A 70,994-nucleotide genomic window follows, 5' to 3' on the forward strand; every position below is an offset into this window, starting at 1 on the left:
CCCCAAATGACAGCTATAACTAAAACTAGAGCAATAATTTTTTTTACCATTGATGTACTAACGAAAATCTTCTCACATATGAGATGCGCCTTAAATAATTTGAGAAGGAAGATAACAAGTAAAAGAAAACAAGTAATGCATTGTTAGTGAATGATGATGACTTTGATTATGAACCTCAAATGGATGATGAAGATATAACACTTTTTATTATAAAGTTCAAAATACATGAAAGGAAAAAGGTAACAAATGAAAGGAGGAAAAACAAGTCAAAAGGACAACAAGAAATGCTTAATATGTGGAAGCAAAGATCATTTCAATGTCAATTGCTAAAATTAACCATGAAGAAGTCCTCAAGAGATGAAACATGGGATGGAACCCTATCTTGCTCAAAAAATTAAAAAAGAAACTTTAGAAGAAGATTTTGCGAATATAGCCCTCATGGCTTTTGAAGATGAGGTATGCTCTTTGAGAATGATGAATTTGATGTAGAAACATTGATTGAAAAATATGAAATCTTCTCACAAAAATTAAGAAGTTGACCAAGCTTATCAATCATGAAAAATTAGAAAAAGAAAATTTATATACAAACATTAGGGCTATATAGAAATTGGATGCCTTAAGAGCATGAATTATTGGTCAAATTACATAATGCCTCTACAAGCTTAGATGGGCATGAAGCCTTGAAAGCCAAGTATGTCTCTCTAGAAAATGAAAAATAATGTTTAAGAAAAAATTTCAAGAAAAAAAATCCTTCAGTCATGATAGCTTAAATACCTTGATCCCATCCCAAAAGGTTGCCCATAACAAAAAGTTATAGGGTATGATGAAAGTGCTAGCCTTGGAAACTTATATGATGATTTCGTAAAACTTAGTACCATGAAATCTTTCACATAACCAAGTACCTAAAAAATTCAACAAAAGAATTCAAATACTGCTAAAGGTAAAGAGGAGTTTGATGGGCCTAACATTCTTAACGGAGTGGGCAACTCCTCTAAGAACTCTAGAACAATCCTAGAAAGCTCTAAAGTTCAATCCAATGGTGCAAAACTCTATTATAGTTTTTTTATTTTGGAAAAGAGGGCATTCCAATATAGGTTGTTGGTACAAAAAGAAGAAGGGGCAATACCAACACACACGAAAAGAAATAGGTGCTAACTTTTATGGACCCACTCAAAGACTACCACACCAACCTATGGGAATGGAGGATATACATTCCTCTAATCACCATTACTTTTATAATAAACTCAGTTATTTAACTACATTATATTACTCTTCAAAGACTAGTCATCATTATTCTTCACTATTGCAACATTTGATGGAGTTGTGTATCTCAAACTTTCGGTTGATTGACAAAGATTGACCCAAATTTTTGCTATACATCTCTTGTTGTGCAAAGGACTATGACATGACATAGAGTGACTTCACCCAATGTTGCATTTTAACCAATTCACAAGGAGTTGATCTTTTAACTTGCATTCTTCAAATGCTTGGTTGATAATAGAGAGATTTTGGTTATAATTGACAAATTGTACTGGAGGTGTAAGGGATCCATCAACATTACCTATTAGGCATTGGGATCTCAATACTGGGATCCATTGGCTTCTCCATAAACCATAGTTTCTAGAAGATAACTTGATGGAAATGAGGGAGGTAATGGAAGTTAAAAAAATGTCGGTGTAGATGATAGTGTGGAGAATGCTTTGGAATTCATGGTGGACGAAAAAGAGCAATTCCAAGAGGAAGATGATTCTAAATGGCTGAAGACATGTGGAAGGGGATGGATGAAGGTTTCAACGTTGTTTTTAGTTGAATAAGGTTGATTTCCTTGGATTAGACCATACACTCCGATACCATGAGAAAATCCCTAAGAAAATTTTTCTAAATAAAACTCTTGATTTCCCTTGATTGATAAGTGATTGAATGTTACACGATTTATACAAGCCTTTTTTTCGAATGAATAAAAAATGATAGTACAAATTTTCAAAAATGTCTAGAGAGGAGATGAGTTGTCTTTCCTCTTGTGTTCATATGGGTTAGAAAAAATTTTGAATTTTGAACTTATCTTTGACCCTTGATTATAGGATCTATGGCTTTGGGTGAGGATTTCTACGAGTGTTTTTTTTTGGAGAGTATCTTCTTTCCTGGATATTAGGAGTTGTTTGTGGAAGGATTGGTTACTCATGTGTGCTCTTGTGAAGGCTTGATGTGGTCCTTCGAGTGAGATATTCTAGGTGGCTTGCTTTGTAAAATTGTTTGCATGGAAGGGAGAACTTGTTAGATGCTTCTTTGCATGAACTTCAACAGCTTGTTTGCACTAGAATGGTGGAGTTGTCTATGTGAGTAGTGGTCTTCACACTTCCTCCCATGCTACAAGCTTTATCAATTTCAGGGTAAAAATTCCAAGCCAAAACTGGATTGGAAAGTCCGGTTTGCAGGCAGTGAGAAAAAGTGGAATCATCAATTTTGCATGCAATGAGCAAAAGGTGGAATCATCTAGTGAAGAAAGAACAAAGGTGTTAGTTGCATTTCCCAAGTGTTGCAACTTCTTAGAGACGAGGTAATTGTTATTCATCCTCTTGTTATTTCAGCCACTTAGAAAGGGTTTTTTGTCCATTAGTTTTAGTTGTTTGTCTGGTTTGAGAGAAACATATCAAATTTGTAGTGCATGTATTTCATTTTCTCTCTCTTTGGTACTGAACAAAATAATAAGCACATTTAACGTTGAAACGACAATATTGCCTTTTTATTTTTTATATTTAGTTTCATTTTTATTATGAAAAGAAGAATTATATCTATAGGATTTGTAATTCGTTAATTGTGAGAGCATATGCCAAGTCTCAACTATGTTAAGGTCAGCTACATATCTCCTTCATTTGCAATAATGTCATCTTACTTTGTCATGTTGAACTGTCACCCTTTATGTATGACATTGGATGCAACTAAATTCAAAATTCAAAATATTTATCAGTATTTCCTTTTTTTATTGGATAGAAAATATTTAATATACAATGTCAATGTATCCAAACATCACCTGAACAATTGATTCTAATGAGTGACACATAAAACACTATTGTCGTTACTTATCGATTAAAAAAGGGTGGACAATTACAAAAAAGAAGAAGATAAATATGCCCTCGAATTGAGAAGGTGCATGATAATACTTTCTTATCCTTAAAAGAATAAAATGGTACAAGTGCTATAAAGACTTCATTATAGTTCATCTAGTAGAAACAACTAATGATAATGAAGCATGGCATTGATATATCAAAGTTTTAGTGTCTTCAGTTTCTACTCTGATTTTAGTATTATCTAGGTGACTATAGAGTTATCCAAGGAATTAATTTTCCAACAAAAATGTCCAAAAACAGCATTAAGAAAAAAAGTCACATGGGAGAAGACTCTTGTCATCAATTGACATGGCACTGGCCAACATTAAAGCAAAGGCAACATTGACATTGACACATGGCACAGACCGGTATTAGAACAGAAGCACCAACCTACATTATAATGTCATTAAATCTCAAAAATAGTATCAATTATAATTTTAAGTTGAAAAATTAGGGTCAATTTGTGTAGTCGTAGGAAAATAAAATGTGGAAAAAATCCTTTTTGATTTGACTATTTTTCTCATTGAAACATTTTCCTATTGGAAAAACTCCATTTTACTGGTTTCTTGTGTTTGTGCTGCCATAGGAATCAACAAAAAATTAGTTATGGTGTTTATTCCAAACACAACCATTAAATGACATGATTAAAGTAATCCTTTGAATCAAATCAAACTTTTTCCAAAGCAAGCAAGTCAAAGACAATATCTCTACCACCAAATCAACAACTCTAAAGAAGATATTACCTAAAATCAAGGTAGAGTAGAATTTGTCAAGACAATTTCATATAAACATGTATTAAGCTAAGAGACATTGTGAGTTTTAGCATAAATAAGTATCTTATCTATGAGCCAATTCATCAATGAGAAATTAAAGCAAGTCAAAGACAATATCTCTATCACCAAATTAGCAATCCTGAAGAAGATATTACCTAAAATCAAGATAGAGCAGAATTTGTCAAGATAATTTCATACAAACATGTATTTAGCTAAGAGATATCGAGAGTTTTAGTAGAAATATGTATCTTATCTATGAGCCAATTAATCAATGAGAAATTAAAGCAAGTCAAAGACAATATCTCTACCACCAAATTAGCAACTCTAAAGAAGATATTACCTAAAATCAAGGTAGAGTAGAATTTGTCATGACAATTTCATACAAACATGTATTAAGCTAAGAGACATCGAGACTTTTAATATAAATATGTATCTTATCTTTGAGCCAATTAATCAATGAGAAATTAAGTTCAATTCAAATTTCTCCATTGATGTTATCTTTTACTAACAAATAAAAGATTGATCTTCCTTTTTTTTATATTTCTAATCCAAAACCAGAAGTTGGTCTTCTTCTTCCTTGTCAATGTTACAAGCTTCATCAGTTCCTAATTCTAAGGCATAACTTGATTAGGAAAAGTTCAACATTGTATTCAACGAGTAAAAGTTAGAATCATATGGTGAGGAAGGAACAAAGGCATCAACTGGTTCCTCCCAAGTGTTACAACTTCTTAGAGATGAGGCAATACATTACTCATCATCTCTGATTTCAGCCACTTAGAAAGTGTTTTCTATCTATTAGTTTCAATTGTTTGTCTGCTATGAGAGAAACATGTCAATTTTTTACTACATGCATCTTTATCTTTTTTTTCTTTTCTACATAAAAAATAAGAAGTATAGTGTCAAATGACAATATTCCCATTTGATACTTTATATTTTAATTTCATTTTTATCAATGTAAACATAAGAATATATCTTTAGGATTTGCAATTGATTCATTACAAAAGAGCGTATACCAAGTTCCAAACAATGTTAAGTTCAACTACATGTTCCTTTCATTTGCAATGGTAACAAATCACTCTTGAATTGTTACCCTTTATTGTATGATATTTATTCAAACTACTTAATTCAAGATAAAATATTGTTCTAGTATATCCCTTTTCGTCAAATAGGAGACATTCAAAAAATAATGCAAATATATCCAAACATCCTTATGTGATAATTGATTCTAATATGTCATTGCTAATTGATGCATTCAGGTCTCCATGCTTAGAAACTCGAGCAAAATCAGAGAGGGAGGAGAGAAGGAAGAGAGAAAAGAAGAAAATGAGAGAGCAAAGAGGGAACTCGGGTAGAGAAGAGATAAAGGAAAAGAGAAAGCGACAACCTTTAGGCTAAGAGAGAGAGCTTGATGCTCTACCCCAGGCCAAAGGCCTCAATTTATAGTTGTTTAGAGGAATTTACAATACCTACGATGCCCTTAGGGCTACAAGCTTTACATGAGAAAAGACATAAGTAAACATGTTCACCTTGACTAATTAAACCCTTGTGTCATCTTTGTGAGATGACACTTTATTTACAATCATGTCACCCTTCTTGGACATGTGGGTCTGCTACTTACTCTTGTGGGCTTGAACCCATCTTCTATAACTAATTAATGGTTTGCAAAGGTGAACTATAGAAAAAAATAATAAACATGTTTCTCAAATTGTGAAGGTACATGATAATACAATTCTTGTCATCGCCCCAAATAAAAAATGGTACACCTACTATAACTACATCATTATGATTTGCATAATGGAAACAACTAATGCCCATGAAGCATTACAATGATCTATCAAAGTTCCTAACTGAACAAGTCAATGCCTAGTCATGATAACTTTGATCAACTTCATGTAATGGCTTCTTTATCTTAAACTTAAGGAAACTAACAAGAGTAAATTGGGAAAGTAAAAAGACATTAACTAGGTGATTAAAAGAAAATTCAAAGAATTAATTTTCCAGAAAAAAGCATTCAAAGAAAATCATCAAATTTAAGAAATCTTGTCATCGTCTACTCACATGTACCGTTGGCTAACGTCAGAGCAAAGGTCACTCTGACAAGCCATAATACTGATGACAAGATGAGGGTCTCCTCCTCTCTACATTTACAAGATTCCAATGCAAGCGTCCTTTCATTCTTGGGTTCCTTTTCTCAATCAATCTCCAAGAGGTGGATTTATTTGAGTTTCTCTTCCTTCTGTGAAACAAAAGCTTTCATTTTTACTCTCTTTGTCTCTCTTCTTGTGGTTTTGTTAATTCTAGAAATGGATCAAAAGCAGATCAGTTTGGATTCATCTAAACTGACTTTGATCCATTCAGACGACATTGCTATATTTGACGTTGAAAATACTTCTAGTGAGAACCAAAATGGATTGCAGGAGGTCAATGATGGATCTGGGTCGGGAGCACCCTCTAAGAAGATGAACCTCAGTGAACTCAAGGCAAAACAGGTAAGATGTAGGATACAAATTTTGGTATTTCTTAGTTTTTAGCTAGTTTTCGTCTTTAAAATTCTGATTTTTTTGTTTGTATTTTTCTTACGTTTCTCAGTTGTTGCATGAAGCGGGGAGTGCATGGATGCTATTTTCTTCTCTTTGTCTGATTAATCTTCTGGTTTTCTGTTTCTTTGCCAGTCTTTTCAATCGTATTTGCATAAATCATCTAGTTCGGACTTCAAAGAAAAAAGATGTTCTTGTCATCAGTAGTTTATGCTTTACTTTAATTTTAATGCACATTTATTTTCTTATCTTTCTTTCATTATTCATCAAATTTTTTTGACACTTCATGTGTTCTTCTTGTTATGTCATTGAAGTTGCTTGAATTGTTGCTTCTTGGAGCAAATTTTTCGTAGTCATGCAATAGATCTTTGGCAATAAAATGTATTGGGAGCCATTTTTATTTTTTTTGCATACTTACTCTTTTCATTAGTAGGTCTATAACTCTTCCATCTCATGCGGTTTTCTTGTGATGCCTCTTAGAATAAAACCTAAATGAATGGCTTTGAATACTTTTTTATGCATAATCAATGTTTTAAGGATACTCTCCTCTCTTCCCCTCCCTCTTCTCTTTTTTTCCCTTAACATGTTTTGGCTTTACAACTTATCAATGTCTCAATGCTTCCAAATATGAACTTTGAGCTTGCCGCTTGCTGCATTCTTGAATTTGGTATCCCATTATATGAGTACAGGGTGTAGTCATTTACCACACCACACTTACATTACCATCCAACGTTTATTTTATTCCAACATGGTATTGTTTAGGTTCTATGCTAGATGAAAATTAATAAGGCATTAGCAAGATACCATGCATCAATGGAAAAACACGGTGTTTATAGAAAAGGCAGTGTAGAAAATGTGCTCATTTACTTCACATGGTTATAATTTAATGGCAACAGATTGTAAATTTCTCTGCAAAAGGTGTAACGGTGGGGCAAACTACTCCAAAGGCACACCCTCAAACACAAGGTCTAGCTAGCGAAGCTTCTTCTCCACCTAAACAGAAATCAAAAGCAGCCTCAATTTTTCATTTTTCGCTAATCAAAATTGGCAACTGGGAGGTACCGTATACTTGATCTTATGTGTATTTCTATAAGAGAAATTTACGTCCTCTGTATTAAATTTTTGCTTCTCTTTTCCACATTTTTAGAGAAAAGTCAATTATTACAAAGATTTGCGAGCAAAAATTGACTACTCAAGGCGTAAATTTGCTTGGGAAATTTTGGATGATAAAAAGAAGATGAAGATGAAGATTGAAATAAAATGGTCAGATATCCTATCAATGAGGGTTGTTCTCAATGATTGGAGACATGATACTCTTGAAGTTGAGGTGGTTTATCTCTTCCTTCATCCTTATAGTAGTACTTACTTGATAACACTCCCGTTGAAGTAATTTTATTTTTCAGCTTGAGGTTCCACCTATATACTTCGTGGAAGGTGAGCCTAAACCTCAAAAATATATATCTTGGGTTCTTGGCACCGACTTCACTGGAGAACAAGCAAATTTATACAGGTATGAAAGATATTTCAGCAATTTCAACAGAGTAGTCTTAATAATTTTAGGAGAGAAATAATTTAATTTTTTTTTCAATTTATTCTTGGAAAACATAAATAGATAGAAAATGAGTTTCTTTATTAAAAATCAACTGAGAAAATATCGATTTTTGTTCTAATGGTTTCTTACATGTGGCAAATTGTTCTTTCAGGATACATCGTCTTCAGCTGCGTGCTGGAAAACTGAAAAAACATTACATAAAATTTGTGCAGTGGGATGATTCAACATTGTCTTTGAGTAAGAAAAAATTTCCTTCTGCGCCCACTCCATATTTTGATGTTGTCAATCAAACATGTGGATTTAGACCCCCACATCCAATCCAATTTCAGTATCCTCCTCTAACTTTCAGACAACCTTCTCCAATTACCTCCAAACAGCCTCAATAATTGCCATATTTCATCCAACCAATTTCACGTTCTCCAATGTGCACAATATCATCTACTCCTCCAGTTTTCATTCGTAACCATTATTGTGAGTATCCAATTTTGAGTCCTCTTCCCCAAAATGGCCCCTCAAGTTTGTTTCAGGTGATGGGAAGGAATGAGTTGAGCCAAACTAGGTCACATAATGAAGATGTGGAGATATCTAGCAATAAGATGTCCCTTGAAGAGATTGAAATTTGTCTATTGACTGATGAACAGTCTAATGTGCACCCTAATGAGGAGAAGATCCTCGATGCAATGAACTCAATGATGCATCTTATTAAATGAGGTTCTATTCTAGTAGCCGACGGTAGTGTTGTCGAAGACAAAGGAGAAGTTGGTAAGCAAAAGGGGCAAATGAATTTGGAAATAGCAGGAAACATAGATGTTGATACTCAACAATCTCTCCATCCAGAAGACCAAGACGATGAGTGGCTTCCTGGTTTTGAGTTCATGGTCATCTCTTGCTGCAGATCAAGCTAGCGTTTGAGGACCACTGAGCATTTCTTAGAATTTATGGATGGGATTTGGGGTGGAAATTATGATGAATGGATCGGAAGAGATGAAGGTGTCGGTTCGGTTGTGAGAATATCACGTTGAGTTACGGGATGGAAGTTTTTTTTGCATAGGGAAGTACACTTGTGGGAATGTTAATTTACCTTACACAGGTATAGGATTGTCATTTTCTCTTTTCTTTTGTTGTATTGTACATGAAAGAAATAAATTAAGGAAAAATGAGTTTCATTCTGTTCTTGCCCTAAATAATTATTCATCTGAATAGTTGTTCTTAAGCATGCTAAATTATCTAAGTTATGCTTGACAATAGATCGAAAAGAGAAAAATAAAAAAATAAAATGAATAAATTTTCTATTTCTTTGAAATATAAGAGAACTGTAATAGAGTATGGCTTCTTTTATTTGGAAAAAAGTTTAAAAAAGTGAAAATAATTTAAAAAATTTTAAAGCTAAAATTAAGACCAACCAATAGATAGATTCTCGTGTAAAAAAAATAAAAATGCATACTTTTTCCTAGAGAATGATATCAAAATTATAATTGTTGGCAATGTGATATTTACTACTATTGGCGGATTGTAATTTAGTATTGTTGGATAGGCAACGTCTATAAAACAGTCCTTAAGAAAGGGAGTATGTTAAAATTTGAAATAATTTTTTTGGGAAAAAACCTTAGTTAGAAAATCGGGAGCACAAACGCAATTGGCCAAGGATTGACCAAACGGCCTAAGTAAAATGACTGATCAACTGCTCAAGAATTTATGAAGTCTATTAGACAAATTATCAGTCATCCAACCCCCATGGACTTGGTTAGGGTCAATCCCCCTAGACAATCGATCAATCAGGCTTATGATGGCAATGCCAAAGACAAATTTGATTGAACAACCTCCATCCAATCAAAGAGGGGAGAAAATATTTAGTCCAATGGAGAGCAAACCTTGAACGAGAGGGGGAAAGGGTGAAAAAGTTTGTTAACTTTTACTCTTAATTTGTCTCCTTTTTGTTTACTCCATATGCTTTGAAATAACTCAATGTGCAAACCTAATTTTATAATTTGCGTTTATATATAAATATCAAGGTACTTGTGGTAATAATTATATACAAAGTAAATATAAGATTTTTAAGTGGTTCAAAATCCTTCTATGCATTGGTAGTCTGCCTCCTAAGATGTTTTAGTACTTTGAGGCTCTACTTTGGTTGGGTTGCCCTATGTAATCTGTTGCAATTTGCCTCTAAGGTCAATTAAAATGTTGACTTAGAGGACTTATAGCACCCTATGGACTATAATAGCCAATTTTTAATAACATATCTTCACTTAGATTTACAATAGGAAATTAGGCACATAGCCTAGACTTACACATGATTTTTCAGGAGCTAACTATGCTAAATAAGCTTAGACCCACACAGGGATTTTTAAGCAACTCAGTAGGCACACTTGCCTAAACCCATGAAAGGATTTTTCAATACTTTACTAGACGCACACGCCTAGACCCTCTAAGGGATTTTCAAAACCGCCTACCTACATAAGTTCTTACGGCTTACAACAGCTAATGCCACTCAACTTCTACTCTTTACCTATAACCACTTCACAACTTCTATTGCTCTGCCACAATAACTTCTCGGCATTTGCACCTTAGCTCAAACAACTTCTCAATCCCACCTCAATTTCTCAACTTCTATACATCAACCACAACAATTTTGCTACTTATATAACTTAGCCCTAACAACTTCTCTCAATTAATTTAATGTTAATGATGGTCTTGCCTACCCAAAGCTTGACCCAGTTTACAAGGTTTACTTGCTTTTAATATGGCTCGATATAAATTCTCTTAAAGCCAAATTTAGCAATATATTTTTAAGCAAATAGGTATTATTGGTTTTAAGATCCCCATTGAGATAATTTTGATGATAATAAACACTCGAGTACTAATGATGTGAGTTAAGTACATTGTGCAAATCAATAATCCACAAAGGAGATTTCTAGTAGCAAATCGGCTCGACCCATCATGGTTCATCCTAATTGTCCACACAATAAGGGATGAAGAAACTAATGTCAAGAGGCACAACATCCAAACAACCTAGCAATATTGTTTCCCAAACAAGATGAAGGATAATTAGTTTTACAATAGAGAATGAAGAAAACTACATGAAAAAGGCAAGAAAAGTAAAACGGGTAAAAGAAGAGGATCAAATGAGGTGTAAATTGCTAAAGGAGTCAAGCTTTTACATAGAATTTAAGCCCTGAAGTTAAAAAAAATAAAAAGACTAAAGGGGAGTAGCATATAGTAGAAAGTGAGTAAAAGGAGTCAACCCCTAGGGATGGGGTGAACCCCTTGCGATGTCATAAAGAGAAAAGGATTCGAACAATGTAATGAAGATACTATAGAAGTTAACCACATAGTGAAGGAATCAACCCCATTAGATAAAGATAAAGAAATCAAATCCTACCAACAAAATAAGGAGTCAGATACATAGGAAACAGTCGATTCTGTACTAATGCTACAAAAGGAGTTGAAGTCATTAAACAAACAAAAAAGAAAAAGGAGTTGAATCCTACTAATAGTAAGTTTTGGATTAAATGATAAGTCGAGCTTTATAATGAGGAGCAGACATTAGAAGTTGACTACTAGAACTTTGAAACTAACCCCATTTCAGGAATCCACCTCTTTGAGGAGAAAACAACAAAAAGGAGTTGATCCTAGTTAACATTGACTTTGAAATTAACACTTAAGTCCACGTCTTCCAGGAATAGAAGCCAGTGGAGTTGAGTCCAAGGAAAGATTCAACTACTGAAAGAGTTGCTGGAAGCAAAATGGATTTGACCCCAGGCATAGGAGTTTACCCTAAGTAATAATAATCCAACTTTTCAAAAATTTCAAAGGTAGATCCAGAAGTTATAGGTCTATAAATTTTAAATTGACCTTCTAACATGATCAACAACAAAAGCATGATTTATTGATTATTTTTTATTAATTTTTAGACTCGGTTTTCAGTCAATTTTGTTTAATGCCATTAATAGACTTATCTATTCTTAAGGAGTAGTTTTTTTTAACATTGGCAATCGTACCATTTCACTCAAATTCACCTCAAACTAAAACTTCTCCATTCAGAATGAAAAACAAGACTCTCATGTTCTCACACATATTTTGAGAAGTTTTAGCCTCCAATAGCCTTGAGAGACTACCAAATTTGAAAATTTTCTTCATTGAGAGTATTTTGATGTTTACCTTTTCAAATCTTGATTGAATACATAGATATCAGTCTGTTGAACGTTTGTCAAATAGTTTAAGATCAAAATTGATCCAACCATTGTATTGTGAGTTGTTGTATGATTGACTACCACTCAAAATTAGTATTAATAGCCTTCAATATTTTCAAATCATACCTTAAATGTAAATATGTTGATTTATAGGACATTTGAAAGGGGTTTTAAAACACATTGAAATTTGGGGATAATAATTCAAATTCAAGTATTTATATACTAAATTTTTTAGATAAATTGATTATATTTGGTCTAGTGCACTTAACTAGAGGCATAACATGCTGAAATTATCCATTAAAATTTAGATTACTAGTCATGGGTTATACTTTGAAATCAAATATTACATTTAACTATTTTTTATTGTATTCCCCAACTTAAAAAAATAATTCCAGGTATGCAATTATCCAAAAATTTGAAATCAAGTTATCTTGAGCTGCGTATATTTTTAAACCAATTCTTTATGAAGTATATGACGTCTCTTTAGTTTAAAATCAAGTCATTCAGGACTACTTGTTACTATTCAATATATGGAGTATATGCTTAGGATTGGCGTGTCTACTTTTTTTATCTTATACTATTAAATTAGCCTATTGAGAGGTAAATTAAATTGGGCTACATTTTAAACAAGTAATCCATGCAATTTGGGTCAAACCTTTAGCAGGCAAGACCATTTACACCCCCAAAGAATTTGAGAGAAGTTTTTGTGGTTGAGTAGGGGTTGGCAAATTGAATATGTTGCTATGCGAGTTATACAACTTTGTGAAGGCAGACGATGCTAAAATTCTCCTTGAGGGTCTAAGCTAATGTACCTAGTAAGTAGCTAAAAATCCCTATGTGGGTCTAGGCTTATGTAGCCTATGAATTACTAAAATTCCCTTTGTGGGTAGAAGTTAGTGTGCCTAATTAGCTGCTATAAACCTAAGTGAGTGTGTGCTATTATAAATTTTGTATTGTAATTTAAGTCTTTGTGTGGTAGCATCATAGTTGGCCTTAGAGGCGATTTGTTGTAGATGTCGTTTGACAACCCAAACTTGGTGGATCCTCAAAGTGCTAAAACATCTTGGGAGGTGGACTAGAAATCCATGGAAGAGAATGTAAATGACCCAAAAATTCTATATATATTTTTTTTGTTATCACTTCCTTTTGTACTTATATCATTGTACACAAACATAAATTTTAAAACAAGCTTTACACTTTGAATCAATTGAAAGAACAAATACACTTACCCCTCTAAGTTTGCTCCTCATTGACCTTTCAGGTACCTAAATTCATAAGGAGCTACTGAAGTAATCAAGAATTCAAAAAAGTCCTTAATGACTATATTTGAAATATATGCACAATGTAAAGATGGCATTATTTTTTCAAATTAGGGAAAGCATATAAAGTAGCTCAATGTAATGGTTGATTTTAAAATACAACACGAGAGTAGTAATATGATCTTTGGAGAATAATTTCAATGAGTAATAATTTCAAGTATAACCTCTTTAAAATGCCCCATCAAATTACAATACTTGCATATATAAAATGATTTGGAAGTAAAAGGTCAAACAAGTTTTATTTCAAACGGAAGTCGATCTCACAAACACATAACACACAATTTTTGAATCAAATATAATCTTAAAATCACTAGGAAAATGTTTAACAAATAGATATTTAAGTATTCAATCAAGATTTTAAAAAACAAAAGCATTGGAATATTCAGCTCAATGAAAAGAACTATCAATTTTTACTTCCATTATAACTTGAGAGGGCAAAATCTTCTCAAATCGAGTGTGAAGTTTATGAGGTTTGGAAAATGCTTGTCCAAGAGAAAATCATTTGAGGTGAGCTTGGCTTAAATAGAAGACTCTCGAATATTTAAAAAACTAGCATTTTAGAGTGTGAAAGTGATGTTTTTATCTTTTACAAAACACTAAGTAAAATTGGACCAAAAATTCTGAAAATATTTATTAAATCCTTTTTTTCTAATGAAAAAAAAAGCAAAACACTCACAAATTCTGGTCACAAAACATTCTCAAAACGAAGTCCATAAGTCAACCTACGGGTGTTCTCACACCATCGAGTTGACTCCAATGCTAGGGGTCTGCTCCTATCTTCATTTCTGTATTTGTTGGAGTTGAATATTCTAATAAGGATTCCACTCCAAAAGAGAGGCTTGACTCCTTTTTCAATTTTAAAACTTTTTAATTCTGTATTTGACACCTGTTATTCTCTCTACCATGACAATTAGTCGACTCCTTTCACCAAGGTTGGCTCATTTGCCCTTTTTCTACCAAATGCTTATCTCCTTTGTGCCTTTTTGCTTCACAACCACATCTCTCCTTCTGAGGCACTCAACTGATATGCATAGGCTTCACTTATTTGACCCTCTATACTAATATTCTTTAATTTTCTAGTTGAAGTGCTTGACTTCTTACTGTGTAGTCAATTCCTTCGGCTAGTTTTACACTTCTTAATTCTTTCTGGTTGGTTGCTTGTTTCTTTTCTTGTTTGATCAATGTTGCTAGGTCGTTTGGATAGTATACTTTTTAGTATGATTTGTACATGGACAATTTAGACAATTTTTGCCACACGAAAATATATGCATAACATACTTAAGTGAATAAACTTTTAAGGAACTTTTGAATTGCATAAGGTACTTAATACTCATTATTAGTAACTTGAATGTTTATTATTATAAAAAATGCCCCAATCGGGATCATGATCCAACAGAGAAAACCTACTATTGAGGTTTGTTTGCCCAGACAACCGAGCAGCTTGTACAATAAAGGGGAGAAAAAGAAAAGAAGCAAAGAAGAATTAGGAAAGCAGAACATTCGATTGAACATGCAAGGTCCAAATGGACATTAGAAAGAAAAAGGTAGTATAATCAATATTCGTCCAGCCTACCAACTGGACTAAGGAAAATAGAATGACCAATCTATGAAGGTCATCCAACTGGACCATTACCATCCAACAACTATCTTAGAAAACACGAATGAAATCTCACATATTGGTTTTGGCCACCATATGTCACCCAAATTTGTATTTGGCCTACCATTATATGTAACAGTTCAAATTGATAATTGTGAGTAAATAATAAATGAAGCAAGATGTAATAGTAGACCCATAAAAGAGGAGCGTATGTGTGTGCAATTTCTTTTTGGCAATTTTTACAAGAGAGATATCGGACAGCTTGTTTTTGCCATCCTTTTTGGCAATGTTTACAAGAGAGATATCGGACAGCTCGTTTTTGCCATCCTTTTTGGCAATGTTTACAAGAGAGATATCGGACAGCTCGTTTTTGCCATCCTTTTTGGCAATGTTTACAAGAGAGATATCGGACAGATAAGGATACATGCAGGCCATAATAACCATTAGTTAAGTCCTTCCACATTCGTCTGGGAGGGAGGAGAAAGCTTCTGCAAATAATGAAAAACGCATTAAAAGTAAACCACTGTGCACCGCTTTATAAGACAAGCATGACCCCCAGAAGTATTCCAAGAGATGTTTGTTTGCAAGGCAAGAATACAATTTTTCAATGTCTGCAACAAGAGTGGCGGTCTTTTGCATTTCCAGTTACGGTCGTTCCAATCTTTTGCTTGAGACGATGCGTCGAGGCTTATTTTTTAACGGAGGGAAAAGGTACCAGATAGTTTTTTTAATCTTTCTGTTTTTAATCTTTCTGTTTTAACTTTTCTGTTTTAACCTTTCAGGATGCTGTGCTGGGAAACTAAAGAAACATTACGAAAATCTGTGCAGTGGGACGATTCAACGTTGTCTTTGAGCAAGAAAAAATTTCCTTCTGCGCCCACTCCATATTTCGATGTGATCAATCAGATTCCACAAGGCCTCCTTTGATTGCGCCCACAAGCTCCAGGATCCCTGAGTTAAGGACCCGGTATCAGTATCTCCACTGAGCTTCAGACAGCCTGCTCCAATTACCTCTGAACAGCCTAATATTTGATCCAACCAATTCCTCCTCCAATGTGCACTATATCATCTCCTCCTCCAGCTTTCATTCGTAACCGTTATTGTGAGTATCCAGTTTTGAGTCCTCCTGCTAGAGGAAACGCAGTCAGTACAGGAAATTTGAGACTTCCAGTGCTCTGTACTTCACCAACTCAGTCCTCAACTCCTTTCAGTACTGTGCAACAAACAGATGAGACTCATATGAATCAAAACGATATCCAGATTCCTGATAACTTTACTGAAACTAAGCAGACAGCCCCTGCCCTCGGCAACAATGGAGAAACCCCTTGTCCTTCTTCACTAGTCCCGAATGAAGATATGGAGATCTCTACCAATAAGATATCCCTTGAAGAGGTTGAAATCTGTCTGCTGACTGATGAACCATCCGATGTGCACCCTAACGAGGAGAAGATCCTCGATGAAGTGAACTCAATGACGCATCTTCTTAAATCAGGTTCTGTTCTAGTAGTCGACGGTAGTGTTGTGGAAGACAAAGGAGAAGTTGGTCACCAAAAGGGGCAAATGGATTTGGAAATAGCAGGAAACACAGCTGCTGATTATAAATCTGATCGTATCGGGTAAGTAAATGGGGAAGTTAGGCATGTAATAGTGCAGCATGATTTGGCAGAGGTGGAAATAACAACTGTTGCGGATACTCAACAGTCTCACCATCCAGAAGACCAAGACGATGAATTCTTGAGTAGCTTCCTGGCTTTGAGTTCATGGCCATCTCCGGCTGCTGATCAACATTTGGTCGGGTCTTCAACTTGTCTGCCGATCGCAATAAACGGCCTTTGCTATTTTGCGTAGAAGTGATTGGTTTCTGTACACTTCTATGCGTTTTCTGTGTATACTTTACGCACCGAGGTGAACTTCAGAAGTTCTAAATTTTTTATACTAAACCCTTATTTATAGTACCTTGTTGTATGAGGAAAGGCCCTTTGATGATGATTTGCCAGTCATATTGTCCTGGTTTATAAATTTTCTTAATCTCATCCTAACATCTCTCCCTTCCAACTTTAAGAAAAAAGAGATGTTGGCAAAGAAATGTATTTGTACCTGTTGTCTCTAAAGCTTTCTATTACAAATCAATTTTAAGCAACCTTATCTCTGTGTCTTCATATTGTATTAGATGAGTTAAGTTCCTTTCTTGGAAAACTCCAACATACGCTTCTCATCTCTTTCTTCTTCTCCTTCATTCCGATCACATGCCTTGCATTCTTATTCTAGTTTTGTCTCTTGTCTGCTCTGCCTCTCTATCTTATCTCTATCTAATCTTATCAGTATCCTTCACTGAGCTTCAGCCTTCAGCCTTCACACAGCCTCCTCCAATTACCTCTCATCAGGCTCACCAACTTCAATATTTGATCCAACCAATTGCGTCTCCTCCATTGGGCATAATATCATCTCCTCCAGTTTTCGTTGTAACCAGTTCTGTGCCTATCGAGTTCTCAATCCTCCCGCTAAAGGTAAGATAGAGGAAAGTTGATCCTTCCAAGATAACCAGTTTATTCCAAATATCCATTTAGAACCTACAATATGCATGTTTGAGGTTTTTGGAACATATTCCTGTAAAAGAAGAGGTCAGAGATAGCCTCTAAACACCTTAATTTGATGATAACAAACATATACTTGCTACAATAATCATTGAATGAGAATTTTTCAGAAAATAAGTTGTTTCCAGAATTTTTTGAAAAATGGATTCGAAATCAAAAATTCGATTTGAACTCATCTAAATGAAGAAAAATAAAAAGGGATGTACATCCCACTTATAGATAGTTTTATGATTAAATAAAGAGTTAGACCACCATTGGATCATTCAAACCCAAGGACTGAAAGAAACTTGTAAAGGAAGGATTCGAACTAAGTTGATAGGATGCAAACACACAAGCAATCAGATAAAAGAATGAATGATGTGAACCTGATTAGAAACTTTTGGAATTTAAAGTGGATTTGAACCCTGTAAGAACCATAGGAATTGAATCCATGGGTGGATTCGAACTTAACTGAAGAAAATTCAACAACAAGGATGCAAACCTGGAAACAGTAAGCTTTAGAATTAAAAGTGGATTCGGACCTTGTAGGGAACTAAAGGCTATGGTGTCAAAACCCAAGGGTGGAGCCGACTATAGAACTAGACCATTGGAAAGGCTGGATTCAAATCATTGGCTCTAGATTCGAACACTTGTTGTATGAATACACCTTTTTGAAATGCCAGAGGCAGTTTTAGATGGCTATAGGTCTCCAAAATTTTTAAGTGGCCTACCAACATGTTTAGTAGCAAAATTAGGATTCATTTATTTTTTTATAAAAATTTACCTATTTTTGTAAAATATCAAAATCAACCTCATTTACTCATAAGACCCAAACTTGTATATGTTTAACTTGACCGAAAATCCAAAAGTACTCCCAAGTGATTTTTTGAAGTGTTAGTACCATTATGAGCCAAGAAGAAGTACTTTTTTGTTGAGATTTCTATTGAAAACTAAGTATCTATAAGCATTGATTTTAAGATTTGATTTGGATACTTGCTTTCTGAATTGAGAAAGGTGGTTTCTTAATGTTTAAAGCATGTTGTACTCGGTTTTCATATCACTTGATTGCTTTTGAAGATCCTTCCATATTTCCAGCATTTCCAAAGTTTTTAAGTGCCTTGAAATTTATATTACTAATGCCACTGAAATTGCTGGTAGAATCACTTTAGATTAAGATTGGTGTAATCAATTTGCGATTCTTGATTGTCATATTTGCCTTGAGCTAAATTACATGGCTTCAAGCTCTCTTGAAAACCGTTTTGAATCAACTGAGTCGTTAACCAGCAGGATAACAGAAGGTCTACAAGTGTGTCGTTAACCAATTACTTGATTCATTCTTTTTCCTAATTCATTTTCGAGATCGAAACAGAAGTTCATCTTCTTCTGTTTCTGTTTCTGATCCAAAAACAGCAGCGGAACTTCTTCTTCCTCCCACTGTTCCGAGGTTTGTTCCATTCGCAAAAAACTCCAAGCTAGAAGTGGATTAGGAACAGTCCGTCATTGCATGCAGAGTAAGTGGAATCGTTTGGTGAGGAGCCAACAAAAGTGTCAACTGCCTCCTCTCCCGTGTTGCAACTTCTTAGAGATGAAGCAATGTGTTCTTCATCCTCTGTGATTACAGCCACATTGAAGGATCTCCTGCCCATTAGCTTTTAACTGTTTGTCTTGTGTGGGCAAAACGTGGCCATTCTGCACTGCATGCATTTGAACTTGTTTTTTTCTTTTATACCTAACAAATGAAGAAACATATATATGTGAAATGACGATATTACCTTTTTGTTCTTTATATATGTTTCAAAAAATAAGAATTACATATGAAGGGTTTGTAGTTCATTATCTTACAAGAGCCTACACCAAGTTCCCTACTATGTTAAGGCCACCTTCATTGCAATTTTTCTTGTTAAATTTTTACCCTTTATCATATATTATTGACTCAAGGTATTAAACTCGAAATCCAAAATCTTTTTTAGTATCTCCGTTTTGTCGAATAGGGAACCGTTAAGTAACAATATAAGTGTATCCAAACATTACTATACGACAATCGACTTTAACGTGTGACACAAGAGACATTATTACCGTTAACTAACAGCTCATAATAAGGTAGGCAATCGACAAAAAACGTACATTTGTTCCTCAAATTGAGAAGGTATATGGTTATACCATTTCGGTCTTCGCCAAGATCAAAAATGGTAAAAGTACTATAAAAAAAAATATGATTTGTCTAATAGAAATGCTTTGATACATCAAAGTTCCTAATTGAATTGAAATACATTCAAAGCATTAAAGAACTTTAAAGAGGAAAGTAGAAAGGGTAAAATGGAAAAAAGAAGAAATATTATCCTAATTTCTAGAAAATATAAAGATTTAATTTTCCTGAAAAAAAAAACTTTAAAAATGCCTCCGGAGAAAAACGTCGAAGGGGAGAGACCCGTCGTCGTCCCCTTGACACGTGGACCATAACGACGTTAGGGTGGAGGCGATGCTGACAGGCGAGGGACGACCAGAGGAGAGATGTCTTCCTCCTTATATTTTCAGGATTCCATGCCTGCATTCTTCATTCTCTCGCTTTCCTTCTCAGAGGCTTCTTTTCCGAAGTGTTTTTTGCCTCCAACAGGAAAAAGCTTCATTTTCAATCTCTTCTTGCGACTGCCTTCTGTTTCTGACTGTTGATTCAGGAAATGGATCAAACAGAGATGGGCTTCGATTCGAACGCCATTGAAGGTCAGAGTTCTCAAGGTCTATCTAAGAAGACTAGGCTGACTAAAGCCATATCAACACCAGTAAGATACAGGATACGAATTCTGGTCTTTTCTTCATGGTAGCTTGATTCTAAATTGGTCTATAAGTTGTTGCAGGTGGTGAATGCATGTCCACCATTGCAGGTACTACGAAGCTCAGTGGCCACTTTGCCCAGCTCGGACATTGGATTACCTGAGATAGAAGAAGAAGAAGAAAATCCCTTTCTGCTTGCTAGTTTCTACTTCATTTTCCATCTAATGTGCATTTATTTTTTCCTTTGCTTTCTTTTATTATTCAACCAACTCGATCTTGGTATACCTCTTTGAAGCTTGAATTGCAGCTTCTTGGAACAGATTCTCTTTTATCATGCATTACAGCTATAAAATATGTATGAAGCCATTTTAGACGGTAGCATTAGATGTTCTTTAAGTTTTTTCAGTTTGCTTCGTCTTTTTATTTGTAGATCTGTACTCTTTCCTCTAATCAGCTTTTTTTAGACTCTTCTCAAAATAAAACTGAAAATAGACGGCTCTAAATACTGTTTCATGTCGCAGCTCTCAGTGATACTCATCTCTTACATGCAAGTAGCTCACAGATGGTCATTCGTATTTACTTCCCATGCTTATTTATGGCAACAGATTGTAGATCACTCGATGGAAGAGCATCCAATTGGTTTAAAATTGGTAAAAACTCCGTCCTTCGTCAGCCTCCTCGAGAGAGAACTTTCCAAAGCAACAAAAGAACAAGCACCAGCAAGGGAAGCTGCTCCTATTGCACAGGCTCCAGCCGCTGAAGCTACTTCAAGCACACAACCAAAGAGACAGGAAACAGCGGTCGGCAACGTTTCTGCTCCCCTTACCCACAAATCGAAGAAAGCTTCAAATTTTCACTTCTCAGTTATTAAAATTGGCAATTGGGAGGTACCATTTAATTTAGCTTCATCTTCTGCAAAAGTTTCTTTCTTAGATTTTTTTATTCTTAATACAGAAGATTTAAATTTTTTTTTTTTTTTGGATTTTCAGAGAAAAGCGAGCCATCACAAAGATTTGCTTGCGAAATTTGAGTACTCACGACGAAAATTGGTTTGGGAAATGTCGGATGATAAAATGAAGATGAAAATGAAGATAGAAATAAAATGGTCAGATATCCTATCAATGAGAGCTGTTCTTAATGATCGTACAGATGATACTCTGGAAGTTGAGGTAATTTATCGCTTGGTTTATTTGTTAAACCCAATACTTAAGTTGATAACAAACTCATTGATGTAATTGAATTTTTCAGCTTCAGATACCACCGATATACTTCGTTGAAGGCGAGCCTCAACCTAAAAAGTATATATCTTGGGATGTTAGCACCGACTTTACGGGAGAACAAGCAAATTTGTATAGGTATCCAAACCCTAAAACATTCAAGAGTTTTTTTTTTTTTTTTTTTTGGATATCTTGAACAGAAAGTGTAATTTTAAGCTTTAAGGGTTTTGCCAAGAGAAAATTATGAAAAAAAAATTAACCAAAATTTATGTTCTAAAGCCTTTCTTACAGATGAGAAAGTGTTCTTTCAGGATACATCGTCTTCAAATGGCTGCAGGGAAACTTAAGACACATTACCAAAAACTAGTGGAGTGGGACGATTCAATGCTGTCTTTGAGCAAGAAGCCATTTCCTTCTGCGCCCACTCCATATTTCTCTGACCCACACAGTATGATCAATCAGACTCCACAAAGGTCTTTTGGATTTAGACCCACACATTCTAGAATCCCTGAGATGATAACCCAATATCAATATCCTCCACTGAGCTTCAGACAGCCTGCTCCAATTACCTCTCAACAGCCTCAGCAGCTTCAATATTTGGTCCAACCAATTGTGCCTCCTCCAATGGGCATAATATCATGTCCTCCTCCAGTTTTCGTTTGTAACCAGTGTTGTTCGTGTCCAGTTCTGAATCCTCCTGCTCGAGATAACAAAGTCAGTACAGGAAGGTTGATACTTCCAAGAGCTCCAATTTGGCCTTCCGGGCAAGCAATGGAAGGCCAATTGGTGAATGATCAATATGTGCGTCCTGTGCAACAGGTTCAACCCACTCTTCAGGTTCCTCCTCTTCCCCAAAACAGCCCCTCCAGATTGTTTCAGGGGATAGGAGGGAGTCATTTGAACCAAAACAGGTCTGAATTTCAAGAACTACCAGCTCTTCCTGTCAGTATAACTGCACCTTCTCGATTCTCCTCTCCTTTCAGTACTATGGAACAAATAGATGAGAATCATATGCTTCAAAACGGTTTCTATATTCAAGAAAACTTTACTGAGACTCAGGAGGCAGCCCCTGGCCTCGCCAACAATGGAGAAGTCCCTTCGCCTTATCTAATCCCAAACGAAGATGTGGAGGTTGCAACCAACAAGATGTCCTTTCAAGAGGTTGAATGCTGCTTGCTGAGTGATGAACCGTCGACCGTGCATACTGAGGAGAAGATCCTTGATGAAGTGAACTCAATGACCAACCTTCTTAAATCACGTTCTCTACCAATAGTCGACGGTAGTGTTGTGGAAAATCAGGAAGAATCTACGCACCAAAAGGAGCAAAAGGACATGACAGTAGCAGGAACTCCAGATGCTGAGTCTTATTCTTCGGCCATTCTGATTCAACCTCTACTTGACGGTGACAATGACTTCTTGGGTTACTTCGCTGATTACAAATCTGATCGCACCCAGGAAGTTACGCATGAAATGGTGCAGCTTGATTTGGCAATGGTGGAAACCACAACCATTGAAGATGTTCAACAATCTCACTCTCTGGAAGACAAAGACGATGACTTCTTGGCCAGCTTCCTGGATTTGAGCTCATTCCCTTCTCCAGTTGCAGATCAAGCTAGCATTTGAGGAATACGGAGCGTTTCCTAAATTTTATCGATGGGTTCTGGGGCGGAAAAAACGATGAACTGAGGGGAAGACTCTTCATGCAGGTGTCAATTGTGGGAACGTGATTGTACCTACCCCTGGATTAGTATTGTCGTTTTCTCTTTTCTGTCTTGAACGAAGAAACAAATTAGAAAACTGTGAGTTTTGTTCTGTTCCAGAGCCATCGTCATCTATATTGAATGAACTAATTCTTGGATTTGGTTGAATCACAAAGATGAAGATGTTATATTGAAGCAAATGCAGTTGATCAATCTTGCTAGAAACCACCAGCAGTTCAATATTAGAAGAAGAACTAAACAGTTGCTGTGCATGTCGGAATTTTAAGGCATTTAAGGTTATATTAACTCTGATAAATTACAGCTTAGGTATGTCTGATATGTGCACTGTAACTTTCAATGTGTGGAACATTATATATAACGTTACAAATGTTACGTTGAAGAGGGGGATTATAAAGGAATATTATGCTCTCAAAATCAAGATGTATCGGTGAAAAGCCCACAGCAAACCAGACACAGAGCTGCCGTCTTGCAAATCTGGTACGTATTGGATTGCCCAAAATATATAACGTTCTGCACATGTAAATATTAAAAATTACAGTACATATATCAGACATATTTAAGTTGAAATGTCCCAAAGTTTACATTGTTGGTCGTAGGTTGACTCCCACATTGCTTTTGATCAAAACAAAACTTAATTGAATTAATAACTTGCAAATCTAAAGTATTTTAGATACTTCACTTTCAAAAGTATCTCAGGGTCTAAAGCGTCGAAGCTAATTTCAAAACCTCAATCACAATTGAAAAATATCTCTTGAAGAAGCACCCACGAGGAAGAAGATAACGAGAAGACTCGAGTTCAAGCATTAAAGACAAACATCTAAACTCAGTCAATTTTTGTAAGAGAGTATTCTAAATCCTATTCTTTAAGTACATATATGAAATTGGAGCTTTAGGTTATAAATTGCACATAGACATGTTTAAGATCATTTTAAACATCATTTATAAACATGTTAAAACACTTAGAGAGAAATTCTTATGTTTTATAAAGTTTACATTTTTAAACTGGCATTGGAATTGATCAATCAGCCACTGATAATAATTGATCATCTAGAACTGTGCAGGCTAGAAATATAAAACATAATCGAGTAACCATAGCCAATTGATTGATCATCCAAGACATGGTCATTTCATGCTACATTGTATGATCGATCATCCCACTTGGATTGATCGATCATTGTTATCCAGGCAAGTAGAATTTTCATAGAATGATAACTGATTCCTTCAGATTGATTGATCAGTTAGAACCTTGCCAATAAGGGACTTCAAGCATGATCGATCAAAGGAAAATACATTGATCGATCATACTTGTATTGCACAGCCAACGGGAATCTCAATTGATCAACTAGCTACTGACAATGATCGATCAACTTGACTTTTTTGGATATTTATCGAATCGTCCATGAATAAGTCATTGTCTAATGAAAAAATAGTTGTTATGATCGATTGATCAACCAACGGTCTAATTTTTGCAGACGTGTAAATAATGGTTAGTTTGAGTTGGGAAGTTATGAATACCCCACAAAACCCCGAGTAAATAAGTGAATGAGCTATTATTGGCATATCTTCAAGCTACAATCATTTATCTTGCCAAATTCCATCAAAGTGTTTTAGAGAGGAAGAGAGAGAGTCACATACTATGGAAAACCATCATTTTTTTTCAATCATCTTTGCATTCATCATAGTACAAACTCCTCGATCTATTCACAACATGCTACAAAAGAAGAAGCAACTTGAATCTCTCAAGGAGAATCATATCTCCAAGTAAGGGTGTAATTTTTTTTTCTTTTTTATGATATTGTGAAAGGTTCATCCATAACCTATTAGTCTAGATAGAAAAGTCTAGCTAGAGCTAGAATCTAGCAAAAATCTCTTAGGGAGAATGGCTTGTGTAATAATTGTGAATCGAGCTACACATGGCCAAAGAGAATCGAAATCTCTTTTGTAATTTTTCAGCTATTAGAATGTGATAGTGGAATTTTCCCAAGCACATGTTCTTGGCAATGACTACCACTAGGGGAACATTGATACCAAAAAGTATATTGTCCTTGTGGTGTGTGTGCATGTTGTTATTTACATTGAATTGCTTTTATGCATGATATTTTAATTACACAGAGAAGTTGTTTTTAAATTGAATATACCAATTCACCCTCCCTCTCCCGAGAAGTCATATGTGCCAACAATTGGTATCAAAGCATGCCAAAAAATTTATTGAACACAAAATCTCCTTGATTTTGAAAATACTAAATGACATCTCGTGATAAATTGCTCCTTCCCAAAGGACAATCTGCCAATCGTAAAAAGAATAGACAATACAATGTTTCATTTGATACTAAATAATAGTTTTACTATTTTTTTTATTTATTTCTATTTGAAAAGTTAAGTTTTTCAAGTTTTTTTAAAGGGAGTGAATGTAACTAATAAAAAATTAAAATAGTTCTTTTATAAATTTCCTATCTCACCCACATATAATATAAGAGAATTATTACTTCATGTCTTCCATTTACTATTTTTCATTTTTATTTAGTTATAATCGAAACCATTGCAAATCAATATAGTATAATAGATTGATTTAATGTAAAATATAAAAAGGTTAAATATTAATAAAAGAATCTAGTTGATAGTTAACTTTGTCAATCGAGAGGCATATTAATAATGATTTTTAACATATTTTTTATAACTCATCCTTACATTGATTTGTTATTTGAACCAAACAATTGTCGAATGATGAGTTGGTGCGTGCTCTTTTCTAAAGAGTACCTCTTTTATTCATTTTATCTTACTACTCAATTTTCTAAAAGTGAGACCATGATTTTAGAATTAGTGAACTATCTTGGATTTGTTTGGGATTAGTTAGAAATCTGAATTCTCTTATCTCTAAATAAAATTTTCAATTCCTCACTTACTGCCAAGACTGCCTATGTAACATTCAAATTGTTACATTATAGGGTTTCATACTTGAGAAGTTTAGGGTTGAAGAGAAGAAGAGGTAAGGAGAAGCAAAGAGAAGAGAAGGAAGAGAAGAGAAGAGAAGGAAGAGAGATGCTCGTCTGAGATGAAAGAGAGGTTTACCCAAAAAGAGAGAAGCTCAAGTATGAGCTTAACCTGTGTACAATTCTTACTTATGGAGTTGGATAGAAACCTTAATACACTATAAAGATTAAAACACACTTAAAAAACCTTTAGTAATTACAAAGTAGGTCACTCAATCCCTTAATGACAAGCTATGTCAGTAGTGCTTCTTTAACAGATATAATTTAGTATTAAATTAAGTTCAAATTTAGTTGGATAGTTTTTCAAGGGACATTCATCCAAATTACTTAATTAATTTCCATTAAATGAAAAAGGAATTCCTAACTCAAAACACAAAAATGGAAAATAGTCCTCTTTATATATCTTTACCCTATTATCGAGAAAAAAATGACAATATATTCATCACTCACCATCGATGATCGATAACAAAGATGTGACTCAGCAAATATGCAAGACTAATGAGCAATAAGTGTGAAGGTTAAATGAAAAATAAGCAACTTACATGATATAGCATAGAGATCTGATAGAACCAATAGTTAAGAAGCAATCAATAGTCCTCCTCTTAGGTTAAAATTTTAATTGGACAATTCATTGGAGGACATTCATTAAATAATAAGAAGTATACAATTCTTCATTAGATTTCGGAGTAATAGATTATTGAATTAATTTCTATCACCCCAAAATGGAAGTCTTAACTCAAAACACAAAATCGAAATAATCCTCTTTTATCTCTCTTTACTCTCTTCTCGAGAGAAAAAAAAACCAACAATATATCACTCACTATCAAGGATGGATGACTACTGCTAACTAAAGATGTAGCAAAGTTAGGAAAAGGTGCAAGACTAAATGAGTAATGAGACTAAGGGGGGTTAGTCCACAATGAACTTGAATTGAATTGAAGTGAAATTAATTGATTCAACTTCAACTCATGTTTGGGTGTTAGTGTAGACGAGTTCAAGTGGTTGGAAAACAGATTCCAGTGTTAGTGCCCCCAAATGAAAAATATGATATAAAGAAGAGGATGAGTAACCTTTTATAATATACGTAAATAGAACATATACCTAAACATATAATTAACCAAAATAAATATGGTTACTACACTTATAAGTGATTTAACGTGTAGTATTAGAATATATTAATATCCTAATTAATGAAAAACTATATTATTTTACTTAATGATTATATTTTATTATAAATTAAAACAATAATTACGTGTGACTAGAATAAATTATACTAAATTAATAAAAAATTAAAAATAACATAAGAGAATATAATAAATTAACCTAATGCTTTAATTAATTATATAAATTGGATAATTAAACCAATTCATGATTACAGTTTATTATAAATTAATATAATAATTACGTGTGACTAGAATAAATTATTTAAAATAAATCAAAAATTTAAAAATAACATAAGTGAATATAATAAAAAATAAATTATTTTGTAATAACATAAGATATAGTTTAAAATTAGAACACACTATTTTAATAAAAAAAAATATACATAATAAAGAAATAAATATATTAATTTATCAATAACATAATATATATTTGACATATTATTAATTAATAATATATTAACAAAAAATGAAAAAGTAATGGTTTAATTAATTGGATAACTAAACCAATTATGATGATGGTTTAATTTTTCCTAACTTAGGAAAAATTAAACAACGTCTTCTCGTGCGTCGTCTTCCTCAACAGCGGGCAACGGCGACGGAGGTGACGCTCTGACGGTATGCTGAGAGGGAGAAAAGAGGGAGGACGAGAGAGAAGAGAAGGCGGGAGGTCGAGAGGCTCTGCAATAGAGGTTGGCCTCCCGTGCTCTACGACAGAGGTCGAGAAGAGGGAGGAAGGCTGACGGGGGGGAAGAGAGGGAGGTCGAGAGACACGAGAAGTCGGGAGGCCGAGAGGCTCTGCGATAGAGGCTTGGTCTCCCGTGCTCTGCGACAGAGGTCAAGAGGGAGAAGAGAGGAAGGCCGAGAGGGAGGAAGGTCGACGGGGGTGGGGGAAGAAGATTGGGCGAAAAAAATCGTCGGGAGACGAAGGCCGAGGGAGAGGGAGAGGAGAATGAGGATAAAATTTTCCTTTGGGGGGGGGGGGGGGGGGAGGGGGGGGAAGAAGCAACGTGCGTTGAGCGAGGAAAATTGATGATTCACAAAATAGGTAGGAATCAACTTTCCACCGTTTTTGCCTGAGCGAATGAAATGGTGTAATCTCACTTCAATTCAATTCTTTCTACACTAACGCCAGTTTTTAATGAAATATGTAATGCGGAGGGGATTCATTCCACTTCATTGTGGACTAACCCCCCTAAAGGTTGAAATCCACAACTTACTTGATATAGTGAAGAAGAAACCTAAGAGAAGCAATCATAGTCCTCTAAGTGATCTTAAATGTAAAAAAGATTCAAAACTAAATAAGCTAAATGAAATAAATAGAATAGAAGTGTTGGAACAGGTGGCTTCTTAGTAGGGGGTGAATTGAAATTCTAAATTAAAACTTTAATGCGCATGAAGTGTTAAAATAAAATTCAGCAAAAAAAAAAAAAAAACTAGAACATAACAATACGGAGACAAAGATTGTTTGTTCTCGATGTTCCCCTATTAGTAGTTACTACCCAAGAACCCTTTCTTGGGAAAATTCTATTAATTATTTTATTAGTTGGAAAATAGAAATAGATTTCAAGCTTTCATCAAGTCATGTGTAATCCCCACTTACACAATTGATCTCTCCCCAAGAGATTCAATACAACTAGATTCTGGTTCTAGTGGGTACTTCTTTTCTATATTTGAGGCTTTAGAGTGTCAATCGTTCTACCTTTAAGATACTAGAGAACCTCTAACACAAAAGTATAAAAATAAGAAATAAATCAAACTTACAATCTTTCTTATGAAGAGATAGCCCTTCTATAAGTGAGATCCTAGTCTTCGAAACTTAAGCACGAGATAAAAGGTGTATAGCAGTTTGATGGAACTATTGAATGCAAAGAGAGTGAAGAGAAAAGGAAGATTTTGGTAATTTTTTATGTTTTTCTCTTCTAAAGGGTAAAATCAAAATATGAGACTCAAAATAATATTTCAAAAGTTAGTTATGCCAATATAAGCTCGACTCTTAATTTTTTTATGAGTTTGAGGGCCTATTTATAAGTTTCCTAGCCAACTAACCTTTTATGCCTGCTACCAATAGGCCGTAAAAATTGTTGATCGGTCATTAGAAGAGTATGATGAATCAACCATGTATAACAACTATATTTTTTTAGGTTCCCTAAGCCTATAGATCAATCAAGGCATCAATCAATAATTTTTCAACCTTTCAAAAAACTCATTGATCGATCAACCCAATTCAATTGATCGATCATGCTTTATTGCATCTTTCTAGAAGCATTCAATATGATTGATCATGTTTTATAATTTATGCCGGACTACTTTTTGGATGATCAATCATGCCACATGTATGATCGATCATGCCATATGTCAGTTTACTGTGTTAACATATAAGCATGATATAAGTTATTCTAAAGGATTTGTCATTATGAAACATTTATATGCATTCGGTTAAAACATGGTTTTAAAATATTTGATGCTATAAAGCTCTATAACATAGATGTGTTTTAAAAAATTGAAGTTTGTTTGGCTATCTACTTACAAGCTTGAGTTCTTGAGATATTTCTATTTGACTTCGACTCTAGTCTTCAAGTCTTCAGTTTTCTTCTTCGTGTGATTTTTTCTTCTCAGCAACAATCGTCAATTGTGGTTTTGCTTCGGTTTTAGACTTGGCAAATTAATTGTCCTTTTGTCTTGGGCTTTTGCCATAGACCTTTTAATCTTTGTGCTAAAAGGCTTTTGTTAGAAATACACTGATAGCACTGTGAATAGAACACATTCAAGCTACCAATTTTGCTATCATCAAAGTAATAGAAATCAGCATGATTGTAGTATTGGTCCAACAAAAAGTACACAAAGCATAGTAAACAATTTAAAGTAATCAAGAAAATGAAAACAGTAGCAAGATTGACCAACTGCAATTGCTTCATTCTAAAATTTTCATCTTTTTGGTCTTACCAATCCAAGAATTCGATCATTTAAATAGATGAGTATGGCTCTGATTGTTATTCATTGAACAAAATAGAACTCAAAGTTTTCTAATTTATTTCTTTGTTCAAGAAGTTTTTGGCCAATATGAGGGACAAAAACATTCTAAAAGTCTTTAAAATACCAAAATTAATTCACTTCATTTGCTTCAAATACACACACACATATATATATATATATATATTTTAGGAAATAAGTTCAAGACTAGAAAATTAAAAAGAGGCTAACTAATTTTTTAAGCCAAATATAATACCCAATTACATGTATCTCAATCTCTCAAGAGATTTATTTACAACTAATCCTAGCTCTAGTGGGCACTTCATTATTTACTCAAGGTTCTAGAAAACCTCGTTCAAAAGAAAGTAAAAATACAAAAGAGAAAATCAAATTTATACCTTTTTTTTTTTAGAGATAACCTTCTGACGGTGAGATCCAAGATTCCAATCTTTAAGCACACTAAATGAAGTATGTGGAGTTTGGTGGAAGTAGGAATGACAAGAAGAAATACAGAGAGATTGGAATTTTTGACAAATTTGGGTTTTTTCCTCATGGAAAGGGTAAAATTAGAAGTTTAGACACAAAACTCTTTCTTCAATGCTTTGGTATGCCAATATATGCTCATTGCTTGCTTAGGGATGAGTTTAGGTCATTATTTATAAGTTTTTGGGCAAAATTAGTTATTTCCTATCGTTATTCAAAAAAAAATGTAAAAGAAGTTGATGGACTATATTGTTTAATTGATCAATCAATTGCCCTCTAACGACCATATTTTTTGAGTTCATATGGTCTTATGATCGATCATGGCATTGATCAAGGTGTTTGCCAACATTTTAGTAGAATAATCAATCATGTTGCTATGATGTTGATCAATCATGCTTTATACACTTGTTTGGTAGGATTCCAATTGATCGATCATGCCTATATAGGGTGATTGATAATGTCTCATAACTTTTATCTTGTAACATTTTGTATGATTGATCATGTCCAAGGGGATTGATCAATCATGCATTATAAACATGGCTGTCAACATGTTACAACCTCCTTGCGATCATTCACTCGACTCTCATGGAAATGAGACATTACTTTCTCTAGTTGTATAAAAACACCATGTAAGATTTGTCAATGAACCAACTCAAAATTATAAAAAAAAGTTTCGATTTCTAAATATTAATTTATTGATTTTCTATCCCCTATACGTGAATAATTTGGAGTAGATGCCCAAACAATAATAAAGTTGGGTCAAGTTACCTAATTAAGAAAACTGTTTTCCAACTAATAAATCATATGATCTGTATCGGACTATTACCAGTAACATCAACCGTGTTTAAATGCAGCGCAGATTCCTTTTTTGTTTTCTAAAGGAGCTGGACAGTCTATTCAAAGAAAAAAGCTGAAGGAATGACGGCACTGAAGGAATGAAGTTAAAACAGATTATGAATCATGAAGTCCCTTCCCGGTAGACTTGGCATAATGGGTGACTGTCTGCTGGGTGGACAAGAAACAGTTCGGTACGACTTTTACGTCGATTCTCTAATGGAAACAGCAGATAAAAGTTTCCGTTTTGAGATTAGTTGGTTCATCACTTTTCCGCGTGAGAGAGCTTTAGAGAGGGTCTTCAAGCCGTTGAAGGAGACGCCACTGAACTTTCAATCTTGAACCCTGCAAATAGAAACAACCGTTTGCAGAAACCATGGAGGTTCCTTGTTATAGTGTCCAAACGCGTGTCAATTGATTGCGATACAGGCGTGGTAGGCACGATGAGAAGCCTCTTCTTCCTTGAATTCTACTCTTAACTCGCTTCCCTGAAACGGGTTGTTTCCCCTGCAAGCACGCGTGGACGATGACATGATTCATTAATGGGTTGAAAAGAATGGAAGATGAAGATGAGCTTAGTGAGTGCCTGCTGGAAGCTGGGTCTATCGTCCAACCCCTTCTTTTTCTCCCCTTTTAGATCACTTCCCCACGTTCACAAATTCCCCTAAAAAGAAGCATGGGACCCTGACTGGAGTGGGTTGTTGAGGCCAGCTTTAGCGAGTGAGTGTCAATCACCACATAGGCTTCGCATTTTGCAGTCATTCTCAGACGTTGACGCTTTGGATGTACGCGGATTAACGTGACAATCATTCGTTGGACGAAATGCCCTAGTGCCGACATGAAAAGAAATCAAAGCGCACTAGACGATCTAGAAGTCCAATATCCCAAACGCAAGGTACTCCTCCCCCTCCTCTGAGAAGGCTCAAGGGAGTGTAGGGACCCTTCTTTTGAGTCTTAACATGAAATGATATCATCATCTCAAACGGATAACTTGATAACCTCTGGCTCAAATCCAACGAGCAGGGTATCCTTTTTTTTATCATCCGGACGTGTCATTTTAATTTTTAATCTTCTTTCCAATGGCAGCCTCAATCTATGATCGAAAAACGACTATCTGATGATTAAACAAAGAATAAACCCACCCAGAAAGTAACATCAGATTTCTCCGCAATACCCATGAGACACTTTTCAAGTTGCAGGCCTGGGTGAGTGCCTGCTTTTTTCTTTTCCCAGAGTAGAACCATCAATCAAGCAAAACCCATCTTGAATGAAGCAGGTCAGATTCTTATTCAGTCGGATAAATCCATTTTTTAAACCTGTAGCAGCCTCACGAGATTTTTTTCACATCAGAACTGCCGCAGGGATGATCTCATCAATCACATCCATTTGCATAACAGGCGATCTGATTATTTGAGCCCCAGCTCGATTGTCACTAGAAGTGAGAGCTCTTTTTATGTGGCTCCAGCCACGATATGCGATCACTTTCACTGATCTTCATCCTCTAAAGATACCCATGATTCAGTCATCCTCGTTTCAGATATCATCACCATCCAGCTTAAAGAAATCCGCCGTGCGTGCTTGCCATGCAGAATGGATCAAAAGGGATCGAGGCTCCACGCCCTTTACTTGTTTTGACTTGCCTGATTCGGAACCCACTTCGGTGATCTCAGACTCAACCGTTCACACCATTGCAATAGAAAATTACAGGCAAGCAAGATGAGAGTTTATCCAGTTGGAGAGCAGCAGCCATTAGCACTTAAAAAGAGTTCTCAATCCTTCAACAACAAGTGTTTGTTCGTTTAGTTCATGAGAGAAGTCAAGGGTAAGTTGCCATCAGATATCATCATCTTCTATCTCACTTGGGGCCCCACCAGGTGAACACGTCTGCAGTCTCCTGAGAAGGATCCGATGCATCGTTGATTTGCCCATTTGAGATGATGCGGAAGTGATGACACGGTGGGCCCCTTGCGAGTATCCTTAGCGATAAAAAAAACAAAAGGGGAGACGTATCATGTGTCCACCTCAAGCGGATTGGATGTACTCGCACTCTCGACTCTCGTACTCTCTCCCTTTCATCTTTAGAATATTAAGACTAAAGTAATCGATTAATGCTGATCAATTATCTTGATGCGTCATTAGCAAAACGTGATTAGATTTTCCTGCTCCCGGATTGGAGAAGCATCATGACTTTGACTTTTAGTCTTTGCAGAGATCTTAACACTACTCGAGGTGGTTACCGTTAATACGAGTGGCCCTGTTCGGGCCCACGTTATCTCCTCGGGTTGTTGCCACATTATTTAATCACGCGCGTGACGCGTTGTTCGTTTTTTAATTCTCTCGGAAGATCCGACTTGGATTCACCGCAAATGGATCCGATTAATAACCACGCCGATACCGACTGCCGCCCGCCGTCTCTGCCGTGGTTGCGTGTACGAATCTAAGCCGCCTAAATACTAATTATAATTAGAGAGTTTGCTTCATGAATTTGCGTCAGGGTTTTATAATAAAATTAAATAAAATTTATGAAAGCGTGAACTAAAAGATCGGCTTCCTCGTTGCTGCAACAAGAAGCTAAGGACAAAGATTTTACTCAAATTACACAAAAAAATTCCCCTGCTTAAGTCTCGATCAAGATTAGTTAATTAATCGCATTCATTATCCCACTTATTCGGACATCAATATCAAGATGCGTCAAAGAGTGTCGAGATCAAGATGATCTTGCACTCGGTCCCACACGAATCGTCTACGGATAAACGTTTCGGTGACGCAGGGCCCACTAGTTAAATAAGACATGTATGTAAGCCCACATCCAACGCGGTGGCTTTGACGGTGACTCGACAGTTCGGCCTGCCCGCCGCCGCACCCGTATTTTGTGGCGCACGTGACTCCGGTTTTTTTGAGCCAAGTTCATACGTGCAATACGTTCAAAGTGGTGGCGGCCGCGGCGGCTCCCTCCGCCTTTTCATTTCCTAATATCTTTTCTCGTTTTTGAGGGACTTTTAAGTAAGAAGGAAAATTATTAAGGGGCATCTGATTAAAAGTTGCCACGTAGAAAATTATGACGTCGGTCAATGGATGACGATATCATGGAGGGAGATCGGGGAGAAAAGGACTCCTGCCATGATTGGGCGGAGGAGTTGGATTCAAAAGCGTCACTCCCGTCTTCACACGACTTCTATATTTTTTCAACTTCTTCTCCCTTCTTCTACTCCGGTTCTCTCTCCCTCTCTCTCTCTCTCTACTGTACTGCTTTTGTTTTCCGGAAAATGATCTGAAAAAAAAGCCGCGGTTTTTTTTTTACGGATTGAAGGGAGGATGGTTCAGGATATCGAGCAGCACGGCATTTTTAGTGCTGTTGGATTTTCTGATGATACCGATAGCTTGCAGAAGCGGGACGAAGATGAGGTTCGGAAGTTCGATTCGTTCGGAGATGAGTATAAGAGGATTAACCTCAGTGAGCTTAATCACGAGGCAAGCACCTTTTTTCTCCTTTTTCTCTTTCTATGTTTTACTTCTGCTTTCCCTTCTTTTTATTCTTTTTTTCCCTCTGGACCGAAAGCCTACATGGGTTTTCAATTTGATCTAGTTCTTGTTGTTTTTAATTGTTTGTAGCTGTTTCGTCTATCGTTAATGGATGATTGATTGTTTGAAACAGTTTTAGTTTTATGTTTTGCATGGCTTTTCTGTTTTGAAAACAGTTTCTCGTTCTCCATGATTGAGATCATAAGTCTAGCTTATAATACCCCTCATGTGCAGGCCTTCGCAAATGAGGAGTCCAGTCCTCTTGGTTTGACATTACGAAAGACTCCGTCTTTTCTGGAACTCGTTGAAAAGAAGCTGTCAGAAGGGATCTCAACGAAGAAGACAGAGAGTTCCCAGTCGATTTCCGAGAAGGAAAAGCTGAAGGCTTCGAATTTCTCGGCTTCGCTCCTCAGGATAGGAAATTGGGAGGTACCATTGTTCTCAGGATAGACCATTGTTCTAGTGTTATACTCGATATCGTTTCCTCGAATTTCGGAGAAGTTGTTAACTTTCATAGAAATTCAAAATGGAACTGAATTCTCGTTCTGTTTGTTCAGAGAGTTTCTCGGTACGAAGGTGACTTGGTTGGAAAACTGTACTATGCAAAGCGAAAACTCGTCTGGGAGGTTCTGAATTCGGGACTGAAGAGCAAAATTGAAATACAATGGTCCGAAATCGTAGCAATAAGAGCTACCTTTTGCCCAAATCAACCAGATGTTCTCGAAGTTGAGGTAGTCCTTTCTCGATAATTTCTGTTTCTTCTCCTCGTTAATCTCTGTTTTAACTCTGCATCTTTTCCTCTTCCGAAACGCTCGGTTCTTTCTGTTGCTTAAAGCTCTCACCTTTATCTTTGTTCTCATCTCTTGCTAAAACTCTTTACCATCCTTTTTCTTCTTCATCTGCTACTGAAGTTCCTTACGTTCATCTTTGTCAAATGCAGCTGAACCATCCGCCTTCTTACTTCCAAGAGTCGAATCCTCAACCAAGAAAGCATACTCTCTGGCATGCCACTGAAGACTTTACAGGAGGGCAAGCCCCAGTTTCCAGGTAATGCAGAATCTCTTCTCCATTCCACAGAAATTTCTTCTCTCTCTCTCTAGATATGGTTTCAAACCAACCCCTTGAATAGCTAAGTTGCTTTTTCTCAGGAGACATTATCTTCTGTGCCCTGAAGGAACTCTGGAGAAGCATTACGAGAAGCTTCTCCAGCATGACACCCGCTTGTACATGCTGAGCAGAGGACCCTTTCCTGCTATCCCCTCTCTTTACTTCCCCAACAGTTTTGATGGCTCAAACTATGACGGTTTCGGAGACTACCCTTATAGCTTCCATCAACACAGATCAGAAGTTTGTCCTGAATTCTCTCCCGTTTTGAAGGTCGCTTACTCGTCGCAGTATCCACAATTTGATATGCGAAGGTCCTTAGTGCTTCCTCACCAGGCTCACAGTTTCAAGCCTCTTGGGCCAACGACAATTAGTCCCATGGATTCGAATTCCCCTTGTTCAGGTATCAAATTGCTTTCTTCCCTTGCTCTGTACATATTACTTAATTTGTAAGAGGATTAAAAAATAATAGTACGATATTTCTGCAATTCCAGTGGTAGATTTTCAGATCATGGAAGATGACAGAGGTGGTAGTGATCATTTCAAGCCGCAGAGACCATTTTCGTGGGCCGACAGACTGGGAATGACAGAGAATGCCATTAATCAAAACGGGCACAGCGTTCATGAACGGTTCGCACTCGGTTCCGCCGATCAATTCATTTATTCTCCTCATCAACAAACTCCCTCTGGTTTTTTACTTCCGCAAAATGGACGCAGAATGGGTTCTTCAGGCAACAATCGTGCACTCACCGAGATCGAAGAACACTTGCTAAGCGACCCAATGGCGTCAGTTTGCACTGATGAGCAGAGGATTCTCGATAAAGTTGATTCTATGTATAATCTTCTTAACCCGGCTCAAGTCAATTCGTCATTTGAAAGAATCGGTGGAACGTACGTTCAAACGACGCCATCAATTGATTCATACATACCCAGAAGCTCCATGGCAATAGATCCGAGCGAGGGCATCAGTGCACGCCCAATCAGCTGGCGACCGTTGCAAGATACTCACGAGAACTTGTTGACCCAACTCAGTCGAATTGATCAGCTACCCAACAATATAACATACAATCCGAATCCGAATCCGAACCTGAATAATGTGAACGATGATCAGAATTATATGTGGAGCCCATGGAGATGACAAGAAGATTTTGATTGCATAAAGGGAATGAAATATGACAGTTGACTGGTAAAAGAAAAAAAACGGATGGTGGAGAAGAAGACGATGATTCTGCAGAAGTGTTGTCTCCTCTTTTGGTGTTAGATAGGATCAAGCTCATGGTTTCTTGTGAATATCAAAATTTGATGCCACTTGGGTTTAAGGAAAACTCAATTCGGTTCAAAGTTGTCAGTGGCTTGAAATTATTCTCGTCTTTCAATAAATCATAGAACAAAATTTTCAGTGTTCTGAAATATTTGACCCTGTCGTTGACCAGAATTGACTCGAGTTCAACTAATCCTTGTCACTTTTCCAAGTAGTTTTCCAACAAAGTGGTCCTCTTAAAGTATATTTTCCCATAATCGTTCTATTTACTAGAATTACTCTAAACCTGGCCCTTCCAGGACCTCTTTGTTCTTGGACGAGTTTTTATCCCACCCCATCCCTAACATGTGGGGTGAAATTGAAAACACATCATTAGGTTTTCTATCAGAGCGGGCTCTCATGTCACTATTTCGAGTCCCAAGACGCGCAAAGGCCAGATTAAAATACTGGTAGGTCCTTGTGATAAGCCTTGGGTCGAGCTAGTATCGTTGTGCGGACACAAAGGCTGAATTAAAATACTGGTAAGTAGCGTCTAGGTATTATCGTGGTCGGGCCAATGTTGTTGTGCTGCCATGGTCGTCGGCTCGCGAAGGTGGGGTGTGATGTTATGGTCCTGGGTTAAGTATCTGTCTTCCGCTCCTAACAAGAGTTAAATCGAGTTTGGTTGAATTCGCCATGGAACCTTACCTAGTGCGCACCCACCCCTAGTGTCAATAAGAAAACATACAAACAAAAAGTGAAAATATAACCAAAAAAATAATAAAATACAAAAATGTTGCCTTATGAACATGAGTGGCTGTAGTTTAGTGGTAAGAATTCTACGTTGTGGCCGTAGAGACCTGGGCTCGAATCCCAGCAGCCACATTTTCCATTTTCAATTGTGTTACGTTTTTCTTGCCCAGTATCTATATTAGCTTTCTCCATCGCTTGTGTTTTTTCGGCAAGCGCATGTTAGCCTTCATTTTTTTCCCGCCATCCTTGCATCTCTTCCCCGCTCCTCCTCTCAAAATTTCGAACCTTCTCACTCTCCCCTTCGTTTTTCCAGCCATCGGAATGAAGGATTTCAATTCCCTCGGTGACAAAGGTATGATTTCTGTCTCGTCTTAGCTTTTGCTCATTTCTATTTTTGCAGATCTAGCTAAAGATTTTTTCAGCAGCTTCGCTGATGACCATGGCGAGCCCAAATACCTCAACATTCTCGTAAGTCTATGTCGAAACCGATTCTAACTTTAATCTATTCCTCCTCCTCCTCCTTCTGACCAGCCCTAACCGGACTGTTTTTCTGTGTTCTGGTTTCAGCAAGATGTTGCCAATCGAAAGATCAAATGTGTGCAAATCGACCTTGACGACCTTGACGACCTTGTTAATGTAAATTCTGTCATTCTCTTTCATTCGCTTGGCTGGATTTCCGTTTACTACCGCTGTGTAAATATTGATTTGTTGTTTTAGTACAAGGATTTTGATGAGGGTTTCCTTCAACAGGTCACTGAAAATACGCTTCGGTATATTGAGATCTTTGCGGACGCCATGGATGAACTAATGCCTGAACTCATGGAGGCATTTTGGGTAGAAGATGACCATGATATTTTGATGACACAGAGAACAGAGGAAGGTACAGATAACGCCGAAATTAATGATCCTTTCCAGAGGATGCCTCCGGAGATCAAACGTTTTTAGTAAGTCTTAACATCAAATATTCTACGGCCTTAATTTTTTGTTAGTCTTAAATTTTTCTTCTTAATGCAATCCTCAAAAAATATATTCAACATAGGCAATGTGAAAAGAGTTCACCCTTGACAATAAGGGAGTGAGCTTTGAAGATCTCTTCTCTTCAAAGTCTCCTTGTCCCAACACCTCTAAGGCCTTTTCTTTGAAATCGAACTATCTCCTACATTCACCTCTCCATCCTCCACCTCCATCTTATCGTCATCTGTTCTCTCTCCCCCCCCCCTCCCCCTCAACTTCCATGCTGTGGTCTTCACTAGTATCCCCCAAAACACCCAAATCAAAATAAAACAAAGTAGCAACGAATACCTTTAGTTTATTCGAAAATGGCGTTCCTTGAAAGCTGCGTTGCAACTCCAAAACCATGTGAGGATCTAACTCATTGGCAATAACAGACTTGGCAGCTTCAAGGAGTTTTTTAGTAAGATTACTAGTACCAGAACCAATTTCAAGAACGACATCCGTGGTCTTGATACCCGACTTCTGACCAATAGTTTCTACTAGCATGAGATTTTTCAGTATGTGCTGTCCTTTCGACTTGTGGAAAGGAACACCCCCCTGGTAATGGTTTACGGCAACGGACGCAGCCTGTTTCTGTTTCTGGATCTTTCCACCCGCCATTGGAATCCAATTGTCGCTTTCAATGGAAAGGGGGAGAGTGCAAGTCCTCACTCTCGGGTTTTATGACAAACGACAGCCGCCAAACCAAACGGTGCTGCGTGTGTGTCTTGTCGAAAAGTCACTACCTCCAATTCTAAGCAGTTGAGCAGATTATTGGTCTGGTTTTTGCAAACATAACAAATAAATTTTATCATACAACCATTATCCATTGTATTAACTAGGGACACATGGAAACACAACCAACAAAAAATAAAATACTATGTGGTAAATATTTATAACACCTAAATATCTTTACCACATGGTGAAAACATCTCATAGCACTTCAAACATATTCAATAATATTTTAAAATTAATCGAACTAATTTCATTGTCGATGACTAGAACAATACAAAAACACATTCATCAAGTCCAAATTCATCGAACACCCTTGGTAGAGCCTTATATGATTTCGTAGTTACTACAAACCGTATATCGTCAATGATGGGAGTTGGGTTTCGTTGGCTAATGGACGCTTGTGTAGACGACTCAATCTTATTTGAACTGGATTAACACCCTAAATCCTAAACATTAACCGAAAACCCTAACAAATTAAAGTAAACCTTAAAACCCCTAAAAGCCCCAAACCCTAAACCTTAAACTCTAACTGATAACCCTAACAAATTAAAATAAACCCTAAACTTAAAACCTCTAGAAGCCCCAAACCCTAAACCCTAGACCTTAAAACCCCTAAATGCTAGACCCCCCCCCCCCCCCCTTCTCCTCTCCCTTTGGGTGTCCCACCTCTTGGGCCCACGTTAAGTTAACGATCAGATTCGCGAGCTTTTGAACTGATGTTAAGTTAACGATCCGATTCGTGAGCTTTTGAACCGAACCATGGTTCAGTCAAGTTTGGGTCATTAACTTAAACGAGCCTTATCAGTTTGAGATCCAGATACATCGAATCGAAATGAGCCGAAACCGATTCCTTTGCGAACCGGCTTGGTTCTATGCCACCCATAACTCCTTTTTTAGAAAATAATGATACTCATATACCTGTTTGACCGTGTTTGTAAATTTTTTAAATAGTTTGGTCATTATCATTTGTTGCGTCACCCATAGAGTTTTAAATATGTATTATTTAGTTGCTCATCAAAATTCTATACTTTAAAATTCTTATAATAGTAAAACAATAATGTCATTTATGCGTGCCCAAAAGTCCCGAACCGCTTTAGCCCAGACCGGGCAAATAAACTAAAGAGCTCACCGTATACTTTTAGAAGGCCAACCCCATGCCACAATAACTACAAAAAAAATGGTAAAGATATAAATTAAAGAGGACAATTGGCTGAGGGTATTTTGGTAATCTGATCTTCTATTTTCGTTATATAGGGAAGGTCCGTCACCCGTTTCGGTATCCTGTTTCTGCTTTCTCTCATTTTCTCTCCGAAAGCCTCTCACTCTCTTTCTCTCTCTCTCCCTGCTCACAAATGGCTGCGGAAGACAAGTGGGAGGGAAAGGTTAGCGCCAAGGTCCCAGGCGTTTCCGCAGACAAAGTTTGGGCGGTGATAGACGATTACGCAAACGTCTGCAACTATCTCCCAAGCATCGACACCAGCACCATCGAGTCTGGTGAGTCGGGTAAACTCGGTTGCGTTAGGCTCTGCAGTGGGCCTCCCATCCCCGGTGGCCAGGATCGGTCCTTCACGTACGAAAAATTGGTGGTGTATGACCCGGTGGAGCGAACTCTGAGCTACGAGGTCGTCGAGAACAATATCGAGTTCAAGGATTTCGTGGCGACCCACAAGGTGTTGTCTGAGGAAGACGGAAGCACCATCGAGTGGTCTTTCGTTACTCCTCCCATACCGTCGCCCCACTGGACTGCGGAGAAGATCATGGGTTACATTGGGTACAGTGTGAAGTACATGGCAGAGAAGATCGCTGAAGCCTAATATGTCTTTCCCGTATCCTGTGTTTTTACTTTTTTAAAAGTTTGGGGTGAAAAGCTTTGAGTGTCTGTCTTTCTGGGCTTGTCCCTGAAATAAAAAAATTCTAGCTTCGTCTAAGAATATCTGAATTTCCTTGGTCATTTTCTTTTTTTTTATCTTCTGCAAATATCTGAATTGTTAGCCGGGAAAAAGAGATAATTCTGAATAATTTTATTTAAATAATAATAACACTGAATCCATTCTTTAATTTTATTTTGGTAACATTAGACTTTTGGGTATATGTTAATAGAATTAAAATAATTAATTTAGTTTTATTCAGGTCAGCCTTTTTAAAAGTAACTTATTTTCTGCCATTTCTTCATTATATAATATGCCTAGCCCTAGCCTTAAAATGCCCGACTCATGCCCGAACACCTCTTCTAGAACAGACACGCCTTCTGTTGACTCCATACCCTACTAGGAAAATTTCACCTAATTACCGGTATTACCATTCATTCTTTACCCCCAGTAATAATTTTATACATGATGTCACATATTTAAGATATATTATGATTTTATAAAATTTCGATAATTTTTATATTGCATTTAATTATCTAATTACCTTATTTAAGCGTTTAGTATATAACAAAAAAAAAAAAAAAAAAAACTTTTCTTTTTTTCTCCTTATTCAAGAAAACGAGTCTCTGTACAAGAAAGAATTCTGGCTCCAACCAGCTCTGAGAAATGCCCTACATTTGTTAGGGCAGTAATATATTCTCCTAAAGAAAGAGAAGATCAATTCCAAAAATTGGATTACAATATAAAACCTATAGGAGACGATAAATGGAAATAATGATATCTACAAATAAAAAACCAGGAAAACTAACCCCTCATAAGCTTTCCTACAAAAATTGTGTGGACCCACCCACAAGGCTATAGTGAGGTCGTCAACCAATCTGATAGGCGCCGCATTTTACCAGTGAGCTCCGCATTTTTGCTGAAGTATGATTCAGCATTTGCAAGCATCACTGCAGCATCATGCTTCACAGCATCCAGGGTACGATAGAAATTATTCTCTAATCTTATCCTAATAACTTCAAGAGAGAGAGGAGCTGGAAACCTGTAAAATTTTAGGTAATTCATACATATTCTTCAAAGATCAAAAGGAAATGCATTTCACTCACAATAAAAAGGCAACCAGTAATAACCAAACATCAATCAAAGTTTTTGTTGCAGTCTCTTCCATCTCAACTTTTCCTGCTTTGATTTGTTTAATTGGAAGTCAAATAAGCGGATTCAAAATCTTTCATCCGGATTTATATTGTTCTCTTTCATGTTCAGAACTGAAAGTGGACCCAAACTCATGGCTCTTCTATGCAATCCTCCTATCTATTATGTTAATCCATCTATCTTGCTTAATTTACCCTAACCAAGGTTTTGAAAACTATTGATTTATTTTTGGTAGAGTGCTGTCAAAATGCTGTCAGTCCGAAGGATCTGTAGCTTATTACCACTTAATTCACCAACATAGTCTCCCTTGTTTGTCATACACAACATTTTCAATAAAAGCTAAATACACATAGGTGATCCAGAAAATGTCCTAGTACAAAAAGTTTTAAAGTTAATGATTGAAATACGTTTACAATACTCTTAAAGCTGTAAGTGATTCTCAGACATGATAGAAATCTAGTCCATTTAAACCTAGAAGACAGTAAAGTCTACCTTTTGCTGAAAATATTATTTATTCAAACTAAAAAAAATCTGTTTTGCACTCGTGCATCTTTAGCAGGATTGAGGAAGAGCCTAGTTGCCTACAACTATAGTGTGTAACCTTTATTATTCCAGGTGCAGTCAGATCCTTGCGTCAAATATGTGGGTTTACTTATATGACCCCACTTTCATTGGTACTTGAGTTATGATAGGATTCTTCTTCAAATTGATGTGATTCGTACTGATAGGTGTAGTAGCAAAGAATTGTAGTAAAATGAAAGGGCGAGATAGAATAGAACATGGATTGAGTGGGGTAGTTAGAACCAATTTATGAAGATACTGATCTCCTAACTCTAAGAAACAGAGTAATGTGGTTTGATTCTGGCTGCTAGAAGAATGGGTCAGCCTTCTCTTTTATTGCTTACTCCTTACTTCATATAAAATTACAACTTTGCCCCTTACAACGTTAAGATTGAAAAACCTAATTTCCCCAAAAGCACTGTTTCTCACAAGTTACATTATGTTTTCAATCGACACCTTTCTGTCTAATCAATCATTCTCTATAAAAGATGATTGATCATTTGGCTAACAAACAAAGACAACGAAAATAACACATGACTAAGGTTCATTTCAAAAAAAATAGCACAGACTAAGGTATGCTACTAGGCATGTGGTACTGGTGGTAGACTCTCAACCCACACCACCAATGTCTGACATAATGGTGGAAGCATAAAAAAGACACTGCCACCAACCTGAAATTCACATTTGTAGACTTGGTAGCTTGCTGCGTCCAATGAATTTGGGTTGTGGCCACCTCCACTTAACCGGGTGCTGTGACTGAATGACAAGAAAGTCCCTCCAAATGCAGATAAATCGCTTCCCACATAAGTACTCCCATAAGTGACTGGAAAGCGTGCTTTATATCCCCTTCTAGTGGCCTCTCAATTTACCCACAAATTGGCAACCACCCTTTTTCAAATTCAAAGTAAAGCTCCTTAAAACTCCAGTGGACGTTTTCAAGTGTGTGGAGCCACTCTAGGCCGACTATCACATTCATTCCATTCACTAGTACTATGTAAAAATTTGTGAGGCTCTAGGTGGCCCTGGCCACAGAGACACTAGCCAACACATGGTCAAACAAAAAAGATACTCGTAATTTTCCAACATCACACAGAAAGAGACCCTCGGCTACACCAAATCAAGGTATTTTGTTGCGTTCCCTCAAAGGAAATTGGGGGTTCTACCACTATCTAACAATTCTACCAGTTCATTGTCCTTGATAGTGCCAGAAAGCTTCAAAGTCAAAGGAGTAAGATTACCTGCTAGAGCATGAGTGGACACTGTAGACTACGGTTCTCGTAGCTTAGTTTGGTCCTCCACATCATTCCTGTTGGTTGCTTCTTTTGGCTCGTCATAAAGAAACAATGAAAAAATCTCGCTTCAGTGGTTTGGGGCAAATTTCTTGTCAAAATTAAAGCATAATTCCTTAACCAGTCAGGCCTACCAGAGGTCAAACTAGCAGGGTCATGTGTTTTATTAAATCACACACCCTAGTGAGGGAACCGGGTTCAATTAAACCAGTTTTATCAAACTAGTGTAGTTTGGGTATGATAAGTCTATTTAAAATCCATGTCCATCATTCTCATTGTTGGGCCTTTACCAATGTCAATCGCTTAACCAACATTTCAAACAAAAAAAAAAAAAAAATCTATTTATTTTCTTGTCTACTAGTCCAACACCTAGCCATTCTCTCTATTCTTTCTATAATATTTCTAATAACTCTCTCTCCTTACTTTGCCAAACTTCCAACTCAGCATTCTCATCTAAAACTCCCTAAATCTTCCACAGTAGGTAGTTCCCCAATGCCAAACATTCTGCTTTACAATCATTGGTCTAGCAGTAGTCTCACAGAACCTCTGGGTTTTCAGCTCAAATTTATCATTTGAACACCCAAGACACTATCTCTGTACTTCAACATCCAACACTCATCATACATGTTATGTCCTTTTCAAGCTACCCTCCTCTTGAATGCTGGGCAAAAGGATGAAGTTCTTTAGGGTATGAATTGGACATCTCTCAGCAATATAACATATCCTCCTGATTTGGTCCATTAAAAATGCAACTCCCAAACAGCAATGTTCAGTCAGCAATTGGCTCACTTCATTATCACCTGATTTTAAACAATCCATTATGACTGGCCTAGATGATTGTCTTTAACAGCAATAGTTGCCCAGTGTTTTCTCAGTGATCCATTATTTATTAGACTCGTCCCTTTAGGGTATGAATTGGACATCTCTCAGCAATATAACATATCCTTCTGATTTGGTCCATTAAAAATCCAACTCCCAAACAGCAATGTTCAGTCAGCAATTGGCTCACTTTATTATCACCTGATTTTAAACAATCCATTATGACTGGCCTAGATGATTGTCTTTAACAACAACAGTTGCCCAGTGCTTTCTCAGTGATCCATTATTTATTAGACTCTGCCCTGATATAATCCAAATTCAAAAAACACAAAAACAAAGGAACTTCAGGCCTTCTTCTTTTATGTAAACTGTGAGAATGGAGTACTAGACTAATTTACCACATCCTCCTATACAAAGAGTTTGTCAAAGGCTCTTTCTAACCATCCATTTCAATTCATTGGTAATCACGTATTCCATAACAATTTTAAACCTTCCAATTGGATTGACTTAATTGCACAAGAGAGGAATAAGTAGTGCTTAAATCAGTGCTTTGGATCCAACTTATAAAGCTGACAAAAGATAAAAAGAAGAGGGCACTACTAGAACTTGAGATGCGATTCAGAAAAAATACCTGTTGAGAAAATCAGATTTATTTGCAACCTGTTTTAGTTTCAGGATTCCGTAATAATCCTGCAGTAAGTAAAAGATAATCAATCACAAGTATACAAGCTAAGTCACAGAAATAAGACAAAAAAACTTAGCATTAAGATAATCTTCACAAAGTGATAATCAACCTGATTCCTATATGAAGTTTGCTCTAGCCTGTCAAGAGATGAGAGCAACTTGTCTCTACTTTCATCATCAATATGAGGGTGATCGCACCGGCTATCAGGTTCATGAAGCTCCCAAGGACTATGCAAGTGCTGCTCTGGTGGATCGCCTTTGTACTGAATCACATATCTTTCCCAGGGGCTATCGGGGAATTCAGAAGATTTGGCCTTTACCGATAGAATCCGACCATTCCACCAACTTCCACCTTCCTCATTCTCATTTCTCCACCAAACTTGACATTTGTCCCTATGTGTCCAGTTCCTCTTAATAGCTGCATCATATCTTGTTCTTTGCACAAGAAAATCTGGAAAATTTATGAGCTCAGGCAACGTCAATTTGAAAGTCCTTCCAAATACACTTGAAGCAGGATCTACAAATTCAAGAACCAGTTTACAGCAGCTTTCCCCGGAGCCAGGAAGAGTTGAATAGTCAAGCTCCTGAACTCTACAAAATTCTACAGCCCTGATTCCCTTAATAGTTCTCCAAGGACCAACCTCATGAGACCGTCGCCATTCTATATATTCTTGATGACCCTAAAAGTGCAGATAGAACCAGATAGAAATCAATTCTACAACATTATCATCTGATGCCGATCGGTGACATAGCAATCTTTAGATGAAAATAAAAAAAGAAACACAAAAAGTAACATAACTAAGTGCCAAATGAACAACTCTAATTCTTAAACAAACTCGCCAACTCCTTGTCCCACGTTTAGAAAGGATTTGGAAGTTCAGCTCCATCCTCCCTAAGCATCCATCAAAGAGGTGATCTATTATGTAGAAAAGACATCAATCTCATGGCAATACAGTGGACTAGGCCTTTAACTCAATGGCCACATGGGGGATTCTAGAGTGACGTCTTGGGTTCAAGTGTCACCAGGAGACGCGGTTCAACATTTAAAAAAAAATCTAGTGGCAATGCAGAATCTAAATCAAGGAATGATATTCACCATTTTACCTGTCTCAAGTACGCAATTTCGTCGCCTAGCTGAGGGATATATCGGCAACTTTCTTCATGCTCTGATAACATCAACCATGATTGATTTCTGGCAAAATGCTGTGGCTTTTGCCTGTCAAGAGGACTTAAATCCCTTTCATAATAACTTCCTCTTCGGTTCCTAGCAGACCTTAATCTAACAGTCATCCTGGAACTTGACCTCCAGTCTTCACTAAGGAATTGGTCATGCCCAGTAAAGCCATATCTTTCAGTGCTATTCGATGTCTCTGCAGATGCATGGCTTTCTCTCACCTTGAAATTAGAAACAAATGAATTTTGTTCACGAGTTGTAGCCTTCATACTCCTGGATCTTGTCCGGCGGATCCCATCATTAATTGTTTCAGGGAATTCAATTCTTAGATCTGGACTGTGGTTATTGCAGTTTGACATATTTTCTTCCAGAATTTCTGAACTTGTAGGAGCTTTAAATGTCTTCAATCTTTTATAAACAGCACTACACATCTTACCATTTGATAGCCCTGAACTTTTATCAACCTCCATCTCAGACATTCCCAGCCCATGACAGTTCATGCTGAGCTCGTTGATGCCATCATCCTCTTCCAACACGCCAAAAATATGATTTTGCTTGTCTGCCGGACTCTTGGACTCCGTATCATACCCACAAGCTCTCCAGCCATCATGACCAACAACACCATTCTGTCCGGAAGCTGAGATTTCAGGTCCCTTTATGGTTCTCTTTGATTTAATCCTCAATTTTCTAGCGGAAGTATGAGGATTGAGTTCCACGTCATGAGCATGATCAGTTTCATTCTTACCAGCAATGACAGGGGAATTGTCATTTTCAGCTGAATTCTCAACCTGCTCCAGTGACTCATTATAGACCTTGCACTCATGGTCATCATCAGGCTCATCTTGGTAGCCATTACATCCAAATTGGTCATTTGGTGGAAACTCCTCTATTACTAAAGGTTTATGGTCGTACTCGAGAGCAATCTCTTTGTTTTTCTCATTTCCGTAAGCCTTTCTATCATGCTGATCTCCATCAACTTCATTTTCTAATTGGGACAACTTACTTCCACGATCATCCACTGGTTTAACATGTCCATTCACGGTACTTTCGAAATCATTATTGTTAATATTATTATGGTCATCTCCCAACCTTAAACGCTTTGAAGTGCGTGCTTTCACTTCTCCCCATTTCATCTTGTCTTCTTTGAATCCCACAGATAGGTTTACATGATCCTCAAAGCCATCAAAATGACCTTTAGCTGATACGTTACAACCACTAGGTTCCATACCAGTAGTAGAGGGTCCCACTGCTTCGTGATTCAAATAGGCAAAGTCCTGGTTTGCAGGGTCCGAAGCAGCTCTTAAAGATGATTCGCCCTGCTCCAGGCATCCAGGTGCAACAAGCTTCCTAGCATCACGCACAGGAAACTTCAGAACTAACCTCCTCTTGTTCCCTGCTCGAGGTTCAGAGAACTCAGTTGGTCGAACTGTACTGTCCAATTCCTCTGCCGATTCATTTTTCACGCGCTGTACCAACCTATCCAAATCATAGCTTACTATGTCTGAATCTGGCATAAGAGATTCACTGTCAGATGAATCACTCTCAGCTGAAACAACATCATCTTCTCCATCAGTAGAAGTTCCAGTTATTCGAGAAAATAGGTTTAGAGCATTTCTTGCTGCAAGTCTACGGGGTCTGGAGGACTTTGATGTGGGAGATTTTCTCTTTGATGCTGACCTCCCAGATCTCGACTTTCTTTTCCTGTTAATCCTGGATAAAGCGCCTGAGCATTCATCCAAGTTTCTCCTCCTTACCCGTCTCCCAGATGAAGTCATGAATTCAACCTGAAACAAGGTAGAATGCAATAAGGACAGCAAATAATGAAACGAAATTTGATCATACATAAAAAGTTCAGGACTTACTTCTGCCTTATGTTTTTTCCGTTTGGATCTACGAAGGCTTTCCTTGCTTGCATGATCAAGCTCACTATCTTCAGCACTGCCTTCAGTATCCCCAGAAGCAGCAGTACTGAAGCTTTCTAGTTCCCCTTCACTAGAACATTCATCAGTTACATTATACTCTGAATCAGTGTCATCACTTTGAATTTCATTTTCTTGCTCCCAGTCCATCTCTACAAATTGCTCTGGCAAAGGATCATTCCATCTCTCTGGGTCCACAAAGGGTATCAACTGATAATTTTGGAGATGGGCATTATCACCTGGACCCACTGCAAACTTTACTGAAGGGGGACGCCACTCTATGCCTAAAGCACCCAAACGCCGTTGCTGATACATGTTTTGGTAAGGTTCTGGATAAGGAATCATGCCTGTGATGTGCCCATTTACACCATCAGCAACGTGAGACATTAGAGTGAACAAAACAAATGAACAATAAAAAAATAATTAATAAGGTACAAGAAAGTACTTGAATCACAAAGTAGATCTTGGAGGTTCCGTCTATGTGGAGCAAGCTGTGTCTCCTGCACAAAGTGCAACCCAATTCTCATAAATCTATTTGAGTCATTGATGCAAACGAAAAACAAATAGTTCATAAAGTGTGAACACAGCAAATAGTAGATGAATAAAATGTCAACTAAATTCCAACCTTCGTTATATATGACCACTAAACAAGAAGATCTCAACCATGTATCTAGTTTTTCTTGTCTGGTAAGAAAATAAGAAGATTGAGCAAATCAACTACCTGATCCAGAACATTTCCGTGACTATCTTGGATAAGGGGACGATAATCACCAAGGAAGAACTGGTAGAATATAAACACAAACATACATCAGAGTGCAAAATACTTAATTTACTAGTAATATAATTAATCTAATAGTCTCAGCCATGAAAAAACCTGGTCATATTTTGCATCCTTCTGAGACTCCCCTTGGCCTGTGGCTAATATATAAATCTGACCAACCTCATCCGAAACTACGATTGATGTACCATCTCTGTAATTTAAATAATATTACATTATATGAAAATCTGAAATAAAGCTGTCAATGGAGATTTCTCTGCATGTTTAACTTACGGTGAAAATCGACCATCAACCAACTTGAAAGGTCCTGTTTCATATGTTCGAACTGGTGTTCCCTCCCATATCTTCAAACATGAAGTACAAAGTCATAAACTGGAAGACACATTAATGTATTTAGGAGTACAAGGAACATCAAAGTCAAGAAACTTACATCCCATACTATGATTTTTCCATCATAACCTGCACTCATGGCGATCCGGGGGTTGAAAGGATGCACATCTAACACATAGGTCTACCACAGCACAGTTTAGTCAAAGAGATGATAATCTGACAAACAACTTCCCGTAAAGCACTTATGTCAAAAGAAAAAACTTCCCATAAAGCACTTAAATAGTCTGGGTAATTTTAAGGCTTTGGGAATAATGACAAGAAAAGCTTACATGAGCATTAAAATATATAAACTACATGTTAATTCCAATTCAAGCTTATCCCAGAACCTGGAAGATCGCCTAAAATGGCCTCAAAGATCTGCGAAACTAACAAAATTCTAAAGACAAAAACAAAGGTTATCTTTTACCTTCATCTTCTCCTCAACATGCCATCAATAGAGACTTAAAAAAGAAGTGTGCACTTAGCTATCAGCCTCCATCTATCCCTTGACTAACATTTAGTTTTTCACATTCATTATCCATATATATTTGTCAAACTAGGATTATATAACATCTTTAAAACCATCCTAAAGAAGTCTTACACTTGGAAATTAGAAAAAAATAATCACTTGACATATTTATGACAAGCCAATGTGAAATTTTGTTCAATTGTTATCCACACAGAGAATCTTACAATTTCTTTGCCTGATTCAACTCCAGTAAGAAAAATAAATGCAGACAAATCATTTTTGTTGATTAAAAACAATAAAGAAAAAAAGAAAGACAAATAAAATTCTTTAGCCAATGAAACTATTATTCATCTGTTCAATGTACACTTTATTGGAATTTCACACACACTACACCCTATACCCCCAGGTGAAACTTGAACCCCGAGGCCACATACTAGAAACCTCCCCATGTGACTATAAAGCCCAAGGCCCAAATCACCACTAATACCCTTACTAATGCAAATAAGAACACCAATTAAGACCATCCAACAACCCTTCCAAACAAAGGTATATTTGGAGATTTCTGCGTTATCAACTCATGGTTCATCTGGAAAAAAAATGACATAAATCCCACTGGACTCACCCAGCAACAACTAAAAGAACAATTACTCAAGCACTCTGAAAGCCCAATATAAGAAGAGTTAGAGGACATGTCAACATCTGATTTAAGAAATTGCTGATTAGATAGTCGTCAGATTTAGTCATGAAAATTAACCAATGATGACATAAACAATGTGCAAATGAATCAAATATTCTCACCGATCATTACTTGTTTAAAGACACAAAAAGAGTTAAAATGAAGGATATAAGGCGGTATTAAGCAAGTGATACAAAATCAAAATAAACAGATGAAATGCAAATTTAGCCTCCAGAAAAATCAAGAAAAAAATAGAATACTTTGATCCAACTTGAGCAACAGTACATATTGTAATACAAGGAGAAAAGGAAGCTTCCAGAACATCTATATAAGTTGAACATGTAGCAAGTACCACCAAAAGGTTAGAAATCTTGAAGCACTTACTGATTCACGATGACCTGTCAAAGAATGCACCAGACTACCATCAACAGCATTCCAGACACATATTCTGCAGTCTGCAAAGAAAGAATCCAACAGATTAAGGATAACGATGATCAATAAGATTATGCTGCCACAAATGTGGCTTTGCTAAGTTGCAAAAAATGACTTACCCATGATAGCAGCAAGAACAAATCGATTATCCAAGCTCCAAACAATCATATTAACACCACGAGGAGTGGGCTGATTTCTTTGCCGTGGACCCCCACGAGGAGGTTGAGGAGGCATTGGAGGGGGTGGAACTTTCAGATGATAAGCCCGTGTCCAACGTCCAACTTTTCCCTATATCACAGAAATACGTTAAACACCCCCCCGAAAAACAAATTCTTCTTATGGTTGTGGTATAATACAACAATCATAAAACAAAACTCACATGTGACCTTCGTGATCTAGGAATCCAAATAATTGCACTCCCATCACGAGAACAGGTGACTATGTTGTCAAGTGTAAACCTAGAGAAAATACAGTACTAGGTCAAACAAATTACTAAATTTCAACAAACAATAAGTTTGAAATCAAAGTATACATCCAGTACAAGTAGCATTATCATGTCTTTAGCCAAGTTCAAAAACTAGCTGAAAGTTTTACAAGAAGGTGCTTGCATTGCAAAAGATACTATTTGCCTTCAGGAGGGAGCACCTTTGAGTCTCACCAGTCAGTTTGTAACCTTAGTCTTTTATTAAGTTTCATGCAGATTTATCTTACTACTGCCTTAGTTTTATATCTATTGGTGCAGATGCAGGGAGAGAGACCGAGAGAGAGAGAGAGTAAAGTAGCACAGACCAGCTATTCTTAAATTTTGGAAGGTTCTCCTCCTTTGCAATGTCTGTTAAAGAAGATCTAGAAGGCACAGAACAGCCGCTGCACCATGAAATAGCAGTTGAGATTAGCACTTAAAGACACACTCACCCCTCACAGAGACAGAAAGCTCTTTGTCTAGCCAGGACTAACCTAAATTGCACATAGTTTACATCATTCTCATGACCAGATAATAAATCCATCTCATAATTAGGTTGGTCTGAATCTTCTTGGTTGGATTTGACAGCACTCCATACCTTCATGCATTCACAGTCACAATTATCACCAATAAAAAAAGCAGATCAAAACAAACAGTAACTCATGAAAACTATTGCAACACTATCAAATTTTAAATGTACCCGAGCATAAGTGTCAGAACTCCCAGTGACAAAAACAGTTCCATTGGCATTGAAAGCACAACACAATATTTGACATCCTACTTGTCTGGTACTTGGTGCAAGGTCATTACTTTTTCCTGTGGTCACACCATGATTATCATGCCAAAGTCCAGCAGATGTTAATAAAGTCACCAATACGTGCTATAATGAATCAGCAATAACTGACCAGACACGATATCTGGAGGCTTTGGAATGTAAATTCGTGGTTTTGACTGGGAATTCCTGGCATCCCAAATTCGACATGTACCGTCGTCAGATGACCTGAAGATCACAGAAAACAACATGTTAACCTCCTACTTTTCACTAGAGCAGACCAAAACTAGAACCTTTTTTTCCTTTTCAACTTTATAGCTATATAGCACCTTATTAAAAATCTAAAAGTATAAACAAATTGGAAGGGGAATATACATAAATGGCAACAAGCAACATCTTAAGTACACTACAAAAGCAAAGACTCACGACAAAAGGTGGTAAACTGCAGCAGGCCTCGGACTAAATGCAATAGCAGTAACAGCTCCAGTATGTCCACGTAAGACCGAAATTGGTACACCATCAGGAAGACGCCACTAGATTCAACGATAAGATTTTTATGAAACTTATAGAGAGAGAGAGAGCGAGAGAGAGAGAGAGAGAGAGAGTACAAAGTAGTTAGAAGCTTACAACTCGAATTATGCAGTCATTTGAAGCAGATGCCACTAAGACATTATTTAAACTCACTGCTAAGTCAGTAATGTCACCCTTCAAAAGAGGAAAAATTAAAATGTATAAAAGATGAAAAGAAAATAAATATAGGTGCACATAAAACATTAAGATACTAAGACTCACTTCATGCCCACGGCAACTAGACAAGCAAAATGCAGTTTCCATGGACCAAATTTTCACAAGCCGATCATCAGAGCCAGTAATTACATATCTCCCTGTACGATCAAATATGGCTACAAAAAAATCATCCAACCACACAGTGGTAATTAGATAGTTAAACAACATAATCAAGCATGAATCATTGACGTAGAAAAAATGAATTAAAGAAGACTCTCTGGAAGCAAAGCAAGTATAAGTCTTAAGCATTATCAATTTATTGTGCCACATCCGTTTTGTCAGCTTGTGTTTCTATTCTAAGAGCATGCTTCTTGACAATAATGTGCTTCATTATTGTCAATTGGGAAGTCAATCTTATTAGAAAGGAGAAGCCAAAAATGTGTACAACTATGCCATAAGAAAAAAGGAAGCAGGGTGCAGATGCACAACAAAATAGTGCGAATGACTAGAACTTAGAAGATATAAATATATATATATATTGGACATGAACAGAAGAGATACATATTCCCTCAATATACCAACAAATTGTGGAAAATTGGAAGACAATGCACATAGAAATTGCACTATTTTGTTAAATCTCAACAGACTGATAATTTTGTCCAAAATATAGTGAAAGATATCCTCATTTTCAAAAGCAATAAAAGCACCAGATATTGCTAAAACCTAAAATCAATTAATCTTGTCTATCAATATACTAAAATGTTATTCAGGCAAATTTTGTATTTTTGGTTGTTAAGTAAATCACAAAAAAAAAAAAACCAATCTCTTGTTAAAAAAATAAAATTTCCAGACGAGTCCATTAGCCTGAGACATACACAAATACATATAAGACAGGGAAGACATCTCCTGAAGGTAGGTCTCCATCATAAACAAGTTGTGTAATTTGTTGAAGATTGGACTCCTTATGTCCAATTTATTGTTTTTTTATTTACTAAATTTGTCTTTCAGCTGATTAGCATTAAGCCTTCTTTGCAAACCCTCTCTATTCTTTCTCTCTTTTTAATAAAATTCACCAATCTTCAGGAAAATTATATAAAAGATTCAAACAGCAAAATCCATACCACATACCTTAAAAGAATATATTATTGTAAATTCCAAATAGATACCTTATTAATGTCCCTATAAGCTGAGTATCTTTTAAAGCCAACAACTAAATCTAATTTCAAAAAGCATGACTTCATCACAGAAAAGGAAAATTCCAAAGGGTACAAAAGTAATACCACAATAGACAGCATTCTGGTGTCCTCTTATTTTTGTTATTATCTGCATCTTTTGCACCATAGTTGATGGTTTAGCAACTGCATAACACGCAGCACGAATAGAAGGAGCACGATGGTGTTTTGTAAAACCACCTCCTATTTCCCTCAAACTTAATCCATGGACCTGATTAGCTTGCATATGGGGCCAGCGCAGGTATCTGGGTAGTTGATTTACTTTCTTATCTTCTCTCATCCGATCAGCTGCAGAAGCTCAAAAAAATGAGCAAAAAGGTAATTTTTCATCAAAAGAGATTGTGTGGAGCAATTTCAAAAGGAGAAAAATCATAAAATGCACAATATAAAAAAAAAAAAAAGAAGGTTGAGAAAGGTAGACACACTAAAAAATATTACTTACACTCCAGAAGTGAAAAGGAGCCAGACCCCAAAAGTGTAGGGACATCAGCTGCACTTGGAATGTTCCCTCCCACCACACCATGTAAGGGAGGGGCAGTGTTAACCATCAATTGCTTTAGAAGTTTTATCAAGTGATCTTTTGCAATATGAGGATACCTATATTTTACCAGAATTGGCTTAGTAAGCTTAGGGAAGAAATTTATTGCAACAAATCTAAAAAAATTCAATCATCGCTTCAAGAAAAAAACTTTTCCAAAAAGTGAAACACGTTATATACCTCTCAACCAATTTATTGTAGCCCAAGGGAAATGAGAAGCCACTGTCATTCTCATCACCACTAGGAACTCCATTCCTAGAGTACCAAGCATGATACCTTCTAGGTAAAAGTTGATGCTCCAAAAGCTCGTTCCAGAACTGACCGTAAGTTCTGCGGCATGGGCCAGCTGACAGGAAGTGCATTATCAGGAAGTAAACTTCTCGAAGGTCAATTTCTACATCTGCTTCCATCGGGGAGTCAGCAACTGCCTCTGGCTGTGCAAACTGAGATTTCTCATTTGTATTTCTCAAAAAATTCAAAGGTGAAGCAGATGATGCATCATTGGAAGCTGCACACTTCCTAAGAGCCATTTTTTAACGCAAAACCTGAGAAGCATGTCCATTTCAAACAGTAAGTTAGAAAAGAATTATACATTTAAGACAAGCCTCATAAGGATAGCTATTTGACGCTATTGAGGGTAGCACTTTAAGCAGATATACTACTCTAAAGCACCCAGATGAACTACTTAAATATCAGAAAACTCTTGATGTAAGTAAAATCTCCACTTCAGGAATACTACAAATGAAAAACAAAACAACTGAAAGATGGTGCAAGTTGTAAATCTCTTTGCCATTAATGTAGAAAACTAAAAATGCCATGATTTTGGCCAGAGAATAAGGGACAAATGTTGCATTCTACTTCAATTAGCTTGAATTGTGGAGCACACATGTAAAGCTATTAATGGAAGGACTGCTTTACCCACCATCACATTCTATGAGAAAGAAAAGGTCATTTTCAAGTTTTTGGATTAAATGAATGTATCATAAAAGAATAGGAGAACTTGAGAAGTACTATGTGTTCCTCTGCTTCACTTACCAATTCAGATAAATTATCAATAGTACTGTAAGCAAAAGAAGGAAAAAAATCTTGCAGACCTCCTTGAGGTCTCGTCTTCCCATCTCAGATAACACCCCACAAAATTTTGGGGTTAGTTAGACATTTTTTATCATGAGTGTCACTTAATTTCCTCTTTGTTCACATTATTGAAACCTCAACAATGAGTTGAAGTTGCCCTGTGGCTCTGCACCAAAAGCTTGCAACCTTCTGTGATGTCTCAACTTCATCCCAGCTTCATTATCATAATAGTTCCATCTAAACTGTTTTATGTAGACATAAGAATTCTCCCCCTCCACCTCAATCCCCTTCTATTTTTGTATAATTGAACTGAGATAGAGAAAAGAGTCTCTTTACGTTCAGACTTGCCCTCAAGTGCACCAGCTGACAGTCTCCTAGGTTCTCAACTAAAGTTGCAGCTTCATTTATTCAGTTTTGTTGGGCTGAACCTTGTTTGCAAAAGACATGTGAGGTGATTTCATAGTATAAGGCTTCAGTCTAATGAGATCTAAATATCATGGGTGCTTGCACAACCTACATTCAAAAGATCTTACACTAAACACATTAAATTTTAATTTAACTTACTTTTAAATAAAAAAAATTGAATGTTGAACCCCGTACCCAGGTAAGACTTGAACCCAAGACCTCACACTAAAAACCTCCCATGGCATGCACCAAAGACCCAATGACTTTATCTGCTAGTATTGAAACCTTTAGATCCTAACACCAGCTTTCACATTCTGGATATCTGTCAATACCATCTATGAATTCATCAATTACATCTATAAAGTTCAAAAATCATCACCAAGAATATGAGCAATTAATCCATTGCCTCAAGTAAGTCCCAGCTAACTGACCAAAAATAATTTGCTAGCAGCCCGGATAACTTTTGTAAGGAGTGCAATCACAATGAACTAAATAACACATAAATCACCTTTAGATCAATCAGAAACAAATTGCATCAAGATAAATCTGTTTTGTTGTAGTGGAGCTAAACTATTGATTGACCTCAATGGATTTTTACAACTAGCTTCACTACAAGATGCAAAAATAGGACAAGTACCCATTGTTTAACAACACTATAAAAATAATTTGCATACCGATAATAAATCTAGTTTGGTCCAACTCAGACAAATCCACTGCGACTCTTTCAAGTAGCTATAAGCTAGTTTGTTAATCCCAAAAGCCTATTGCTTTCTCGCTAAATAATGAAACCATTAAGTTGTTCAGACAGGTACCAATTTAATCTTTGCCATTATACAGTCCCACAACAAGGAGTTGCAATTGAATGCCAACTACGGAGATCAGCCTTCATTAAAAAGATACCAAGCCACCACAACCACCATAATCACTCAAAAGCAAAACACAAGACAGTATCACAACGAGACCAAGGACAAATTACCGCATCTGTTAAAACGGAACCTTACTCGTATCATAGTGTTAATTAACAAAACAAAGCAAAGCAACTATTGATCAGAGGGTCGTCGTTAAAATGTCAGAAATGCCTTCTCGATCCCACCTAATATTCGCCCAAACAATGCGGTTAGCACTTGACTCAGATCTCAATCAGGTAATAACTAAGAACGCACAATTGCATATGAAATTCGCATAACAACGACCTCCATTAAGCATTCTCGTCTTTCAACCAAGGAACTGCAATAATAACAGAACGCCAGAAACAGAAAATCACAACGAGGCAGAGTTACTTACATGCGATTAGGAAAAGCGATCGTAGTGAATGCAACTTAGCCAGAAGGATAATTTCCCGTCAACTGGAACTCCGTCCTACGCTTCCAGAGCCCTAATCCGAGGAAACCCATTCAGCATTCCTCCTCTAAGAGAATGCCTCAAAATCACGCTTACGCCACTTCAGATTCTCATTCAAAAGGCTACCACCGAAACCGACAGAACGGATAACCTTTTTCCAAGATCCAATCCACCGCATGCAAAGTCGACAAACGTCCCCTCCACCACAAATGTTCTCCTCCAATTGACCAGCCGGCACTCTTCCAATTGAGGAAAGAGAGGAGTGGGACAGTTCTTCGATGAACAACTCCGGGAAACGCAATCAATCCAAAGCTTCAAAAGGCCTTAGGGTTTGAAGACAAGGGAAAAACACCTTCCGGAATATCGAGAGCAGAATTCGAGACTCATTTCAGTGATTTCTAGTCGTCTTCGGTATCTTCTACCCTTTTTCTCCTTTTTGTTTTCCTCCTTGCAGAAGGTCGAAGGAAGCGTTTAAAAAACCTTCGAAGCTCAGACCCACTCCTCTCTCCTTTAAGAGCTCCACGAAATCAAGGAAAGAAATTACGAAATACGGACGGAGTATATATACATCTATTACAGCGTCTTTAACTCCACTTAATTCTGCTCTTAGATGGCTCTGACTGGCTTTCGCTGTAATCAGACAAATATATATATAATATAATTATCCTCCTGGACATTTACCAAAAAAATACCATGAGACTTTACATCGGGGTAGTATAGTACACAGACTCCTCCTCCTCCGAATCCTAGCCGTCGAATCCAATTACACGTGGTGGGACCAAAAACTGGCCCTAACTTTGGCGACCGACTTTTCGTCTACGGTGCTTCTCACGGAAAAGTATGGGTGGAATCATATGTGTTGCTGCAGAGAAATATTGGAAATGGAAGAGAGAAGAAGATGGAACTGCAAATTGCAAAGACGAGTTACAGATACGTTACCAATTTTGTAAAAATGAGGAATTGTGGGGGTTAATTGGTAAAAAGAGTGGTGGGAAATATGTACCTTAGTTTTGAAATATAACGGCTATGGATGTCTTTTGGGTGGGAAGCAAGAAAGAGAAAGGAAACATTTTTTAGGTCTGAAAAGTTGGAGAAAATTAGCTTAATTGGGTAGTTTTGAAAGAGATTATAGAGTAATTTAGCTTGAATACTTCTTCTTTTAAATGATTATAGTGTACCGATTGGAATCAATAAGGAAAAGAAGTATCTTAGCTGTGACTCTTCTGGGTATCCTTTTAAAATATGAGGTTTGGAATTTAAGTTAGCTATTGTAAACAAGGACAATGAATTTTTTTTTTTTTTCCCTAAAAGAGGTCAAGTTGATGAGATTTTTTATTTTTTCCTTTTCTTTTTAGATTTAGGGTTTGTTTGGAATCCCTAAAAGAAAAAAAAATGATTTTCTGCTGTTTGGCAACAAAGAATAGAAAATGAGAGAAAAATATAATTTCTCTCTTAGTTATAATATTTTCCATCTTAAAATGATGGAATTCCAAGAGAGAAAAAAATCATAATTTTTTTTTAAAATATTACTAATTTTCTTTTCTTTTTCTTTTTTCACTAGTATCCAAACAAGAGAAAATATATTTCTCTTTCATTTTCCATGGACATCCAAACAAGAGAAAAAAAAAAACTCTTTTTTTTTTTTTTTTCTTTTCTAGGGTTTTCAAACAGACTCTTAGGGATGACAAAAGGGTTGGATCAACGTCTGATTATCCGAAATCCAATCCCCCCCTCAACTTGGATCAACGTCTGATTATCCGAAATCCAATCCCCCCCTCAACTTTGATGATGTATTCTGTCCTTACTCTACCTTGTGATTAAGTTGACTTGAAAAAAACAAGCAAACTGAAAGGAAGGGAGAGCGCCCCCATGAATTGGTGGGATGATTTCTCTCTTGAACCCATCTCATTGTTATCAATATCTAAAAACTGGTTTTAGCAATATTGTTTCAATAGAAGCTGCATTCACAATAAAAAAGGTTAAAAACCAAAAAAGATTTTAGTGTTCTTCCTTATCTTGAATAATCTTTAAAAGGGGCAAGATCCTTTACCTTTAATCAGTTGTAAATTGTAATTGACTATGTTACTTTAAGAGGAGCCACCTTTATTAACCAAAGACAAAATGACACAAATGTGCTTATCAAAAGAGTTTCAAGCAAGAGAAATCCACCTGTAATCTCAGCAAATTTAATTTCTTAATTCGAAAATATATCAGCCTCTAATTAGACATATTCTATCTGTTGTCTGTTATTCTCTTCCACTCAATATCTCTTTTACCACTTTCATTTGTTTGATATGAGATGTAGCTAATCACAATTAGCAGACGATGTGAATAAAATAGTTTACTTCCATGTATCAATATAACATGCACAATATGTTTCATAAGGTCCCAGGTAACTGTGAAACATGAAATGGAACTAACATCTAATGTTTCCAGAATGTAGTCCAGGGCATCTTTTTACTAAAATTTTACACCTTGACGTTGTTGATACCCTGAACTCTTGGTGCTTGTACAAGACAACTCTTAAATCAATCTTCGCTCAAGTTAAGCTTAAACATCATGACAGATGGGAGACAAAGAAGTACTACATAGTATTTGATGTTCTTCTCTGTGGTTTCTGAAATGTACCTTATGCTGAGATGATGCCACACATTAGTTAACAAGCATCAATCTTTAACTTCAGTTCGCAATATCTTCACATCGTGCAATGGCCTGCATCGGCAGAAAATGTAATTAGTGGTATTTTTACTAGAACAACTACTGGCATGCTATTCGTCCCATAGGAGTAAACAATAGTGATTCTTACTTATGAAAGAGTCATGTACGACTGAACAATAGATACCCTCTTGAAAAGCTATTAGGCCCAAACTGTAAAGGTAAGGTTCAGGGCCAGATACCAGTAACTTTCAAGTAGAAACTTTACAAGATGTAAAAATTTGATGCCAGTTAATAGAAACAGTGCCTACTGAGCCAATTTAAAAGAAATAATGTCCTTGGGTAACAATTGGTCCTCAAGCTGTCTCAGACATACCTTCTCTTGAATTTTGCCCACTGAAGATAGAACCATAGTAACTTTGAAACTTTTGGATTCCAGAGACTGACTCAATGTTTTAAGTCTATTAAAGCAACCATATATTGGTCCATTAGCACTGTTTTCTTTGGATAACTCTCAACTCTAGTGCTGTTGTTTGCATACAACGTGCACACATAGGTTTATACTCTCTTGAGTATTGGCAGTCTCAAACCATGATATATGCAAAAAATAACTCCTCAAAGCTGAAAGTGTAACAGAATGCTCTAACAAATTGCCATTAGTAACTCTCACTCACATAAACACAGTAAGAAACTAAAAAGGAAAAAGAGAGCAACAGTAGAAGTTACAGGAAAAAAATTTACAGACTCAAAATCCGTTTCTAAAAACTCATGGCTAAGGTCAAGTCCTACCTGTCATTGTTATCTGTTTGGACACTTCCAAGTCGTTTAATAATCTCCATCCCTTTACAAACTCTTCCAAAAATTGTATGCTTTCCTGACCATGTGAAAATTATGCCTCAAGACAATGGTAATTGATACTTTAGAATGAAAACAACAGATTATAAGTATTCTTTTTCTTCAAAATAAATGCATGCTTTGGGTTAAAAAATATATCAGCCAGCATTTTCATGAAAATTTCACAAGGGTCACTACAGCCTTTCCTCATATTTCATGCAAGATTAAGAATTTCACAAAGCAAGGAAAGTCAAAAGGGCTGACAAGGTAAACAAATTATGTACTATTATGCTTTAGAGCTGTAAAACAAATAGAATACTATTACAAAATAAATCTAAATAGTAGGCTTCCATAAAATTTACTGCTTAACCCTCACTGTCAGAAAAAATATGCAACCAACAGTTTTGAAAGTTAAGTTTGCGTCCACGTTTAGCATCTATCTTAATGGAACCAAAATAAGATAATTGCATCAAATCTGCTCCCCATAATAACATCAAAGTGTAAAAAATCAACATTTCAATGTTACAATAAACAAATGAAAAAAGAATGTTGCAGAAATAAAAAGAAAAGAAACAAGTGAATAAAATGAATGCAGTTAAAAAGATAACACAACAGACAAAGGTAACATTACCGTCAAGTGACTGGCACGGCGCCAAAGTAATAAAAAACTGTTTTGAAAGTTAAGTTTGCGACCACATTTAGCATCTATCTTAATGGAACCAAAATAAGATAATTGCATCAAATCTGCTCCTCATCATAACATCAAAGTGTAAAAAATCAACATTTCAATGTTACAATAAACAAATGAAAAAAGAATGTTACAGAAATAAAAAGAAAAGAAAAGAAACAAGTGAATAAAATGAATGCAGTTAAAAAGATAACACAACAGACAAAGGTAACATTACCGTCAAGTGACTGGCACGGCGCCAAAGTAATAAAAAACTGACTCCCATTTGTATTAGGACCAGCATTAGCCATAGACAGAATACCGGCACCAGTGTGCTTTAATTCAGGTCTTATCTCATCTTCAAACTTTGAACTGCATTAGAGAACCTAAAAACTAAGAACATGTTTAATAATTAAAAATCACCAATTCCTAGATTTGGTAATCAAGTGGGTAGAACAACTATAAAGAATGTGTCTTAAAAAATTGGCATTAGAAATAGTAAGAGGAGAACTTTCTACATTCTCTTCCAAGGCATGAAAACTGACAGCCATTAATACTTCTATATCATATAACCCTCAGATATACCTATGCTCCCATTAAAAAAGAAAGCCTTGATCTTGGACTTTTTGTACAAGCAACTCTTTGAAATCAGGGCGTGCACTGCCACTTCTGCAGTGGATAGTTTTGAAAGCATTTTTGCATTGGCAATTGGTGGATAGTTTAATAACCTATTTGACATTTGCAGTCGAAATACAGTCAACTAGATGCACAGTAGGACATCAGAAAACAGTATGGATGATTTATTAGCAAGGATTATGTATCTGAATGTTCCTTAGACGTTGTTCTTTTAACAGATTTCCCACTAAAGTACAGGGCTGAGGACAATGATCCTTGACTTGGCATTGGGCACCAAAGTCTCTAGTAAATAGCCTTTTTGGGTAAAATTTGCATTATATCTATATTAGTAAATCAATTAGTAAAGTGAAATATCATAATAGTTTATCGAACAGAACTTTAACTCTATCAAAACATTCTCCCGTGCATTACCATTATAAAGCTACAGCGCATCTTCCAAGAAGCAGTATAATACCCAGAGTCATTTCAAGTCAAATGCAAATCCAACTAATGTTAAACATATCAACGAGCAAAAAGCATCCTTTACCATGAGTGAATCGGATCCTCAACTACAAAGATTTAAAATCTGCTCGTTTACTTATTTTTATCCTTGAAACTTTCAGAGTTTCAACGGATATACATTTTATGCAGAAGATTAATACAAATCACCATAATAACATATTAGTCAACCAAGTCGATTCAGAGATTTTTTTTTTCCAGAAAACAAGCCAGTTCAAAGTTCAGAACCTTGAAAAACTAAATAAATATAAATTTGAAAAGAATAGAATCTTTAAAAAAAAAGAGAGAGAGAAAGAACAGACCCGTATATCGATTCTCCGCCTCTTCCAGTCCCTGTCGGATCTCCACCTTGAACTATAAAATCCTACTCAGCGAAATCATAAAAATAAGAAGAGAAGAAAAGGTAAGGAACAACGAAAACAAATACCTTTCTGCTTCTGATAGAATATATATCTACCTATACATAGATAGATAGATAGATAGATAGATATTACCTTGATTATCCTGTGAAATTTCACATTGTCGTAGTAACCCCTACGAGAAAGCTCAATAAAATTTCTGCACGTTCTCGGCGCGTGCTTGTAGTATAGCTACAGAGAATAACCATCATGAATCAGAAGCAAGCAAAATTCCAACAAGGAACGAGCAAATCAGACAGAAGAAGTGACCTCAACGATGACAGGACCCATAGAGGTCACCAGTGTGACCTCTGGAGAACTTTCTGAATCCGCCATTCTTCTTCCCTGACTACAAGAGCTTCTCTGGCCAGAAGATTCGCCAAGACTGCTGTCTCCACCAGCTGCAACTCGCTCGACACTCCAAATTTCAAATGCTCAAAAGAACTTCAAGAAATATGGAATCCTCAAACGAAAGGACCAAATCGTCATTATAGCATTGGGCCCCACAAATCATGGACCCACTATAAGTCCCCAATAAGCTGATGCGCGGCCTTCTCAGATCGCTATTTATAATTCAGAAATAACCTGATTAACTCTGTGCACCAGTGTTTTTCTCCTCGAAGACCTACTCAGCTCTCGAGTCTGCAAAATGGCAGACGACGCCCATCTTCTTTCCTCCCAAACCGACTCGAAAGACCTAAATTTTCCGACGCCCTTATCTCCTCCTCTACCTGCAATTTCAAAACAAATAGAGCTCAGTAGAGCAATGACGGCATCTTCTAAATCGAGTATTTTTTCGATCACCAGAAGTGAATTTCTCTTTGAGGATGAATGGATGATCGGCGTAGATAAGACTCCAGGGATTTACTGCGAGGCTGTGTTATCGTCAGTCAGACAGCTCCTGGGAGAGTCCGGAGATTCGAATGAAATCGGTAAGTTCTCTTTTAGCTTCCCCGTTTCCCCTCCGTACCCAGAATTTCATTTTTGACTGTTTGCTATCCACTTAACCCAAATTCTCCTTTTGTTTGCATAAAACCTGAGTAACAAATTGATCTTATTTGGAGCTTATTTTGTTATCAATGCATCTAGAATTTCTGTGTGTATGCAACAGTAACAAAAAAAAATATTTTTTCTGACTATTATATCTTTTGAAGTAATAATCCTCAATTCTCGTTGATGTCAGTAACTAAGAGAAGCAGAAAATATTCTGGAGCCGAGGTCACCCAACTAGAACTTCACCTTGCTAACAGGCTTGATCGAGACACAACTGGCGTTATGTTAGTTACTAAATCACACAGAGTAGCGGGAAAACTTGTTAAGGTCTTCACTGATCACAAGGTGAAGAAAACTTATCTGGCCCTGTGCGTGGCGCCTGCTCCTAAATGGGAAAAGATCAGCTTAAAATCGGGTCATGGAAGATCAAAATATGGTGCTTTCCGTGTATACTCTGCTTCAGACATTGGCAGGAGCCTTCCAGGAGGATCAGTAGTTAGAGAAATGGTAACTTCGTTTGAAATTTTGTCTATAAATGGGCGAGGGACATACAAGGAACCAAACAAGTTTGACATGGATGAACTAAAACCACTTTCTATTGAGGGCAGGCCGCCAGTGCAGAGCTCCGAGGAACAGAAGGATGAGATTTTGATCAGAGCTTATCCACAAAGTGGGAGAACGCATCAAATCCGGCTACATTGTCAGTACCTCGGTATCCCAATCAGAGGTGATGTTAAATATGAAGGTGTTTATGAATGGAAAGGAGCAACATATGAAGCTCATGCCCTCCAGGCAGAAAGCTTGTCGTTTGATCACCCAGTTACAGGCGTTGCTGTTGAGCTGCGTGCACCTCTTCCACTGTGGGCTAGGGAGACGATGCCGCAACCTTCGTGATGACACGAATTATGAAGCTCTAGTCGATCAAGAGAGGAGATCTTAGTTTGAGCCACTAGGAAATCAACTCCACTGGGCACTTAAATCTGTTAATGTGCCTCAGACAACAGCAGTATCGTGTCTCTGCGCCATTAAGGGCTGTTACTGGGATGGATGGAAGGACCTTACCTCCCATGTTGCCCAACATTTTGGTGGTTTGCGAAGAGACTTGGTCTCCAACATAATCCAGTTTTTTTCTGAAATCGTTTCTTTCTTCAGTTTACAATCAATAAGATTTTGGATGCGTTCGCTGTAAAACCAATAATTTTTTGTACAGTGAGAGTGGATCGAAATCTTTTCTCAAGTGCAACTGACAGATTTAACCTACAGAAAAATTTAGGCTTGCAGCAAATAATCTAATCCAGTTTGAAAGGCGAAAACAGATGGTAGCAGGGACGAGCCAAAAAAATTTAGGCTTTCTTTGAGTGAAGTGAACTCCACTCCAACGTTTTGCCACTAACACAAAGTTTGTCAGTTAAATGAAATTCCACTCTAACTTTCCAAGTGCATTAACAGGGACAATATGTTACCATTGGACAATATTTTTACTAGCTTTTAGCATGTCAGATTATTTGCTTAAGTTGATGATATCAAATTATAATTTATATTATTATCATATAATATATTAGTACGAGGGTTGATCCAATTCAAAAAATTATTTAGTACGAAATATGCGAAATGCTATCTCAGCTGTCCGATCATGATCAACGGCTATCTAAACCGTCCGATCAACAACTATCTTAACCATCTTATCAACAATTATCTAAGTTGTCCGATTACGTTTATCTAAGTTATCTGATCATGATCAGACGACAAAGATAGCCGTTTCGCATGTTTTATATCAAATGGTTTTTCGTATTAGATCAGTTGTGATATTAGTATTATTTAAATATTTAGTTATTTTAAATAATTAGAAAATATATATATATAAAAAAAAAGGAATATAACCCTCCTAGCTGAGCCACCCCTCTTCCTCCTCTAGACTAAGGAAGGGATGCCCTCTTTTTTCTTCTTTGTCTTTTTCCCCCTATCATCCTAATCTGGTGAAGCTCTTGAATTACCACTGGAATTAAAGTCTAATTCAAGAACCACGAGCTCCATACCGTTGGAGGAATGTAATGGCTTGCACAACCATAGTAGATGAAATCGCCGAGGCCTAGAATCCAAAGAAAGATCGTCGCCGCACCCAGATAAACGAAATCGCAAGAACTGGAGTTCCAGAACCTCTGTCGTTCACACAACGTACTGTAGCAAAAATGGGGGGGGACAAGTTCTGTCAATAATTTGACAACTTGACCGCAGACTGCCACATCAATCAAACCTCACCTCGTATAAGTCGAACATTCGGTAATCAGCGGCCAAATTCGACTGTTTCGGATCGAAAATCAGCTGCAATCAGAAAAGAGACCCTTTCTCGCTGAATTCTTGACGGTTGCTTGGTTGAATGATCTCTGAACTTCTCAACCAAATGCAAGCGTGCACGACGCAGGTTCTGCGTCGTAGTCGATTCATGCACTTCGTGGGCATGGTGAGTTGCGCGGCGGGTCGCCACAGCGATCGTGCTGTGGACGTCCTCTTTCATGAATCATTTTTCTTCATCACTTCTCCATTTCTTATAAAATCACTTCATTTCTTTAGCATCTTCTGCAAATTGTTTGAGAAAGAAAAAAAAGGCTGTTTACTATTAAATTCAAAGGGGAAAGCACAAAAGATTGCTTTGAAGGGAAGAGCAACCTTTGATTCAAATTAAATTCAAACTATCAATTTACTGATTCGAGTGCAGAAAAAAATGGGCATTGTCAAACTGGTAGATTTGTTCAAACTTGTCCCTTGCATTCAAAGCCATGAGAGAAAGCAACCCATTAACTAATATCAAATATAAAAAAAAACTCATCAAAGTCATCTACTAATACATATGGACCCTACACATGCTTTTTTTTATAAGCAGATTTCTAAGATTAATGAAGAGTTGGAGTTTGACAAGTGATAGAGCTGTTAATAAAAAACCAAGTCAGTGCACCCATTTAAAGAATTTAAGTGAATCCAGCCAGAGAAACTAACAGCCATTAATGATAGCCTTCAGATATTTATTTTCTTGCCATTAATTCATCTGCTCCCATGATTTTGACTTCCCACCATTCTAATCTGTACTAGTATCTTGTTTGGAATTTAGATTTTTTTTTTTAAATTGCTTTCTGCTTCGTGGGAAGATCTGTCTCGTCAACGTCGTGGTATTGAAATTTGGTTTGATTGACCGGAGCCAGCAAGCGTATGACTTTTGTTTATTGTTCTAACAGGATATGTTTTTCAAATTTAGAGACTAGATTACAGGAGGAAAAGCCAAATCTTCCATAAAACTTGTTGAACCATTGCTAGAAGATTAAGATTGTGATCTTGGAACATATGTTAATATTAAAACCAAATGGAGAAACATCAAAGTTATCATTGACATTCGAAAGTCTATAAATTACAGAGAGTTGTGTGGGTGATTGTCGATGAAACGAAGATACGAAATTTGAACCTATTTTGGGTATTAGTTAAACCAGAGAACAGTAATAAAAAACTGGCAAGCAGTATACTTCATGAAAGATCATGAAGTACCAACTGAAACTCTTAAGGTTGAACTGAATGGAATGCTATTAGCGTTTCTTTTTTTCCCTTTTTTTTTCTTCCACTTTCTGTTTCTAATTTGATCTCATTTCGTTTTTTTTTTTTTTAAAAAGTGTTCCAGAAGAAAGAGCCCAGAACTGTTTTTGGGTGCATTTGCAGAAATGAATTCACATTCGTATTAACAATTGATTCCGCAATTCTTACAAGGGACAAATATGCGGCAACAGTTTCCCAAACTGTATGAAGATTTGGATTAGAACGGGCAGAAGAGTTCCGTCACCTTGTAACCTTCACTGAAACATCTGTCAATGGATTCTTTACTGCCCTTTGTGTCAGTAACCTCACCAACGATTTCCTCTTCTTCTGCAGCTTCTCATCTGCCCAAAAGTTATCTTCACTCATTGTCCCACAAGTGGGTGTCGTTTTCTCCTCGTTTTTCCCACGTTGCGCAGGCTTTTTATCGGGAATCTCCCTCTGTGAAACTTCCGTTTCAGTTCAGTAAACTTAATTCTACAGTAGACTAGAGAAAAAGAAAGGGGATGATTTTGCATAATAATCTGATTACACCCATTTGATTCTCACGACCCATAACAGGGACATAAAAGTACTTACTAATTATCCTTTAATACTGAAACTAGTCAAAAGACCACCAGGGACTTGTGTTACAATCGCTTTTGTATTGGTTATAAGTAAATTTGTATTACAATCCATCTTGAACTGCCCGAGCCGCGTTGTTGATGATGTGGGCTGCCTAACGATAAGGACGAATGAATGAGTCAATGCCGTTAGTTTTCCACTATTCGGAAAAAGTTGAAATCTACAGGACGACCAGGAAAGTTCATTCTGGTAAAATTTGCAGTTAAGGGGGGGTATTTAGAGCTGGTTGAATGAGAATAATTACTAATCACAGCAAAGCACGTCCTCGAACAACTCATCAGAGATATCATCCATTGACTGCAAGTGCTAACAGATTTCAAATCGTTTCGTCTGGTTAAAAAAGAGCACAGAGTGTGCTTGAAGCTCCGCATATATTCTGGGTGGCGTGGGAGGTTGTATTTGGTGGAAGCTGGTTTTCCAAACAAGGAAAAAAAAAAAAAAAAGACTGGCGGTACCGGTCCCTTGGTTTGGGACTCTGTTGGTGTGCTGGTGGGTTTTAAAGGCAGAGTCCGTGGAGGGAGACGGCTGAACTGGTTTTCAGAAGTGGGATTGTGGTGAGAGCGGTGGGATATCGGAAGATGGCTCTCATGGGGGAAACTATTACGCAGATTGTGATTCCGGTGGCAGCTCTGGTCGGAATTGCGTTTGCTCTGTGGCAATGGTTTTTGGTTTCAATGGTGAAGGTCTCGAATGATGTAAGCCCAGATTCCAACAATGGGTATACCGAAAGGTTGCTTGAGGATGAGGAGGAGAATGTAGATGGTCATGCTGTTGTCATAAAATGCGCTGAGATTCAGAACGCCATATCTTTAGGTTGTGTATTAAGCTGGTTTTCCTCCGGTGTTTTGCGTTTTCCTGCTACTCTAACAACTAATACCCTCTCTAAGCGTTCCAAGTTCCAACTTTTTTATTTTTTCGGAGATGTGAATATTGGATTGTGGATATTCGGTTGAGAAAGTATTTTATCTGCAACATATGCAGTAGTTGATTGTTCTCGTGGCATTTTTTTTTTGTAGCGTTTTCTTTCAACAAAAGAGCTTCTTTACATTCTCATTCTTTGACTAGTTTCAGAATGATGATTTAATTTTGCTTAACATCTAAATTTGCTGTGGGATTCAATGGGGTTTCCCAATTTAGAATTTTGAAAAGGATCCTGGTTTGATCTTGCTTGTTTCACTTTCTTTCGATTTCTGTGGCCTTTTTTTTTTTTTTTTGACGATAAAA

General features: G+C 36.8%; 7 protein-coding genes and 1 non-coding gene across 9 annotated transcripts in view; 5 read left to right on the plus strand and 3 right to left on the minus strand.

Moving 5' to 3' along the window:
* The first annotated feature begins 6,183 nt into the window (after positions 1 to 6,183).
* On the plus strand, positions 6,184 to 16,005 carry LOC137956812 (uncharacterized). The gene is made up of 5 exons (XM_068804444.1): positions 6,184 to 6,369; positions 7,314 to 7,475; positions 7,565 to 7,744; positions 7,821 to 7,927; positions 15,861 to 16,005. Exons 1-5 carry the CDS (start codon positions 6,184 to 6,186, stop codon positions 16,003 to 16,005), a joined length of 780 nt encoding a protein of 259 aa, XP_068660545.1.
* A 22,475-nt stretch (positions 16,006 to 38,480) lies between these two features.
* On the plus strand, positions 38,481 to 38,552 carry TRNAH-GUG (transfer RNA histidin (anticodon GUG)). The gene has a single exon. It is a non-coding gene; the product is annotated as a tRNA-His (tRNA).
* A 1,062-nt stretch (positions 38,553 to 39,614) lies between these two features.
* LOC137956820 (ribosomal RNA small subunit methyltransferase-like) lies at positions 39,615 to 40,034 on the minus strand. The gene has a single exon (XM_068804456.1). The coding sequence runs from the start codon at positions 40,032 to 40,034 to the stop codon at positions 39,615 to 39,617; it is 420 nt and encodes a 139-aa protein (XP_068660557.1).
* Positions 40,035 to 41,500: 1,466 nt separating this feature from the next.
* Positions 41,501 to 41,962, plus strand: LOC137956822 (lachrymatory-factor synthase-like). The gene has a single exon (XM_068804458.1). It carries the CDS (start codon positions 41,501 to 41,503, stop codon positions 41,960 to 41,962), a length of 462 nt encoding a protein of 153 aa, XP_068660559.1.
* Positions 41,963 to 42,595: 633 nt separating this feature from the next.
* On the minus strand, positions 42,596 to 59,322 carry LOC137955438 (uncharacterized). The gene is made up of 24 exons (XM_068802378.1): positions 58,833 to 59,322; positions 56,250 to 56,614; positions 55,974 to 56,128; positions 55,580 to 55,819; positions 54,366 to 54,475; positions 54,201 to 54,278; positions 54,000 to 54,106; positions 53,707 to 53,801; positions 53,502 to 53,617; positions 53,296 to 53,399; positions 53,128 to 53,205; positions 52,718 to 52,796; positions 52,458 to 52,626; positions 52,291 to 52,361; positions 50,823 to 50,903; positions 50,666 to 50,736; positions 50,489 to 50,585; positions 50,336 to 50,395; positions 50,060 to 50,114; positions 49,558 to 49,961; positions 47,626 to 49,479; positions 46,632 to 47,201; positions 46,469 to 46,527; positions 42,596 to 43,058 (listed from the first exon to the last, which is right to left on the minus strand). The coding sequence occupies exons 2-24, from the start codon at positions 56,597 to 56,599 to the stop codon at positions 42,872 to 42,874; spliced, it is 5,190 nt and encodes a 1,729-aa protein (XP_068658479.1). The 5' UTR covers positions 56,600 to 56,614; positions 58,833 to 59,322; the 3' UTR covers positions 42,596 to 42,871.
* A 1,917-nt stretch (positions 59,323 to 61,239) lies between these two features.
* Positions 61,240 to 65,212, minus strand: LOC137955854 (peptidyl-prolyl cis-trans isomerase CYP18-2). 2 transcript variants are annotated; one of them, XM_068803029.1, is made up of 7 exons: positions 64,848 to 65,212; positions 64,674 to 64,769; positions 64,482 to 64,543; positions 63,284 to 63,417; positions 63,010 to 63,122; positions 62,334 to 62,418; positions 61,240 to 61,601 (listed from the first exon to the last, which is right to left on the minus strand). In XM_068803029.1, the coding sequence occupies exons 1-7, from the start codon at positions 64,911 to 64,913 to the stop codon at positions 61,585 to 61,587; spliced, it is 573 nt and encodes a 190-aa protein (XP_068659130.1). In that variant the 5' UTR covers positions 64,914 to 65,212; the 3' UTR covers positions 61,240 to 61,584. The 2 variants fall into 2 exon arrangements, with proteins under 2 accessions (XP_068659130.1, XP_068659131.1); XM_068803030.1 differs by lacking the exon at positions 63,010 to 63,122.
* A 14-nt stretch (positions 65,213 to 65,226) lies between these two features.
* On the plus strand, positions 65,227 to 66,750 carry LOC137955852 (RNA pseudouridine synthase 1). The gene is made up of 2 exons (XM_068803028.1): positions 65,227 to 65,509; positions 65,761 to 66,750. The coding sequence occupies exons 1-2, from the start codon at positions 65,227 to 65,229 to the stop codon at positions 66,462 to 66,464; spliced, it is 987 nt and encodes a 328-aa protein (XP_068659129.1). The 3' UTR covers positions 66,465 to 66,750.
* Positions 66,751 to 70,050: 3,300 nt separating this feature from the next.
* The window catches only part of LOC137955733 (pyrophosphate-energized vacuolar membrane proton pump-like), a 5,821-nt gene continuing 4,877 nt past the window's right edge, over positions 70,051 to 70,994 (plus strand). The window contains exon 1 of the mRNA XM_068802830.1: positions 70,051 to 70,583. Coding sequence (XP_068658931.1) covers positions 70,349 to 70,583 — 235 coding nt within the window. The 5' untranslated portion in view covers positions 70,051 to 70,348. The remainder of the gene's footprint in view (positions 70,584 to 70,994) is intronic.

This window comes from Aristolochia californica, unplaced genomic scaffold (genome assembly GCF_029961685.1).
Source record: "Aristolochia californica isolate CCGP_79_NKW_82.1479 unplaced genomic scaffold, dmAriCali1.0.hap1 SCAF_2, whole genome shotgun sequence".
NCBI classification, from domain to species: Eukaryota; Viridiplantae; Streptophyta; class Magnoliopsida; order Piperales; family Aristolochiaceae; genus Aristolochia; species Aristolochia californica.

Excerpts from the sequence above, each read along its gene's own strand:
- LOC137956812 (XM_068804444.1), top strand. The coding sequence starts at position 6,184 with ATGGATCAAAAGCAGATCAGTTTGGATTCATCTAAACTGACTTTGATC. Across the intron at positions 6,370-7,313 it reads GTGAACTCAAGGCAAAACAG|ATTGTAAATTTCTCTGCAAA; the intron begins GTAAGATGTAGG and ends TAATGGCAACAG. Across the intron at positions 7,745-7,820 it reads ATGATACTCTTGAAGTTGAG|CTTGAGGTTCCACCTATATA; the intron begins GTGGTTTATCTC and ends TTTATTTTTCAG.
- LOC137956820 (XM_068804456.1), bottom strand. The coding sequence starts at position 40,034 with ATGGCGGGTGGAAAGATCCAGAAACAGAAACAGGCTGCGTCCGTTGCC.
- LOC137956822 (XM_068804458.1), top strand. The coding sequence starts at position 41,501 with ATGGCTGCGGAAGACAAGTGGGAGGGAAAGGTTAGCGCCAAGGTCCCA.
- LOC137955438 (XM_068802378.1), bottom strand. The coding sequence starts at position 56,599 with ATGGCTCTTAGGAAGTGTGCAGCTTCCAATGATGCATCATCTGCTTCA. Across the intron at positions 52,797-53,127 it reads CCAAAATTTAAGAATAGCTG|GTTTACACTTGACAACATAG; the intron begins GTCTGTGCTACT and ends TATTTTCTCTAG. Across the intron at positions 49,962-50,059 it reads AGATCTACTTTGTGATTCAA|GCATGATTCCTTATCCAGAA; the intron begins GTACTTTCTTGT and ends GGCACATCACAG.
- LOC137955854 (XM_068803029.1), bottom strand. The coding sequence starts at position 64,913 with ATGGCGGATTCAGAAAGTTCTCCAGAGGTCACACTGGTGACCTCTATG. Across the intron at positions 64,770-64,847 it reads TGGGTCCTGTCATCGTTGAG|CTATACTACAAGCACGCGCC; the intron begins GTCACTTCTTCT and ends TATTCTCTGTAG. Across the intron at positions 62,419-63,009 it reads GCCGTGCCAGTCACTTGACG|GAAAGCATACAATTTTTGGA; the intron begins GTAATGTTACCT and ends TCACATGGTCAG.
- LOC137955852 (XM_068803028.1), top strand. The coding sequence starts at position 65,227 with ATGGCAGACGACGCCCATCTTCTTTCCTCCCAAACCGACTCGAAAGAC. Across the intron at positions 65,510-65,760 it reads CGGAGATTCGAATGAAATCG|TAACTAAGAGAAGCAGAAAA; the intron begins GTAAGTTCTCTT and ends CGTTGATGTCAG.